The 72089-nt window shown below is 38.7% G+C and overlaps 1 protein-coding gene across 1 annotated transcript; it reads right to left on the reverse strand.

Moving 5' to 3' along the window:
* Window positions 1-10010: 10010 nt before the first annotated feature.
* Window positions 10011-37813, reverse strand: pkdcca (protein kinase domain containing, cytoplasmic a). Its single transcript, XM_059518045.1, has 7 exons — window positions 36753-37813; window positions 25864-25986; window positions 21139-21413; window positions 20979-21058; window positions 19749-19856; window positions 13602-13775; window positions 10011-10597 (listed from the first exon to the last, which is right to left on the reverse strand). Exons 1-7 carry the CDS (start codon window positions 37458-37460, stop codon window positions 10503-10505), a joined length of 1563 nt encoding a protein of 520 aa, XP_059374028.1. The 5' UTR covers window positions 37461-37813; the 3' UTR covers window positions 10011-10502.
* Between the last annotated feature and the right edge of the window lie 34276 nt (window positions 37814-72089).

Genomic DNA, 72089 nt, shown 5'->3' on the forward strand with positions numbered 1-72089 from the left:
GCAAACACACATGCGCGTGTATGGAAAAGCTGGCATAGCTGATAGGATGCAAATGTTTGTAACTGAGCCTGTGGATAGTGATGTGGGAGCAGGATGGCAGTGCTGACAGAAGCCATTACTCTAGCTCTGTGAATAATGGCTATTGGTGAGCGCTACAACCAGGCCCAGCTGTGGAGGGGAGCGCGAGTGCATGAGAGCGAGAGTTCTGCGGCTAACTGGCCCCAACGCACAGCAGGGCCAGAGCTTTCAGGACCTCATTCATCATGCCACGGGCTCTGCGCACTGGCCCAATCACACCAGCCAGAAACACAGCGCACAACACTCACTGCTATGGGAAACAATCCTTCAGCTCAGGCTCAAAAATGCAGCTCTATCATACAAAGCTCCCAAGAGGCTGAACGGAAAGTGGGAGACCAGGCTGGGAAAAGCCATATTTAAAAAAAAATACTCATGTCAATTCACATACTGTATCAAAACAATTATTTATTGTATGCCGATTTATATGCCCACTTCCTACTCATTTTTTGAGTTTGTTCATGCATGTTACGTATTTCTAACTTTCTGTGTCAACTAGCAGCAATTCTGGAAATGTCCCCTCCATTGTAATATAATAAACTAATTCGACTAATAAATTCAATGAATTGTAGTTAAAGGGATAGTTCACCCAATATTTAAAAAATGTTGTTAATATGCGCTCAGGCCTCCCAAGATATAGACTGTAAACGTTGTCACTGCCCCAATATTAGCACATCTATTGTAGTCATTGTCTAGTCACACATAAACACAAACACCATTCTTCACCACATTGGTAACAACAAACTCTAACATAACAAAAATACTTCTAAATCTCCAACAAAGCTGAACATTAAATGTTAACAAGTGCCCTTTGCTCAAAAACACAACAACCCTTAATTTCAGTATTCACACTCTTAAAAACAAAAGTTCCAAAATTGGGTTTTGCAGTGATGCCATAGTATAATTTTTGGTTTGCCTTTCAGTGAACAGCTCTGAAAAGAACATTAAAATGTCCCAATTCTTACTGTGATTATAACAGTATTATAACAGTATTTAAAGGTTACAAAAAGCATTCCTTAGAATGTTCGCGTACAAAAAACATCATAAAGCATGTTCTGAGACTGCGGATCACAGAAGGCAGATATCAGAACCCATATATCAAACATTAATGAAAGTTATGGCCCTTATGTAGCTCCGCCCCTTTTCAGTATTCAATTTGTTGTTTTTTGGTATTCTGTTTGTATTATAACAGCGTGAGCGTAAGGTCATACAAATTTATGAATGAACCGCTCGCTTTATGAACTTCCCTATCTACTGACATTTATTATTATCCGCCTCGAACATGATTAAATGTACAGTATATACTTTTTATAATAAGATTTCAATTATTGAATTGAATTGCACAAATTTTAGAAGTCTGATTTTAGAAAATCAAAAAACAATGGTAACAGGATGGTAAAACAAAAACAAAGTCTAAGCAGAAACCATTGCATCAGCATAGCAAGCAGTTAATGTCGATCCTAATGCTTATTTACCAAGCTCTGCCTTTCTTTAAATCAAGTAGGATAATTCCTAAAGACCTGGTGTCAGCTTGTCATGTGATGCTGATTTCCCTTCAGCCTTTGGTCTATATGTGGGTCCATTTTAATCTCATTCTCTGCGTGTGAGTCTGGGTTGAGGGACTCCATAAAGACTATCCCACACAGAGCACAATGTTGATTTAGTCCACAGGAGAGAGTTGGAAGTCATGCAGCAGACAGGCCTGACTATGGCCTGAGAAAGAGGCACAGTAATGGGGAATTTCACGCCCGCTATGGGACCTGAATCACTGAAAGGCATGGGCTGGTTGAACAGCCCGTGCCACTTGGGGGGCCACTATTGTTGTGTAAGAACAACATTATAGGATACATCAGCTTTATAAAAGCAGGTAGTGAGATGTTCAGCTGTCAATGATGTCTACATTCTGTTTCTGCCTGGCCAATTGTCACTGATGAAAGCCTCCCTTTCTAAGCTGGATTTGATTTATGGAAAAGTGACTCAGGATTTTATTTCATTTAGACGCTGAGCCGCAGATGCCTGATTGTATCAGCACTTTCAGGTCATTAGCGATAAAGCATGTTAGCACTGTTTTGACGATGAACGCCACTGCAACTAGTAGCTTTTTTCCACAAGCTTTTTCATTCATCCATCAAATTCGCTTCAGTTTGTCCATCAAGTGTACACATTCCTCGGTTTGTTTAACATTTACTGAGCCGTGGGACTCTAGATGCATGAATTGTGTTATGGCTGGCCATTAAATGTGTCTGTATGCTTTGTGAATGGAGGGGATACATCTCCTTCACTGACAAAGACCAGGAACAACATAGCACCAAGGTCTCAAAAACATTGGAATAACCCTACATTTTTCTTTGCTCAGAGCATCAAATGGTGTTTACAAATGTTGGAGGCCTATTTACTAGTGCATGGTTAGCATTAGCATCAAAGACTCCATTTGTTTCTTGTTTGTTACTTGAAATGTTTGAAATGGTCACAAAATCATTTCGATGCACATTGTTGAAGTTAAGGTTGCCAACTTCAGCGGAGTACAATAAGGGAAACTCAGATTTTCTCAATACCACATATGCACTTTGTGATTTGAGTAAAACATTGGTGGCATGTGGCAGTCAAGTACATTGTAAACAAACAGAAACATTAATCACAGTTTATGTCTGTGGCAATGCATGTGTATAAAAAGATTACTTGACTAAACCCACTCTTTTCTAAGCTCTCGTCTAATATAACAGAGCAAATGTTGGGGTTCTAACAGTTTGTTTAAAGCTGAAGGCTGACAGTTTAATTCACAACCATTGGTCAAGATTTATAAAAATATTTGGAAAAGGAAAAAAAAATCTTTACCTGCCAGGGTGAAGATTTTCAAAAATTCTGGTTGCAGAATTATCGTGTAGACAGCAAAACTGGCATTTTTGGCTGATTGTCACTGATGAAAGCCTCCATTTCTAAGTTGGATTTGATTTATGGATTTTATTTCACTTAGACTCTGAGCCGTTAGCATGTTAGCACTGTTTTGACGATGTACGCCACTGCAACCACTGCAATCATCCATCAATTCGCTTCAGTTTGTCCATCAAGTGTACACATTCCTCGGTTTGTTTAACATTTACTGAGCCATGGGACTCTAGATGCATGAATTGTGTTATGGCGGGCCATTAAATGTGTCTGCATGCTTTGTGAAAGGAGGGGATGTGTCTCCCTCACTGACAAAGACCAGGAACAACATTAAACCAGCATTTTTGGCTTGTGACGTCAGAGCCAGCGCTGTTATCTCCGCCTACTAGAAACTTTTACATGCTTCTGATTGTCCAACATGGCTTTACGGTTGAGATTATATTGCCACCTGTTGGCTTGGCATGCTCTTGACAGTGAATCATAGCATGCGTTTGCATTTTCATGTGGATGGAGATTTTTATTTTTTAACGGAAGAAGGAAAACCTTTTTTTATAAAATTTTTATACAAATACACGTGTACGTGTGGACATGGCCTATATGAAAACACAACAAAAGAAGTCCAAAACTGTGACATGATAATTACAAATGTGCTATTACAGATAAATTTAAATACATGACATACACATTTCAAAAGAAATTACATTAAAGTATGTTTTAGTTTACCATAAATGCTTGTCAGCACATTCACTTTAATCAGACAACAAAAATAATTATGAATTCACATACAAAGATGTCCTACTTATTTTTATATGCATTTGTGAATTAAATTCAACTGCAAATAACATACAATAACATATCTGAAAACATTAAATTCAGTTTGCACTCATGTATATTCTTTATTTTATTTCCATAATAAATACTCTTTTTAAAAGTATGCTGAAGTGTAAAGTGGTAATTTTTTTTAAATTTATTTCCCAGTAGCTAATTAAGAAAAAAAATACAGAATAAAATTAGCTTGTAGTAAGTCTAATTTAATTACAAAACCCTTTAATATGAAATGATCGGAAACTTTAAATAGCAGACATGATGTTTGACTACTGGCCATAGAGTGTGTGTATATATATATATATATATATATATATATATATATATATATATATATATATATATATATATATATATATATATATATATATATATATATATATATATATGTGTGTGTGGGTGTGTGTGTGTGTGTGTGTGTGTGTGTGTGTGTGTGTGTGTGCGTGCAAATGTTTTACTGTTCCAATCAGTTTCTTGTTTCAACTGGCCACATGCAGCGAACCAAAATAAAGGTCAATCTCTACTGGTTCAAGCATGTGAAATGATGCAGAACAAGATGATCAAACAATGAAATGTGCTACCTTTCAGGCCACTTGTGTCCCTTCATCTTATACAAACACAGACCCCTAGAACCATTTCAAGGTCCATAGAGGGGAAAGCTTGCATGCTATGTCATGAGAAAGAGAAATCCTATCTAGGGTAGCTGTTCAGTTGCAAAACTCTGGGAAAAGGGAGTTTCAAACTATTTGTGTCCACAAATGTGGTAAAATGTGTACCTCATTGACTGTACTGATAAATGTACTATTTTGAAAATGTTCATTTAAAGAATACGCTTTTCTGAAGCACAAACTTAAACACAAACTGTGCTTCCAAGAGGCACATTTGTTGTACCACATCTGTGTAAATGTTAGCAAGCCTACACATGTAGCGTATGGGGAGTGGGATTTTGTTTTGCTATTCGTTATTCTTTTTCTCTCCACTATATGAAAATATGCATGCATGTACACGCGCATTGGAAACTGGTCTGCTTGAGATCTGATAGGTTCTGGAGGCCGCAGCCAAGTCGGTCCTTTCTCTGACACAAAAGATGTGTGGGACTTTGTGGATGGAGCACCTGGCTGAATTGGCGTGCTGATGGATGAGCGTGTGTATATCAGCATGGCTATGTCTGAACGCGTGAAAGACTGCTGCTTATGTCTGGAACTGCGGCCAGTGTAATGATGTAATACTGGTTGATGCCCAGCCAAAGGCCTGCAGAAATATAGCAATGAAAAAGAAATACTAAAACAAAGTATGCAAATTTTTTTTTCATTGGGGCTCTTTAGAGAACAGCTTTATTGTCTGCTGTCTGCATAAGAACATAACTTCTGCTAACATGGTGGGGCGGAAAGGAAGTGACCTTGTTGTAAGTCTATGCTTTCACACTCTTAAGGGCGAGATAGCAAAGGTAGATAAACACAGGTCTTAGAGGGGTCAATTAGACTGACGGAGACACCCACACCATCTCACAAACTTTGCCCTTTAGCAGTTCTGACCTCCCAACAGACATTCCTCATGTAATGCGAGAGGAGGTTACAGGTGATAAGCACTTACACACACACACACACACACTGGTTTCCAGTATAAAACAGTATACAGTATAAATGCTTCCTTTAATAATAATTTAATGAAGAAGAATGCAGTCTTGGTGACCAAAGATATCTAATATCTAAATCTGTGTGTGTATGTGTGTGTATGTGTGTGTTTGCGTGTGTTTGTGTGTGTGTTTAATATTTTAAGTCAGGGTGTTACTGTGTTGAAAACAAATGGAAACCAGCCTTTGGTCTCCTGCAACTCTTAACAGCATTCTCTGAGGGATTTAATGTCTTAAACAGATTATAACATCTGCATGATGTATTTGTATTTGGAGAAGCTTATCTTGGATATGGGAAGATTTAAATTCTGTAGTGAACACAGAGAAGAAACTTTGAGCTGGCAGATTTTTTATGAAAAGGGAGGACAGGAGTTTGGACGGGAGATAGAAGACTTTGTCCCATGTCCTTGAATAAACTTGATTGCATCAGGTTGCATTGTGGGCATGCATTGTGTTTTATATTGACTATTTCACATCCTAAACCAGACTGAACCTGCACACATTCATGCACATTAAAATTAGGCTACTTTGGAGTCATGGCAAAGTGAATTTGCATGACCTACTGACCCCATTGTGAGATTTGCATGGGAATTATTTTGCCCTCACACAAAATTTCTGATTGCGTGCATTCCTATTCTAATTTTTTGGCATTTAAAAATTCTGCACATTTACGACAACAATAATTTTTTTTGGCTGTAGTTACATGGAAATCTTTATCAAGTTTAGAATTTGTTTACCTTGAAGAATCGACTAGCCTCAGATAACCACCACCACTGGGAGTGAGTGAGATGCTGTGCCCGCTGTACCCTCACAATGCCCTGATTGCTTCTTGCATAAACACACACCCACATCAGAGTCTGATATCTAACAGGAAGCCAGATGTCAATGAATGAATCAAACTCAAACCTGAGATACAAATGAAAACAAACTAGACTTAAGCATTGCTTATGCTGGTTTCCCACAAACAAGCTTTTATTTGTAATCTCAAAAGAGGTTTCCTCATGACTTCAGTGAATTCCTCTTTGTGACATGCTTTCTATTCTGTCGGTTGCTGTTTCCTTTTATTTTGTGCCAGCATAAAGGTATTTCCTGAAATGATTCCCATTTTCATTGGCAATTCAAACTCTATCCAATATTTTTAATTCAGACTGCAGTCAAATGCATCTAACATGAAAATGAAATAACTAAAAATGAATAAATGAAAAACGCGAACAGCAGTCGATTGCTGTAAAGTTCGGGTAGTGATTTCTGACATTTGAAAATCTGCAGATTGTGCTGGTTACTGCTGGATTTAGTGTGTAAACCATATTGTTTACACATTGTCTGGATTTACAAAAGTAAGGGTGAGAAACTGATGACAATTTTTTTAATTTTTTTTGGATAAACTCTACCTCTAATATGCAGAAACAACTTTAAGTCAAACATCTGTAGGATCATTTATAAACTTTGTTTGAGTATCCAACCAACCATAACCAAAAGCAACACTTGCTCAACCAATGGTGTGACTTTGGGGCAGGACTATTTGTTTTTCTGACCAATGGCAGATGGTGGGAGTGTTCAGGGAACCTGCTTGATAACAATCATCTATTCTCTACACAGTCTGTCTTATGTAGGTCCTATGTACAAACTACACGTTTGAGCAGTTTTCTCTATTTGCTACATAACTGAGAAGAAGAAACCTTTTTATGGAATGAATGACAAACTCTCCCTCTCTCTCTGCTGTGGTTGAGGTAGAGTCATGAGGTCTGGTAGGCAACCAGATGAGCTCTGGACAACCTCAGCAGGCAGAGTATGTATGAGTGATGGATTTAATACACTGTCCTCCACTTTACTTTCACTTGTATTGCTGCCCATATCGGCTAGGTCCCTTTTAGACACAAGTACAACTGGATTAAATGGCAAAGCTGTATGTGTCCATTTTCCCTTTTTGAGCTCTTCCCAACTGGCCATCTTTCATGTATGTCCAGCCAACAGAAGCTCACTGTCTGTGCCTCCTAAAAGACCTCTATCGTTGTATTATATCCCCCCGTTTCGTTCATGCTGTGATGACCACTGTGTCTGCATTCCTCTCGCATTCCTGCTCCAACACGTTGACCTGCTCTGACTCTGAAAAGCTATGATTAATTAAATCATAAAATTGAATAAGTACAAATAAAGAAATGTTTTGAAAATCAAAACAAAACAATAAAATCTTTTAAAAAATGATCTAAAAACTTATAGTTCAAGGAAAAAAAACTACTTAGAGTTCAGTTGCTTTAAAAGAACAGCAATGCTAATGATAGCTAAACAACTACTTAATGCACCATTAAAAAGAAAAACACATGAACATTTACTGAAAAGAAGGAGCGGACTGGCCATCTGGACGTTCTACTCTGGCTGGTTCATTATCAAAGAAAAAGTGTCAGATTAAGTGAAGTTACATCAGGTTACCTTTGCCCGCCACTATATACAGGATGTAGCCTATAGCACTATAGTAAAATCCCAGGACACCTCTTGTCCGAACGTTCACTGCTGTTTTTAACTCCGCATTATCTGATATGAATATTCCATTCATTCATAAAGAGAAAGCAGCGATTCAACAACGGGTTACAGAGAGATACTGAGTTAGAAAGTACAGTAAATGAACTATAATATGATAAGTCTGATTAACATGACACACACACACACACCAAACGATAAACAACGAAAAAAAAAAACAAAAAAACAATATGCCTGTTTAATTCCGAAGGTCAATGAGAGGGTGGAATATATTTATATATATATATAGTGTTCAACAGAAGAGAATATATATATATATATATATATATATATATATATATATATATGTTTATATATATAGTGTTCAACAGAAGAGAGAAGGGAAATGACCATTTTAAACTCATTGTGACTAACCCTGCCTAATTAATATGCCAGCTGGCGTTCACTCCACATAGTGAATTTCTTTCATTGTTTCTTTATGTTGACAGACAATCCTTCCACTCTAATGATTCATCCTAGTTTGCATGATATAATGAATGATAGTAGCACTGGTACACGTGGACTTAAAGGTATAGTTCACAAATGAAAGCTGTCATCATTTAGTCACCCTCACCCTCAGGAAACACTCAAACATGTTGAAAAAAACAACCCAAATGCAGAAAGGTGGATGTTTTCTCCTCATTTCAGAAAAAACACCAAGCGTTACAGCATTGAGGTGTTTTTCTAACATTGGGTCTGTCTCTCATTGAGCTGCAGTTAACCCACAATCCCTCTCACACTTTCTTCATCTCGTCTCTCTCAGCCTGGAGCCATGCCTCAGGAAAAGCCATAAACTATCAGGCCAACAGATGTTTGTCCAAAACAACAAACAACAAGCACCTGTTTATCTCACATTTGCACAAAATGGATCTGGCTGCGTTGAGACTCAGATTCCTGGCTTTTGACATTTAGTTTTTAGTCTAGTCCACTTATGCTTATTCTGGTCAAGAACCAGCCACTTAGACAGGAACAGCCCATCTGACAGATAAATGCATTTTTATATGCTTTTTAAACATATTTCTCACATATGCCTTTGTCTTTTTTTAACGTATGAAAATAGTTAACTACTTTTCTTTTTGAAAATTTGAAAAAACAAAAAACAAATATTGAATTTGAAATGTAGAATCATGCGCATTACTTCTCAAAAGTTTGGAATTGGTACTTGTAGAATAATATTGTGATATATTTTTACAATAAAAAAGAACTGATTTCTAGTTTCATATATTTTAAAAAGGTAATTTATTCATGTGATGTCAAAGCTGAATTCCCAGCATTATAACTTAGATGATCCGTCAGAAATCATTCTAATATGCTGATTTAATGCTCAATAGACATTTCAGATTATTATCAAAATGGAAAAAGTTTTGCTGCTTTATAATTTGTGGTCTTTTTTTCTTTTTTTAGTTTAGTTATTAAATGAATATAAAGTTCAAAAGAAAAGCATTTATTTGAAGTAGAAATATTTTATAACATTATGATTTAACTGTCACATTTGATAAACACAGTATGTCCAATAAAAAAACAATAAAATCTTACTGACCCCAAACTTTTGAATGGAAGTGTAAAGATGCAAATACTGACATAATTTTTGAGCCCTATTTCATATCTGGCAAAATATTTGTAATGCATATTTATAATGTTAGTAAATTTCTAAGCTCGAATATGAGCCCAAAATGTCATATTTCAGTTTTTTATTCTCACTCTAAACCTGAAAATGTTAATAACACACAAATATGACCAAGACAAAGTTTTAAGTCTCATGACGTTATATTTCCATATAAAAATATTACTCTTATATACAACACGGCCATAAGAAAACATATAAATGTACATCTCAGTGCTTTCTCTGAAAGCAGAAAACTCTTGAACTCCTTCACCTGTCAAGTAATAGATTGACATGACATTTCCTTGGGAAACTTTATCTCACCACAAGCGGATTGGCTAACTAACCACCATCTTCACATTTTCAGATTTTCTGCTGATCTGTTTGTCTTTAAATATGATTTCATATTTTTTTTTTAAAGGTGTTTTCATTCTTTAAACCAATAAATTACTTGTTTAGACTGGTCTTGTTTTACATGAGCAAATATTTAAAAAATATATTCCAAAAATCAAAGTAAATGCTTTTAAAAGTTCAACTAATAGACCCCGTTTCACATGGAGAGAAAAGTGCTGAATATCAGAGCAAATAAAAGAGGATTCTGTGTGGGCAGAGAAGAGAATCAATGACAGGCTGAGAGAAAGAAAGAATAAAAGAGATATTGACCAGAGATCTCATTAAACACACACACATGTTCCCGTGACAAGCACAAACAGCCTATCTGCCAGGTACACAAACATATTCACTGTCCAATCCCGGGTTCAGAGAGGCAGTATTGCACATAGTTGACAGCTGACCTCCGCCTGAGCAAGTCTCGAACTTCCTGAAAGGTGCTTTCTCTTTTGACCGCCCTCCCAAAATCCTGAGCAACATGTCCTCAGGGAGTACAGCACATGAGTATTTTAAGAGGGAGACGATTAGAAGATCCTGATGATGACTGACCACGCTGTATGGCGCTCTCTCATCTCAGCTCTCAGCTTCCCCCAGTCGTATGTACGCGAGTTTACCTGGAGCCGTGGTCATGCTGGCTGCACCGGTTTTGAAGAGCACAAGCTGATGACCTAGAAAGAGCAAGCAGAGTGAAACAGACTGTGAGAAAGAAGGTCCATTACCTGCTACAAAACAGCAGACGGAAGACACGGGAAACAGGAGAGAGAGAAACGCAAGAAAGAGTGCTGTGGTACAGTCACATTTACTGATGTTTGGTGAATTTTGGTGAAATAAAGTCCTTTCAGAAAGAATTTGGGATTTTAAATAATGCTGAAAAACTGGCAGGATGCAGATTTCGCAACAGGTTCAAGTTGATCATACAGAAGGCTACTTGGTTTGAAAATGACTGTGTGAGTTCGAAATTTCACTGAAATTTTGCAATTTATTACCATCTAATATGGCAAAATTCTACTATGCGATAGATAAATTAGAGCCAAAATGCTGTAGGTTATGAGATCAACATCAAAAAAGGATTGCAAAGCAAAATTTATTCAATATTAGAACTAGGGGTGGGCGATATAGCCTCAAAATTTGATCATGATTTTTCAAGAATATTATAACGATAAACGATATTTATGAAACATGGAACAACGTTTTATTGGTGATTGCAGCTGGCAGGCTGCAGCATTTATTAGTGGATTTTCAATCCTTTTCCAATGAGCTACTGTCATCAATGACAGACTACTAATTTAAAGTGTAAATCTATTGTCATAAGGTGGCAGCAGCAGCAGCTGTGTGTTCGACTTGCCCGATCAGTGTGCAGGGTGCAGGTTTTACCAGTGGGCCCTGTTGGAAATTGTATAAATAGCACAAATAAACAAATAAAATAACATTTAAGTTTTTTCAAGTTTGTAGGTGTTCAGGTACAGAAACTGAATAATCAAATGAAAATAGCATTACATAGTCTTTACTGTATAAGCTAAATGTAGATTAATTCTTGTTGAAACTACAAAGTAATTCAGTAAAGAGCAGTGAGTGGTTTTCTCCTATTTCATTTCTTGGATTAACATTAAAGACACTGACAGAAGCTAGTAAATCAGGCGCGGTCACTTTAAGAGATAATATATCCAATATGAAACATATTCCATTTCTTTTGCAACTGTTTATTTTCACTTAAGACATAACCGACCGTTTTTCCGAGGATACTTCCGAGGTGTCTATTTTGTATGTATTTGTCTTTTCAAGAGCTTTAAGGGCTGTGGATGTGGCTCTCTGCTACGAAAAAGCAACCTCGAAGGCATAAAATATTCCACTGGACTGTAAAAACATATCTCTGATCCATATTGGGGTTTGTCTACGTCCAGTTGTTGTATGTGGTGATGAGAGAAGAGAGAGGAATGAGAATGGGGTGTGAGGAGTGGACAGTCACAGCAGTTAGAGCAATCATCAGGACGACATTTATCATTTATCAAAGGACGTAGATTCACACAAATCCATGCGCACATTTACATTAACACTACAACACACTACAGTGGCTCTGTTTCAAAACTTAGTGAGCTGCCTTGCTGTCTTTTGTCTACATAGATTAGACAGCTGTCACTAAGGCATCCTAACTGAAATGGATCCTCACAAGTGACCGGTTTGAAACAGTCTGCAACTCTGTGCAACATAAATAGTGCTAACTCGAATCACAATTCCATTTTATAGTTTGACGTTAGCAAGTCCACACACGGTAGAATACCAAACGTCAGAGTCAACAAAAACTAAAATATGCGACAGACTTTAATTTGATATATTACTGAGTACTTCAGAGTTTTTTCTCTGGATTATCCATCTGTTATAACTTTATAACTGAGTTAAAAGCAACTATGTTCATAAGTTCCATCGTTAAAAACAGAGTTCAACGAAACTTGGGACCATAATTGGGTAACAATGAATTTGGGAAACGCACCACTGACTAACTGTTCTCCAGAAGACTCGTAGTGTGCGCTAACCAAGAGTGCCTCATACATCCTGAAAAGTAAAGCCAAAATATTTTGATCACCATCTGGTGGCTGGCTGTAGTATAGTTCATAAACCCCACCCTCTCCATGTAAAAGAATGGGACATGAGCCAAACTAAACTGCTACTGCGCAGTCTTGGCCTCCAAATGAATAATTTCTGCAGATACTCTGGCTCCAAATGAATCACTTCTGCACAAATTTCAATCTCCAAATCAATAATTTCTGCGCAGACTCAGGCTCCAAATGAATCAATTCTGAGCCGACTCAGGCTCCAAATGAATCACTTCTGAGCCGACTCAGGCTCCAAATGAATATCTTCTGAGCCAACTCAGGCTCCAAATGAATCACTTCTGAGCAGACTCAGGCTCCAAATGAATCACTTCTGCACAAATTCAGTCTCCAAATCAATAATTTCTGCGCAGACTCAGGCTCCAAATGAATCAATTCTGAGCCGACTCAGGCTCCAAATGAATCACTTCTGAGCCGACTCAGGCTCCAAATGAATCACTTCTGAGCCGACTCAGGCTCCAAATGAATCACTTCTGAGCAGACTCAGGCTCCAAATGGATCTTTTATGTTCAAACTCAGGCTCCAAGTGAACCAATTCTGTTCATACGTTGACTCTGAATGAATCACTTCTTCTGTGCAAACTCAGGCTCCAAATGAATAAATTTTGCACAGAATTTGACTCTGAATGAATCACTTCTGCACAGACTCAGGCTCCAAATCAATCACTTGTGTGCAAACTTCTGTGCAGACATGGGCTCCAAATGATGGCATCAGTACAAGATGACAGCGGCCATACCTGGGATATTTTGGCTTCCCTTTTCTACAGTGTAAGGAAGTGAAGACGTATCGTCCATTTTTTTTTTTTTTCAGAGATTTGTGATTTCAGATCCACCCAAGGTTTGAAACTTATGAAACTGTATTGTGAGTCACTATCGCATTAAAACCTCTTTAGAATGAATAGCTGTGCTGCATTCCTTGTTTCTAACTGCTAAATGAACAAATGTAAAGGTATTTGAAATCAGAAAAATTACTTGACTTAAATTTCATCATGTCTAGTTAGTCTAGTATAATATCCTGAACTGTCCTACACACAATGAAACAGAGCAACACTGTGCAACATTACCTGTCCATGTGCTCTGATTGGTCATGACGAAGGCCCGGCATTGGGCATGGCTCTCACACACCTCAATAGCTTCATCAACGCTGAAGACTGACAGCAGGCATCCGTCGTGCTGATAGGACGGCCAGCAGCGGTAGTTTTCTGCTGCTATCGAGGCCTCTGACACACGTTTATACTCTGTCAAAAGAAAGAAATCCAGGAAAAGATCTTATTCTAATGAAGAATGGAGATACTATTACTATCAACACTATTGATTTATTGCTACTGTCACTTTTAAGTAAATCTTTCATGTTCAGTGCTTTCTGGCCAAACTGACGGCCTCATGACAGCACTGACACACACTGCTCAATAAATCAAATGCATGTGTGTGTGTGTGTGCGGGGGAGGTTAACACACAGTAAAACAAGCTCCTTCATTGTGTTAACACAGGGGGCTGTCTCGTTCTCTGACGAGGGGAGTCTTCAGGCTGTTGTTAGTCAGAGTTTGACATGTCTTCTGATCTGCCTTTATCTTTTGCTTACTCGGTAACTCTCACACACACACACAAACGCTTTAAACACCACTCAACGTGACACTGACCACAATAAATGCCTCCATCATGGCAGTTAGAGCGAGGCCAAGAGAAAGAGGGAAGCAGATAAAAAGAGAGAAAGGCACATAAAGGAGTGACGAGTGACAGCGTCCCTCCTATCTGTCCCAGCCACACATTCATCAGCCCCTTCTCTCTCAATCTGTCACTAATCACTGTATTGTAAGCTCTTCAACAACACAGTACATCACTGACCTAAAGAAGCAAATCCTGCTTTGAATCTCAGACAACATTACAGAAAAAAAACCACTTTCTGACATTTAAGCATATTTTCACCCAATTCTCATTACTGTAATTCAGTAAAAATCTTGTTTCCATTACCGTTATGCATCCGAACAGTTAACATTTTTGTTCTTACTGTAATAAAAAAGTTTTTTACTGCAATCCAGCGAATTTTGTTTGATTTAAATCAGCATAAAAGCAATAAAACACAACAAAGACAGTAAGACAAATACACCCGTGATATATAAATTCTTTAATTTAAATAATTTAATGTTAAAATATATTATCACAATAATATTAATAGTGTGCTTATTATTAATACAAATATTATAATTCAATGTATAATTATATGAATATAACATTAGTAAGCTCCAGCTTCTCCATGACTCTCAAGAGGATATGCAGTTTGAAGAATAGATAAATATGTTAAAACAACATTGAATACTGCTATTAAAATGTAAAATACTACATAATCATCTTAGTGTATTAACATTATTATTGCATTACAGTACAGTCAATTAAATTTTTTTATACCTCCATAGTTCCAGTAATGTGTCCACACTACAAATATAATTACATGTATCACAATCATAACCAATAGGAACATATTAGATATATGCTATACTATATAGCAGAATCGAGCTATATATCGATTGTTCATTATAATGTCATGTTTGGCTATAAAGCAGTATGATATGAAACTAATGTGGACGGTAGAGTCATGAGGTCAGTGCACGTCAAGAGTAACTAATGAGAAGAGATGTGTGAGGAACAGAGCACTGTACCGCTGCCAACATTCTCCTCACAGAGCTATGTGTGTGTTTTTTATCATACAAAGTGCAGCTGTCTGTTTCTCATCTCGGTCATGTTGTATCAAGTCAACATTACAAGACGTGATTCACATTAACACAACATCGTGTTTGTAATACTGAACGTATGACATTACATTACTGAAAAGGAGCAGCTGTTCTCTCTCAGATGAGCGAAAGAATATATGTTGCAGCCCGTATGAATTCAACAGCTGCGAGCGGCTCGATTTGGTGAAAAATGTGCGAGTAGGAACAATATGAAAAGTGTGTGTGTGTGTGTGTGTGTGTGTGGAAGGGGCACATTCTACAGCAAAACAAATATTCATAACAGGATATGCCTTTGGCGATTAACTGATTTGCTGAAAGGCAGACTTTGGTAAAAAAGTTACTAACCATAGACACTATTGTCTTCTACAGCAGAATCTGAATTGTTTCCATAATTGATTTTCACTGTGAAACTGTTTTGACAGTCTGCAGTGTCTAAGTGCTGCAGAAATAAAAGTGACTTGACTCTCACGAGTGGTCAGCATAGTCTGTATAATTGTGTTTAATGGATTTTTACTTGTCTTTAAAGTATCTGAAAGCAGCCCTTTTCTAGCACATCATGACAAGACCCAGCAAGCAAACCTGCATCACATACGCATCTACTATCTTCAAACTGAGTTGCTGACAGTATTTTGTGTGGCGTTCCTCTTTTTCATGCTAATGCACCGTTAATATGATCGTTAAAGACCGTTGAAGGACGGCTTTGATTACACGCCAACCGCAGTTCAACCTCGCTGAAATACCGCCAGTCTGCATTTTCATAATCCATATGTGGCTCTTTTACACTGTGCAGTTTGGAAGTGGAATGGTGATGGATACATTGTCATGGACCGCATGGCTCTGGCAAAAATGCTGACAATGTGGTCATGTATTCTTACACTTTTGTGAAAAATCATCCCAGGGTAGTCCACTTTGTGGACAGGATATATCAGATGGAGAGCTGTCAATATGGCACTGCTGTATTGCTTTGAGGTTTGTAGATGGTTTGGAAAGCATCTCAAATGGTTTGCAGAGTTTTTCTAAGTTTTTATGCTCTTCGAGAGGGTTTTAATGTAAACCTAAGGCCTCATTCACAGCACTGTGACAATGGGCCTGATAAAAGGAGCACAGCTCCTTTTATCAGAGAGTTAACTGTGTACTACAAACGTCTTGACTACCAGGCTATAAATGTCAGAATCTCTGAGTCTCTGAATTTTCCCTCTCTTGCTCTCCAGGGATATTGATTCACAGACGTGATTCACTATTTCTCTTCGACTCTGAATGAAGGTCACTGGGCAAGCTGCCCTCGATGAGGTCTTTCTGATGAGTGAGTGCGGTGGGATCGAGGAAAGCAAGGGCCGCACGTGGCAACTCAGTGGAGCTAGAAGCCAGTAAATAAGTGCAACTATTAGACTCTTTATTGCACTAATTAATGCTTTATGGAGCTCTTGCTTGTCTTGAATGCTCCTGTAAGATGCAGGAGAATAAGAGAGAAGGTGTTGTAGTGGGCCAGAGGCATGCTGGGCTTTTAATGTGTGTTGGCCAGGAGTACATTTCACAGGGAAGCCCCATCTGTATCCATACAAACTCAAAGTGCTGGCAGAGGACCCTGCTTTACATGAACACCTACAACACCAAGCACTGCAGAGAAGTGTCCAGCCAATATACTGCACACTGGACTAGACTAGAGAGTATAAAGGCCTGTTTACCTGCAGTGTGACAGCACTTAAACCACTCACATTGGTCAACCACTAATATCTAGTTAGCAGAAAAGCTGATATATTGGCAAAATATATATTAAATACAATTTAATCATGGCAAGATTAAAGATGTGAACAATTTTTTTTTGAGTCTTGTGCTCACCAAGGCCGTATTTATTTGATCAAATTCAGTAAAAACAGTAATAATGTGAAATTTAAATAATTTTTTTCTATTTTTCTATTCTATTCTATTCTTTTCTATTCTTTTATTTTTCTTATTATTAAACAATTTGAAAACAGTTCTGTTGATTTTTATTTATTTATTTTGAAGAAACTATTATACTTTTTTTTTCTTTCTGGATTATTTGATAAATAGAAAGTTGAAAATAACTATATTTATTTGAAACAGAAATGTTGTGCAACATTTTAAACATTGTACAGCTATGTATATTAATAATATAAATGTTATGCATGCTTACTGGAAAAAAAAATTATAGAAAAAAAAATCATACAGATTTAAATGTTACTTTTGAGTGTATTTAACTCACTGAGCAAAATCTGAATAGCCAAATGTGAAAAAATGACCAAATATGCTGTATTTAAAATTTAAATGTATTGTTTATTAATCTGTAAAACACTTTGGGTTAACCTCCATTTTATTTTATTTTTTAAATGTGCTCTAAAAATAAGGATTGTTTTGTATTTTATTACTATTCAATATTTGCAATTTATTATAATTATTATTTTCCATTATAAAACTATAAATAGCAAGTTTAATGCTAATCATTCTCAAAAAATAGCACTGAATGAGTCCTTCGTGGTCTACCATGAAATAATGAAATAAAACTTTATTTTTCAAACTCCTTAAAGCCATACAATACTCTTTTAAATTGAATATACAATCTAAAGATGGCAAAGACAGCTGATAGGGCCAATAAGAGAGGAAAGAGTTAAATGACTCTGTCGAAGAAGGCCCTCACTTGCTTTAAAGCTCTCATCAGTCAACAAGTTGGTCTGCTATGGACTGCCAGTGGAGCATAGAGAAGAGCAGGAGAGATAGCAAAGAAAGAAAAAGAGACTGGGACAAAATGGGAAACAGGGCTGGAGCGAGTAAAGAGGCTGAGGTGTTTCTCAGTACTGAGATGGCTGTTTTTTCTGCTCACCAGTTATATAAACTCTAATCTGCTAAATCTCCTCTCATTTGTCCTCACATGCACACAGAAAATCTCCCCATCTCTCCACGCTGACTGAACAACTGTTTAATACCAGGGAGATTTGAGGATTGCCAGGATTCTGCTGCTGTCTAGTCAATTCAGAATGACTGTATTTACAAGATGAGCACATGAACACCACCACAGTTACCAACGGGAAACAGAGAGATTTATTTGTGTCCGGCTCTTTGAGTTTTGGGCAAAGAAAATTGCTATTGGTCATATCACTGCAAAACATGAATTTCTTTCTTAGTACATTTATCTTGTTTTTATGTACAACTATTTAAACATTCATAAATCAATAAACATTTACATGAGAAGCAAATATACTTAGATATTTAATCTTGTTTTCAGAAAAATGTTTCAAAATTAAGTGATAATCTGCCAAAGGGATAAGAAACATGTTTGCCCTTTGAATTAAGTAAGTGTATTTTTCTTACCCCATTTTGCCGATTTGTTTTTTCTTGTTTTATGGCAAAACCATTAATTATGATAAATATTTCAAAAAAGCAGACCTAAATTGTAATTTTGCTTCTCAATTAGGTATTATTGTACAAAAATACTAAGAAACTTATATTGCAGTATATTTCAGTTTTCTGAATGCTGACTGTACTTAACTTGATCTAAAAACTTTTGTTGCTAACTTTACAAGTACATTTACAGCTCTTTGTAAGAAACATAGAAAAGGCTGACTTGACTAACTCTCACAGATTGGAGTAAAACAAAAAAAAAAAGAATCATGTTAAAACTAAAAAGTACTAAAAAAATTAAATGAGAACGTTTCAGTATTAATTGAATCTATTAATTAAATCTATTTACTGTATAGTAAATATTTCTCTCAACTCTGTCTGACATCTTGGATTAACAAATGAGCTCAGTGCAGTGCATTCTGGGATTGCTTAATCTGTGAAAAAATAACTGAGATATTTTCTTGTAAATTAAAAAGTAATGCGTTACTTTACTAGTTACTTGAAAAAAGTAATCTGATTATGTAACTCGCGTTACTTGTAATGCGTTACCCCAACACTGTTTACAGACGTTTAATAAGACTTAGAGGTGACATTAAGTTCATAAATTCAAGTTGAGATGAATGTTTAAATATTAAAATTTGAATATAGAAATATTTAATTATTTACTATAATAATAAAAATATTATTTATATTATTTTAATTATAGAAATATTAAATGATGATTCCAGCAGGTGGATGCAAGTCACTGATTTTATCACTGAATCATTCATTCATTTGATTAGTCCAAATGTCTGATTCATTCACGTCTTTATGAATAGCAATTGAATCATTGAATCATATTAACTTATTGTTTATTGAACTGTTTTATTAAATCAATATCACATTTGAAAGGAATCAACAGATTTGTCTGTGATACATTACTCAATGCTGCAAAAACACATTGTTAGCACAAACCTTTGAAGCTCTCACAAACATAAATATGCTGATCGGGTCAGTCGCACTGGTGCTCCTAAATATTTTTAAAACACAGTAGTTTTCAATACGACTGAACTGGTCACACTGTAGACCCCTGGTTAAGTGTTTAGTAATGTCAAAGGTCAAGGTGTGTCAGTCTGGGACACTCACCTGCTTTGTGTGTCTGTGTGTTATTCTTGAGGTAATGTCCGTTCCTGTAGATATCCAGCACTTTTTCGAGGTGAACCAGAGTCTCGTCAGTGCCCCATATCAGCTCTCCTGAAACACATTCAAACAGCATAAACATCTCAGCTATTAACAGTTTGCATTTTGTCACTAAGAAAACATGCCTGCATAGTGATGCTGAAGTGGATGTCTCGTGACACTGGGAAAGAAAGATAGGATCGAGGCCGGCCCACCCATGCTACCCGTGGATTCACGGACTGTTGTATCCCAGAAAAACTGATTTCAGACTATCTGACATGCCATTATACTGATGAACATGGCGATAGAGCAGATAAGGAAAGGAATTAAGGGCAGAGACAAAAGGCATCTGGCAGGGACTGAAAGAGAAATGTTGGGAGGTGAAGAGGAGGAATGTTTGTAGAGGATGTTTGAGCAAACTTCTCCTCCACAAAAAAGCATTGCTTGATGCTTACTTTTTTTCCCCAAGCAGCACATCACATCAAGTTGAAAAATGTAGGTGTGCACAAAAATTAAGGGATTAAATTAAAAATGAAAATGCATCAATTAATATGTGTTATTCCTTAAAAAATTCCACATATTAAAGTGATACAAGGAGACATTTCAGTTTATATATATATATATATATATATATATATATGGTTGCATGGAATTAAATAGCAGATACAGATATTGTGTAGAAAGAAATAAATGCAGGACTAAGTATAAACAAGTAAACAGTAAATCATAAGAAATTGTGCGGTGTTTAAGATGTTTGTTATACTGTATCATTTAAGATATTTAAGTTTAACTTTATGATGTAAAATTTTATAAAACTGATTTTTTTTAAAGACCTATAGAGACTTTTTTTATTCACACACATGCTCTTTAATTTATTTAACGGTTAACACAAATCTATTTTTAGTATAAATGCAAATTAAAGGCTCGCACTATTAAGCCCTGAAGCTAAAAGCAGCTTCAGGTGGTACTGTATGTGGGTTTGCATGGTTTCTAACTCCAAGCTAGTCATTTATGGTCATTAGTTGGTCTAAGCTAGCCTAGATGGCTGATCAGCTAAACCACCGTCTGCTGAACCTAGTTTTGACTGTTAGGGTGGATAGACCACCTTAGACCAGTTACTAAAACCATCTTAAGCTGATATGACTCACTTTTTGCAGAGACAAAAGAGCTGAATTTAAGTAGTGGAATCACATTCACCTGTAGAGTTGACGATTTTGTCTAGAAGGGGTCTTAGTGCTGAGGGGGCACTGTGAGGTAACAAGTAGGTGAAGAAAAATCTGGAAAATTGGTGGAAAAAAAGTCAAAATCTCCCACACAAAGTACAGGTTGACTCAGATCTCAGGTCATGAACACGCACCTGTAAGCATTGTAGAGGTTTCTCTTTTCGTTGATGCCCTCACAACAGCCCTTGTGGCAGGGGAGGGTGAAGTTGCGGGCAGGGAACTCCATGAGACAGTCTGAAGGAGAAGACAGGGAGCAAGGAGTCTCCTCAACACTGGCGTCATCCAGGTCGGTCACTTTCAACACTCCCTCCACCAAAACAAACTGCCGTGGCCTGAAGTCCAGCAGGGTGACGGACCCAAGCGGGGAACGGGCCAAATAATGCAGCAACCTCATCAGACTCAGACAGATCTGCAGACACATGCAATAATGTCAATACAGAAAGCGATATATTATATTGTATAATGAAATATATTATAGAAAGGTTATATATTCATAAAAAATAACCCTAACCCACAGATTGCACGTGCAAAAAACCCCTCATTTAGTCATTTTTTTATGTTATGTACAGTAATCAAAGGCCAATTAAAAAGTTGTATTTTGTTATGTATTAAATCATCATAAAGCATATAATATAAAGTGGATTTAGGCATCACAACATTATAAAATACAGTATGAAAATATCCATATTCATTTTGAGATTTACTAAAGATTACATTTAGCAATGTTATTGAATTATTTATATTTAAAGATTAACTTTAAGTGACCTAAATGTGAAAATTAAGAAATGGCAACTAAATATTAATAAATCATAAATAATAATAATAATGATAATATAAATAATAATAACCCAATAGTATTGACCAACACCGATCATTGGGGGGGGGGGGGGTCTTTAAAATAAGTTTATATATAATTATATTTTTATATGTAAATAAAAATATTGCACTTTTTCCAGAAATTTGAAATTAGAGAAAATTCAGTGGCTTGAGTCGAGTTGAGGTTTCCATCAACTGAATGTGAATCACTGCATTGAGAGCTAATAAATTAGTGATGTTTTTGAGAATGTAGTAGACAATTCACCTGCATCTCATTAGTTTGGGGCCACCAGTTTTACCCAGAACCCTGTCAAAATTGGTAAGACTGTCTTCATGGATTGAAGCACCTCCTTGCATGACCCATGGAACCACTTGAGTGTGCAAGGCCCATTGTGTAGTACGTTTGCAAGCGCACAATTGTGTTCCTTAAGGATTAGCACTCTTATTCTGTTTGAGGGTATGGGAGCTAAGGCTGAGGCTCTAGTAGCTGGCGACACATCACATTCAAGCAACACCTACATCTACCACGTTCTTAAGGGCAGAGTTCAGAGGATTAGACAGCCGTGGAGAAAGAAGAGGAGGACGGAGACGCAAACAGGAGTGAGAGGGGTGAACGCAATCGAAAGTAGAAGAGGAGAACATAAAAGAGAAGCAAACAGAGTGGAGGTGAGGGGGTGGAGGAGACACTGCCCATGTCTTTCATAACAGACAAAAGCTGCTTTTAATACACTTCGGATTAGCAACTACTGGGAAAGGTCAGCCCCTTCACACTGTGTGACCGGCGCAGGTTGTTGTCGTGCTTAACGTGGGGCAGATTTGGCAAAACCATTGAGAAAGCCATTGTAAGGTAGGCGAGGCCATCTAAAATACCCCAACAGATTTGGTTTCCTCAAAAATGCACCAATAATTTTTTTCCGTTGGTACACAAATGTAAGCGTGTGTGCTCTTGCTTGCTTGTCACGTATTTGGTTTAGCTGGTGTGTGAACAGGTGTGTCGTCGCTCCCGGGCCCATGTTGTGTAGAGGGCATAAAAGGCTTCGTCAGTGCACAGAGGAAATGGCTTTGGACCTAAATTAGCTGTTCGGAAGTCAGCGGATTCGACAGTCTCCCCAGAGCCTATTAGTGCCTCATATGCAATTCAAATGTTGCTAAAGCATTGCTGAGGTGTTTCTGCTTGGTTCGTCTGACTCAAATCCGTTGTTTGGAGTCTGAACAGCAAAGAAATGTAGGAAATCATGTCACTCTGGAATTCAAGAGCTTTTAATTTGGGACAGAACACAATGGGACGAACTGTCCAAATTCACAAGTTTTTGCTCACTCGTACCCATATAGCTAACTATGTCACATGCTTTCAAAAAAAAGTAGTGAATGAGTGAATTAGTGAGTGTTTTCGGATACAGCATATGACTGAGTGTCTAAAATATATACACATGTCTCTGATATTTATATTGGACAGTGAAAAGAAGAGAAAAAAAAAGAAGAGTACTTTAGTACTGTACATTTAGTTCTGGAACTAAAGCGGTGTGAAAGGCCCAATTAATAATAGACTTTTTGGGTGAACTATCCCTTTAATACAGTCTCCAGTGTAGATATTATGGATACTGAATACACTATTTAATGACAGCAAACAGTCAGTTTTATACATTTCATAAACAAACTGTGAGTTTGCACACATTTTGTCAAAGGATTGACTGAAATAAATTAAAACTATACCTGATGGAACAATTCATACACACCCACACAAAACACTAGTACAGTGTAAATTATATTAAAGACATTCATAAAATGTCTAAAAAAAATAGAGAAGAAAAGGCCAGGCAATAAAACCACGAGAAAATCAGCAGCAGGGACAAAAAGACACTTGTCTCATTCTCCTGAAAAATGCTTTATTGTTCTAGACTGGAAAATCATTCAGTCTGACTGAAAAATCACTCTGAAATATGAGTCTAATAAATATATTTAGCAGAATACTATGGTAGGAATGAGTTATGGAAAGACTGCCACAGACTGGAGTTGGTAATGCTGAAAGTCTTGTGAAACTGAAGCAGAGTGATGAATTGTTCTGTTGAACTGTATAATGCTGTGTTGACATGTAGACGAGTGCTGTATTCTGTATTAAAGCAGAGATGTTTACCAAGCGCCTTGGCTTTTGTGCAGCGAGTGTGTTGGTCTTTATTTTTGTGAATCTGTGTTTGGGTGGGTAAGTGTGTGATAGGCCAGTAGAAAACACTTCTAGTGACGGCTTTAGCTTTAGCCTGTGCCATCTTGTAATCTCATAATCTGAACATATTAATTCTGTATATATATTTAAATTCAAATTAATCATAACACAGATCTCGTCAAAAGCCCACATTTTATTGTATGTCTTGTTTATAGTACATTCAACAACTGCCTGTTATCAGAGTAAGGTCTCATTGGGACTTCATTCAGTTTCATCCCCTTCACAGGATGAGCTCTGGAAACAGGAAGTCATAGCAAATCATTATGGGAGGTTGCCACAATGATAGCGATCAGCCCGGTCTTTCAGGCAGAAGTCTAACAGGAAGCTCAGAGAGAGCAGAGAGCGGGACATCCCACACCGCCAGCTCTCTAGAAACACTGCATCAGACAGGCTGAACACTGTGTGCTCTACCAGTGCGGACTCATTTCTTTTTTTTATTATTATAGAAACACTGTTGAAGGAATTATTTGGGGTTGAGAGGAGGCATGGGATTAGGAAATGTCACATTTATGACCCACATGAGCACCATGACTGGGTATGAGGAACCGCTGTGCAATGGCTTCACAGAAAACATAGTTAGCGGCTGGCTGACTGGGTTGAAGTCATTAAAAATGTTTACATAAGTGCATTATGAAATGGTAGTAATTTTATGGAATGAATATAATTTGGTTCCCGTTTGTTTATACAGGGTAAATAGACTGTATCTTCAGGCCTCTCCCAATCTATTCATCTTTCTGAAATAATATGTAATAAGTGGAGTTCATAATTACACAACAACCCCCCCCCCCCGGCCCACCCACACACAATCACACACACACATTATATTTCAAGCATAATGTCCATCAATTTACATGATTTTATTATTATTGTTATTATTATTATTATTATTATTATTAACTTTTTTTATTATTATAAAACTTTTTATTTATTTCTTAATCAAACAATCAATTAGTTTTTCGATGAGGATTCAGACTTTGGGGAACCACTGTATATTTTACCTCATAAATAAATTGTAATTCATAATAACCTTTAATCAATTTTTTTTTTTTTTCCTAAAATTCTAAATTAAAATTTCTAAAGCTTTCTACTTATTTCGGAGTTTAAATCAATCAATCAATCAATCAATCAATCAATCAATCAATCAATCAATCAATCAATCAATCAAGATTTTCCGATTGCCAGTAGAGTTTCAGACTTTTTGGCATCACTGTATATAATATTGTACTCTGTCATAAATAATGTCAATTCACAATAACCTTTAATTCAATGAAAAAAATTGGGGAAAAAAATTAAATTGGAAAATAAACATCAAGGTTTTATTTCTAGGTTCAATAAATACACAGTCAATCAATCAATCAATCAATCAATCAATCAATCAATCGCATATTCATTATGTTTCAGATTTTGGGCACTATTGTAGCCTATACAATATTTTACAATGCAATGAATAATCGTTAACTCACAATAACATTTATTGTCTTTAATACACTGCATTAAAAAAAGTATATTTTTTGTATTATTTTAATTCATATTTAATTGAAAAATGAACATGAATGTTTTTGTTTGCTTTTTTTCAAAATTCTAAAACTTTCTATTTATTAACTAAATAATATTTAATATGGTTTCAGACTGGACCCCACTGTATATCATATTTTACAATATCATGAATAATCTTTCATTCACAATGAACTTTAATTCTTTTATTACAGTAATGTTAGAAAAATCAGCGAGTCAATTTGCTCACAGTTGTTCATGTTGATAAGGCTAATTGAAGCCTCCAGACAAGCACTAGATGGAATGTATGATATGAGCAGTGACTCACCCTAAATCTCTCCTCCCAGGGCGTCTGCAGCAGCTGGATCATCTCCAGAGGGCTGCCCAGCTCCGTGATGGCCGTCACCGTGTCCTTTATATCGTTGTTATCCTGGTAGCAGTAGCCGTACAGCTGCAGGAGAGAGCGCAGACACGAGAGCATCCGTCAGATAACAGCACTGTGTTGAATTTGACCCCAAATTCGGTTGGAGACACCAAGCTGGCTAAAGCATGTGTGTGTAGTCAATGGAAATAATTATGAGTTCCAGAGACAAAATACATGAATTAAAAATGATCAGTAGATCAAAGCAAGTAAACTGGGATTGTAGCAGGCATTATGGGAGCAGACAGACTTACTACAGCTTGTAATCAGGAAACGTTGCGCTGGCATGTGTTTGTTTGTTTTGTGGGGGACGTCTATATGTTACGGCCGCTGCTATCAGGCTGTTTCCTTCGGCCTGCCATGACGGGCTCTTAGCGGCGCAGAATTTGGCTCTTTGCTTACAGAAACATTTTCCTAAGCTAATTCAAGCCAAAGAATCTAGTTAAAATTAAACAGCATGAAATTTCATCTAAAAAGAAAACAACCTATGGCTGTGTGACCGGCTGTACCGCGAGAGCCATCACCAGCATTAAAGGAAAAACACCAGCCAGTAATGTCGGGAGGTCAGATGGAGAAAACGACCCATTATATTTCTGCACAGCCAAATGGGTGTTTCAGTTATGCAAGTTAACAAGTTAGTTTCCACATTCATCTGTATCGTAATTATACACTTCAAAATCGGTGTCGGTACATGCAAACGTCTATTTCTTAATTTAGTCATATCATTCACACTTGCTAACTATACATAACACCTCCACTGATATACTGGTAATGCTAAAATTGTCCGGTGACTGCACACTTGATGTTATGTTGCCTAGTACATGTACTCTGAGCCCTATTCCAGAAACTCCAACAACAGGAAAAAACAATACTACTGTACATAAAGTGCTGTATTAAGGTCACTATGACAATCTTTGTAGAAATGGATCTATGAATGACACACCACAATAATCATTCAAATAATCATATAAAATAATAATTATTCACATTATTAATAAAAAATATTGAAATTAAATTAAATGAAGAGTTTTTTTTTTACACTAAATGCCAATATGCCAATAGAGTAAAAAAAATGAAAACAGCATACATTTCTGTCTTTTGTGAAAACATTCTAACATAAAATGCAGCATTCATTTCAATGTGACAATTTATGTAAAAATGTATTTATGCATGATTTACACACTGCAATAATAGACTTTTTTTGGTCATACATTTGTCTAAAATAATAATAATAACAAATAGAATAAAATAGAACAGAATAGAACAGAATAGAATTCAGATAAATATTTACTCCTTTGGATTTGAATTTGATTTTTCTTAAGCAAAAACTGAAGTTTGTTAGATTAATAATTAAAGTTAATATCTGAATATTAATATCAGATTAGATTAAGGTTGTTGTTTTTTTTTTGTTTTTTTTTTACATAAATTAGAAATGTACATTTTGTTTGTTTTTTTTTGTTTGTTTTTTGCAGATGTTTGTTTTGATTGTTTCATTAATGTGGGGATCTCAGTCTCAGAAAAGCTAGATGTCTGTCTGTGGTAAAAACTAATCACTTTACTTTGTTTCGGACAAATAACCATTTCATCTTGGCAATAGATTTAACTGGTGATCAGCAGAAGCTGTCGTATAAGCTCAAATTCAGAACACCTTTTGGCCAGTAATGTACAATGTGCTTTCTGACAGCTCCCCAGATACAATCTCATTTGGCTGTCTCAATCAATGTCAATTTTAGGACAACAACTCTGGATCTTTATAACTGTCCCTGTGGGAGGATCTTGAACAAGTCTAGCCTCTGATATGAAGCAGGAACAGGACAAATCTGATCTAAGATCTGTGGGCAGACAGGCTAGTAGAACAAGCCTTTCCGAGAAAGCAAAGGGCCTATTTGAGATTAAACACACTCCAATGACTATTATCAACATGATTCATTTAAAATGTAATGCTGTGTGTGTGTGTGTGTGTGTGCTGCAGACTTCACGGGCCACGGCTGCTTGCTGGGAATAAGACAGATCTGCACATGGAGGAACGCTGTTGTCTAGCCACACAGTGCCGTTTTGACTGACGCAAGCTCAAAGGTCAACTTGCCCTGTCCAGTTCATTTACAATGAAAACTTTGTATCTGTCCAGAGCTGCTTTGTACCAGATGCTAATGCCACCAAGAGAACCAGAAATATTTTCTCATTTCAGCTAGTTTTTGGTCTGAAAGTTTTCATCTAGCTGCATGTGCTAAGCACAGAGTTTGTTCATTTCTGTGCATGATAGCAATATAAAAGAGATGGGTGAAGTTACTATTTATTTGTTTGTTTTGCAGATTCCTTGGAAGCATTTTCTCAATTTTCAGTAAAGGCTGAGTAAGCAGAATCACTGAGGGAAGAGTTTATTTTATTTATTCATTATTTTTGGACACATAACATGTTGTTCTTTAAAGTACTGAGGTACATAAATATGGTAACCATTCAGTACTATGATATGGTCTATATCACATTACCATCATACCATCCGATACTATGATTTTACTTTGGTACAGCCATAGTACGTTTTTATACAGACATTTGAGTGGCCATCTCATACTGAGACAGCCATTTAAACAATGAGCTATAATAGTTTGTGTTACCATGATTTTTCAGTGGTAAAGGTTAAAATCACTGTAAGGCAACATGGCTTACTGCTTTCATAAAACAACAGCAATGGCAATATGATAAAAGAAACCAATTCAATAAAAAACTTACATGTATTAATAATAATCAGAATGAAACAATAATGTGGTAAGTTCATTAACTGTAAGCTGTTTAAATGTAGAAATTAATATAACTAATAACTTGTGATTACAGGTGCATATTTATTGGCATTTTGCAATCTAATCTGAATATAGTGATTTTTCAGATTTTACTAATATATATATATAATATTTTTTTTTTTTTTTTTTGTACATAATCATTAATCTATATAATTTCCAAAATTAAATGTGTCTTGCATATAACTTATGGTTGTTGATTGGATGAAGGCAAATCTGAATGTGAGACTGTTGTCAATTTGTAAGTAAGGTGCAGAGTTTAAGTGGACTAAATGTCCAGAATATGTCACCAGTGAATCTGTTGTATCACTGACAGATTGAGCTATTATACTTTTAAGAATTATGAGATTAAAAAATGAAACATGCACTAAACGTTCACATTAAGATCAATAACATGCATAAAAAAAATTTAATAAAATAAAAAACTAGATATTTATTTTTTATATTTATTTAACTTTAACTAGCATCTTCATCAGCTCTTGTTCTTCAAAAATTCTCCTCACTGGCTCCACGTGTGCGGACATACAGATGCTCAATAGTCTTCACAAAAGCCTATCTGTTAAGTGCCATTAACACACATTCACTTACAACCCGGCCGCGAACGTTTAATGAAAACACCCTGGCAACAAATCAAAATGGCCACGGAGATGGCTGTGTTTGCCCAGAGACGAAATAGTAGTGCGCAGTGAAAGCCACAAGACTGTCCACGGGAACAAGAGCTGCTCAGTAACAGGGGCTTGACACTGGCCGGACGGCCCATGTGCTGAGTTATAGCTGGGTTCAGATTCAAATGTGTGCGTGGAGAGATTCGGAGAGGGAAAGCTTTACCACCTTGTTTTAATCAAAGTTTCTGAAGGACCGCCGCTGGAAAAAGTTCTGAGTCCTTTTCCCTTGCCTCTAAAATTGATCAGTGAACATTAAACAAACTTATTAAGGCCCTAACAGAGAAATGTAAAATTGTTCAATCTTACTGCCAAAGTGTTCAAAGGCTTCAGAAGTTTGCACTCAAGTGCCTGGTTCTGTGAATGGTGTGCGTCGCGTGACTCAGCAAGCTGAGTTTGGGATCTTTCAAGATTTCATTGACAAACACCTCTAAACTAAATTCCAATAAACTAACACTATGACAGAAGCGCAGTGAAATGTATTCATCTTGAACTGTTTGACATGATTTATTTATTTTCTGAATCCTTAATCTGTGAATCTGCCCTTTGAAAATCACATGGATCTTTTTAGCAAAGCGATCAAACTGTGGAAAAAACAGACAAGCTGATTTCCTCATCAACCTGTTCCTGCCTAGTAAAATAAACAGAGAGCAGAGTGATGTAGAATGAGCAGGACAGAGCATTCAGAGTTCTTCCAGCAGAATTCATCCCCATCCTCAACTCATTTCCTCCCGCAATCCTCCTGTTCTGAACTCTTTCGCAGGACTCAGGATTTTAACACTGCAATCCCAACTTCAGAAACTCCTCACCGACTCCCCTGTGAGATTGATTCCTCAAAAACACAATGAGATAAAGATCATCGTGTTGTTTTCGCTCAAAAAGAACAAGTTCGAATCAGTGCAAGTTCTTCACTGTCCTGCATTCCATGGAAAAACTACATGTTACAAGTTGAGGGGATTGAATAATGAGAAAATGTTCATTTTTGGGTAAACTATCCTTTTAAATGTTGATAAACAATTGTTGCTGACTGGATCCCAGGCGTCTTCTCCTTCCTGACAAACTAAAGGTTAAAGTATTAACCCGTGTTTAATTGCGTCTAGCACTAAAACTCTTCGTCTCACTCCCATCTTAAAAATGACCCTGGGGGCCTCTGTGTTTAGAATGCCCAGCTTTCACATTCACATGTTACATGCTCACATTAGCAGGTTACTGATTACCCTGCAGTGTGTGTGTGTGTGTGTGTGTGTGTGTATTTTGGGACTCGACTTAGAATCTGAAGAGTTAACAGAATGACATGCTAATGTAAACATAATCCCAGTGCAAGACCACCCTAATCAGGCCCCCAAGCTGTGTTGCAGATTGCCTGACACACCATTTCAAATGACTTTCCATATATACAAACACTCCAGAGAACTTTTCACACATAAAATTAACATTTTGGCATCATTTCTTCACTTTCATGTTGCTCCATCCCTATACTATTACTTTAAGTCTGTGAAACACAAAATGAAATGTTAGACAACATCCAAGCTGCACTTGCAAAAGGAAAGTGGAAACTGTCAAGCTCCAGAAAAGTAAAAAAAGCACCATAGAATTAGCCCATATGACTGTGTATTTTCATTCATCTGAAGACATATGATAGCTTTATAAAAGTAACACACCAAAACGTGTGATGTTTTACACGGACCCTCCACGTGATCACAAATATTGGGTACTGATGATGACACTTCTGATGACGAAACTTGTGTCACACAGACACCATGCAAAATATCTGGGACGCGGACTGCTAAAGTATACTGTAGGCTTCAGCATACTCCATTACATAATGTGTGTGAACACATTCACTTGACAAATGGACACTACATAAAGTGCCATTCTTGCCCAGTGTCTGCACCATTTCTGTCCAGAAGTTATAACTGATAAACATGTCGTTGTACTTGTTTAGCGAAGAGTCATTAGTATCTCTTAACCCTTTCACACAAATGCTTGTCAACACATCTATTGTTGTTGCATCTTCAGTAGTTTGTTGTTGCTGCTCCATTTCATTTGTTTGCTTTTTAGTGATGTGTCGTTCGTGAACGAATCGTTCTTTTTGAACGAATCTTTTAGGTGAACGAATCGTTCTCGTTCACGCAATCCACTGACTCATATTTCTCGTTCACTGAATTTCCTCCCTCCACAGCAGCGTGGTGCTATTAGCAGCGCATGCGCAGCTCGGTGAACCGGGTAACCGAGTAAACCATTTCATCCTGTCAAAGCATTACTCAACCTCGAGCCAATAGCCTTCGATTATGAGATGTGACAAAGCATGTGATTTGTTGAATGTAATGAACAAATACGCCCTTCAATGAACGAGTTTCATTTGAGTCTGAACTAGATCTAGAGATCTTATCATTCGTGAATGAAATGACTGAACTGGTACCCATGTCGTTCGGGAATGAGTTGAATGATTTAGTACATCTCGTACGTGAATGAAATGACTGAACTGGCACACATTCGTGAATGAGTTGAATGAATGGATACGTCGTTCGTGAATGAAATGAACTGGTATAGCTTATCTCGTCCGTGAACGAAATGAATGAGAGTAAACCGGGTTAGTCTGCCATTTAGCATGTCAATCTCGCAAAATGCAAAGAGCAGTTACAGGTACTGTGCACATTCGCTTGTTTTGATATTTTGCATACAGAACTCCACGTTTAATCCCCGATTTATGAATGTGAATATATAATATACAACCTATCTGATCAAACAATTAAAATGCTAATTAGGCAAGAAAACCTCGTGCTTTGTTCATCTGAACAACTTAGACTTTATATATTGAATGCGATTATACACACATTTTAATAAAGCCAGATCAGTTTTTGTAACACGTGAATACGTTCGTTGACTTAACACATAACCCTTTTTTGCCACCTGCTGGCATATTTTGTGTAATACGAAAAAATGATCACTGAACGAATCAGTGAACGATTCTGAACGAATCATTTTGGTGAACGAACTGAAAATGAACGAATCTCTAGAAAGAATCATAATTTACACCACTATTGCTTTTTGACCGTGAAACAACAGGCTTTCGCAGTGTTGCCACCTTGTGGAAAAACTAAATAGTGCAACAAAAAAAAACAATTTTGTAAACTATTTTTAATTTGAGATTGCGAATGCATTCTCTAGTGTATACGTAAGAACCAAAGTATGTTATCATCTTAAATCACCACCCACTTTTTTTCGCATTCTGTGTAATATCTCCTTTTGAGAATTGAGAAAGTCCTATGGATTTTAAACACCGTGAATTGACTAAAAGATGACAAAAATGTAATTTCTGCACAAAATATACTTCGAATTTAATACTTGGACACCTAAACACAACAGAAAAGTTTGGTGGTTATTAAAGGGATAGTTGAGCAAAAAATTTACATTTTATGTTTATCTGCTTACCCCCAGGGCATCCAAGATTGTGGCAACTTTGTTTCTTCAGTAGAACACAAACAAAGATTTTTAACTCCAACTGTTGCAGTCTGTCAGTCATACAATGGAAGTGAATGGGAAACATGACTTTTTTTGACTTTGAGAGTCAAAAAAACCTACACAAACAAAACCAAATTAAACCCTGCGGCTCGTGACGATACATTGATGTGCAAAGACATGAAAAGATCGGTCTGTGCAAGATACTGAAGCGTATTTATATTGTTTTTTACCTCTGATTCACTGCAATGTCCGAACTGTCCTGAGCACATTCTCAAGAGCTGGCGTGTGATGCTACTTCTTTTTGCTTTACGGCAGATCGCAGACTTATAAGTGCATTATTAACACCACTGATCTCTCAAATGGACCACTGACACTCTATCTACAATCTCATTTAGGAGTGTCAATGGTCCATTTGAGATATAGGTGACGGTGAACTATCCCTTTAAACAGGAACACACCATTTTGCATCTTTCCCTATGGTGTCTTTAAATTCATCCTGTGTACATTAGTGCTGACATGGCAAACGGACATGAATAAGCCCACTCTCCCTGTCCACCCAGATCCAGCACCACCACTACCAATCATGACTGTTTACATAACAGGTGTTGCCCTCGCTTGTAAGAGGAAGAAGGGGATCTGCTTGACAGACATGTTAGTTAAAGGGGTGGTTCGGGATTTTTGACATCGGACCTCATTTTTAAGTCAGCCTGGTTGTTATTCATTAGTGGAGACATTTTTTTTTTTTTTAATTGTCCAGTCCTTATATTTGGATAGTTGGCCGATGCTAGGCTAGCGCGAGTCAATGGGTATATGTTAGCCAGCCATTAAAAACCGTTTTACCCGCTCCACAGTGCACCAATTGACTCGCGCTATCCTAGCATCGGCCAACTATCCAAATATAAGGACTGGATAATTTTTAAAAAAAAATGTCTCCACTGATGAATAACAACCAGGCTGACCTAAAAATAAGGTCCGATGTCAAAAATCCCAAACCACCCCTTTAAAGACTTCAGAATCTGCCCAGGAAAACTGAGTAGAGGCATCACTGCAGTGTGACCTCCCTCTTTCAGGCCAATGGCAGGAAGACCTGTAGATCCTTTCTGTGTGCACTCTGAGTGAACCCGGCCTGGTGCTAATCAGCCTGCCGTATCATATCTTCTCCCCTCTGACCTCACAACTTATAATAAAAAAAGAAAAAAAAGCCATTCATTTTTGTCTGATGCGGCGGCTGCCAAAGCAAATGAAAAGCAACACTTCTAGGCCTGATTGGTTAGGTGCGAGGGAGAAGAACCAAGGAAGGTACATGTGAGGAATATCTGTGTATGTGTTCCATCATTAAAGGTTTATAGAGAGAGGTATTATGGGATCAATTTTGCTGATTTATTAAAGTTGTAAGAACGCAGGCCTGATGGCAGCCAGCCGCCGGCTCTGAAGCTCTTACAGTGGTACATTTAAAGTGAGACGTGGCACTTGACTACAGAATGTGGCATGTATGGGAGCTGACGCCCATATTCATATTCCATCCGAGCTTGTGTAATAGCAACTTAAGTTTTTAAAACATGTCAGCTGAGTATTTGAACAATGTCACTGTTATGAACGACTAAATTGGGTGTTATTACATCAAACTTAAAGTTAATTTAAAATGTAAAATAGACGGTACATAAATAGATCATTAATAAATATAAGAAACTTTACACTAGAAAATGCCTTGCATTTATACCTAAATAATTTTGTTTATACTTTATGGGTTTATGCTTGCCTTTCTTTAAATTAGGATAATTTGTTTCTTTGACAAATAAGTAAAAATCTGTAAAAAAAAAAATAATAATAATAATAAAAATGCGGCATAAATAAGCATTGTAAATAAGACTAAATATGAAATATTTTCCATATTTGTATAGTGTTTTAGACAAAATTGTGGCCACATTTAATTTGGATTCATGCAATACTTAAAAAAATAAAATTTATATGACAGCTAAGCACCGCATACACACACACACACACACACACACACACACACACATATATATATATATATATATATATATATATATATATATATATATATATATATATATATATATATATATATTTTTTTTTTTTTTTTTTTTTTAAGAATGTTGAGCTATCATTTCAAACCAAGAATATAGTGTGGTTTGTGAATTTTGTGAATCTGTTATAATGTTTAAAAGGTTGTTCATATTTAAATACTAAAAAGTGACAAATTTAAACTTCGAAAGACTTGATGGCATTTTGTGGCAGCTGTCTTTGATCACTTTAGAGCATTACGTCTTTGTGTAAGCAGTGAGATATAACGCTGATGATGTTCTTTTGCACTTAAACTCTTTTGTGTGAGTTCATTAACTGGGGTCTTGCACCGTTGGTATCCTGCTGCGAGCACACAGAATGAAATCAGGTCGGCGGCCCCAATCTACATACAGCTTCTGATAAAGCCTTCAATAACGGGACCTCAACGGTTACAGCTATTTTGAAATTATATAAACCAAGCCTCTGTAGCCATGTGGGGGATGTGTTCCACTGTAGGCCAAACACATATCAAGCTTATGAGATATATCAACAAAACTAAACTCCAAGATGTAAACTGTTTTAATTTATGGATTCTACAATGGTTGAACTGATTCCCAGAAACAACGTTTATTAAAATGTGATATTGACCTTTTAGAACTGCTTTTCAGGGACATTTTTACCATTTCAACGTGATCTGATCTGTTTATTAATCAAAATCTACTTCAAATTAGCTGCACTGTATCAGTAGAAGCACTAAACCCATACCTAAAGGTCTACTAAATAATTTTCTCATTGTTAAAACAAATCAAATTCATTAATTTAATCAAATGCATCAATTAAATAAATTCAAATGCAGTTTTAAGTAAGCCTGTCAGTATAATTGTATTTATTTGATTGTGCACAGAGCCTGGTTAATTTCTGAGGCTGGCTACACTGCAGGACTGCCTGAAGACCGAGGCACAAGATAAACGAGGGCTATTAATTTCAGATTCTCGTTCGCTTATGTTTACAAGAGCTGATTACGACTTCAACAACTACACAGGCGCTCGTGTCAAATAAATGACACACAAGGCAAAACACAGCCGTTTCTGAGCGCCCTAAAAGTGGGGACTAAATACGCGGACAATGAGCCAATAGCCATTTTTAGTCATTGTTGATTGCATGATAGAGTAATTGTTAACACACACACACACACACCTCGAACTTATGTTGATTTAGATGCTCCAGGCGTAAATATTCACACATGAAATTCACACACAGTAATTAAACGCGTGTTTGGAAATGCCTGATGTCTGTTGAGTTACTTGGGTTATAGCCTACTGTTTTTTTATTATTTATTTTTAGATATTGCTTTAGAATTGCTTCAATGAGCACATTAACTGATAAAATTACAATGTGCACGCGAGTTCATGTTAAGTTACCCATGAGCTTCAATATTAAACAGTGAGAATAACAGTGAAAATTCACAAGCATTTAAACCTAACTCCTATTACATTAATGTTTATTATTATTATTATTATGTTACTCGTGTAAACACACAATGTAAAATTGAATCCACTAACATTTAGCCCAAAACTATTTTTATTCTTTTAAGTAGATAGCCTAATCAATGATGAGTTCATGGGTTATTACACCGATTCAGCTACTTTGAATTAGATTGAAGAAATTGTTGTAAAATGAGTCGAAAATTCGGTAGAACTGATAGAAATCGTTGTGACCATTTAAACAGATGGAAAGAGTATTATAATAACGAAGACGTTTTAGTGTGCACATAGCCTAAAGTGTGGTTTTAAATGAGCTAATATGATCTGGATTTGCTTTATTAAATTATAGCCAACTGTATTACCTTGAGAATATTAGGGTGCTGCAGTCTCTCCATCAGTGTCATTTCTTTGACGATTTTGAAGGATGCGAGTTTGTAACAGTCTGTCGACGACCCGTGTTTCTTCACACAATTCTCCATATCGTGACCCCCGAAATCCACTGATTTTAACGCGACGGAGAAGCTGCTGTTTATAGTCGCTTTATACACCGCCTTTGTGTATCCTGAGCCCAGATACTGGACATTGGTCACGTTATCAATACTGCTGCAGCCGAGCACCGACTCGCGCGTAAACTCCCGGTGTGATTTTGTTGCTATGGATACAGCGGGAGTCGGTTGAGATTGATCGTAGTTATTGTTTTTCCCGATTCCTTTGTATGCTTCCCACTCGCTGCGTAGCTCCAAGTCCATGAGTCGCCTGCGCTCCAGCGGTCCGGTGCCGACCCAGTGCGCCCGTGTCTGACGGTACCGCAGAATCTCGTCCAGTCGCTCGCGTATTTGCCGCTGGAGCTCCGGGAGTCGTCCGACGGTTGCCGTTTCGACGGGTCGCAGCTCGTCGACGCGAAGCCCAGGAGGAGCGTCCGCGTCGGGCTGCTGCTGGTTCTCGTGGTGGTGGCGATGCACGCGGTCGCCGTGGTGCTCGAATCCCGGAATGAACAATAAATTCATCAGCGTGCCCGTGAAGAAGGAGAGGCAGAAGCCCGCCGCTACCACCATCTTTCTCCGCTTCATTTTGTTGCTTATTATTATTAGCAGAAAATAAATGTGTCCCCCCTTCCAGCCTGCGCCTACCCGCCTGGCAGCTTTATGCAGTCTGTCCGTGCCCCGTGCCGTAGTGTAGCGTTGCGCAGCGCGAAGGGTGCAGGATTGCGAGGGAAGTCTATGATGCTGCGCTCAGACGAATGTGCCGTATGTTCACGTCTTCATCTCGCAGTTATGATTTAAGATCCACCCCATATAAGGCTGATCATGGTGACACTTGCGTGTGCGCCCAGTTAACGGGGGTCTCGGCGCGCGCACCGGCGCTGTGCCTCAGCGCGACTGACGTCACTTTGACTGGCAGTCGACTCGGCCCTGCTGCTATGGAAAAGCTGCGGTTCAGGCTTAAAGGTATAGTTCACCTCCGAATAAAAGTTCTGTCATCATTTACTCACCCTCAGACCAGCATGACGTTCGTTCTTCTGTGAAAAGCTCAAGTTTCGAAGAATGTCTTTGACAATGAACGGTGATTGACTTGATATGATATCAGTGTCAAAAAGGAACGCAGACATCACGTGTTAGGTTATTTCAAAACTCTGAAAGCCATGTTATAGCTTTACGTGAAGAGCAGACCAAAACTAAGACCCTACAAGTGTATGCGTTTTATTGACTGCTTTTCTTATATTTTATGGTGAGCTCGGGCATTTTTAGTCCCCATTCATTGACACTGAAGGAAAACGAATGACCAACACATTCTTCAAAATTTCTCTTTTTGTTCCAAGGAAGAACGTACGCGCAAAGGTTTGGAACGACATGAGGGCGAGTAAATAAACACATGTCATATTTCCTTTTTACTTCATAATAATAAATAATAATAATAATAATATGTGTTTACTTTATAAATAATTAAAAAAAAATATGTTGATAAAACACAAGTAAAAAAAGTGCCTAACTGTTTTTAGGCTATGACACTCCAAGCCCTAATTAGCTGATTTGTAACAGAATATATAAACTGTTCGAGAACAGTAGGCTACATTTGTCTATTTGTTAGTTTCTTAAGGCCTTAAGCCGGGTTAAAACCACCAAATGTTGTGTAATATGTTTAAAAAATTACAATTAAACCATTTCGAAAGTATAGGCCTATATGGCTAATCATCCAGTTGGCTGCGTGTCTGTGTGTGTTTACCAAATGTTTTAAGCAAGCATTTAATTGTGTTTTTTCACCGCATTAGACTCGGCTCAGTTTGCAAGTCCCTCTGACTTTCGAAAAGAAAAATGTGTATAATTATGTCTCTAGGGTCGGACAAGTAAAAGTTTAAATGAAAAACAGACACGGGCTGGCAAAGGGCGGGAGAAATTATGGAAACATGGCACTTGTGAGCTTTTTGTTAAACTCGTGCGAGATAAGGCATTCCAGGACTACCAAAACGAAGCCTGTTGTGTTTGTAGACTCGGAGTAAATAAACAAAGAAATCAATCAACAACCTCGTAAGTGCACCGAAAGTTCAGCACAAAGTCATAAACTACAGCGGTCTCGGTCTTTATGATAAACTGCAATTATAATTATCATGCAAATATATATATAGATGGTTGTTGTTGTTTTTTTTTTTTGTAGAGAGAGCTCTGGCCAGGAACAGCGCAGGGCCGAATGCCAGGGACACACACGGCTATCCATTAAGCACGCATTACTATGCTGTTAGCAACTAATTAACACATACAATCAACCTGGAAACTGGATCAATAAGAGCAGATGAGCAGAAGCCCCCGTTTTCAATGTTGCCATGCGTTCACTTTTTATAGTACTAATTAAGCTGATGTAGCCTAATTAAGTGATGATAGTTTAAATCTAATGTGACTGGAGAAAATTGGTGTGCTTGCGAATGCGATGGTTGTCGTGAATGGGTTAAAGTCAGGTTTAAACGTGGGCCTCGCACTGTAGCAGAAAGTAAGACAAAATAATAGGCTATAGTACATTTATTATGGGTTATCAATGCATATAAAACTAAAAACAAACTAATAATAGAAACATGTTGCCAATGTTGATTACAACTCAATGTTGTAGAAGGTAGGCTATACATCGAGACACTTAGCTCTATCCTATGGACGTTAAAATAATAAAAAAAATAGGCTAATGGATTCTGAATGGAAATAATCATAATTGTAAACGCTTTATTTGGATTTGTATAGCATAGGCCTACGTGTAGGCTACATAAGCTTGATTTACCAATTAACGCAATAGCCTGATGTGCAAATATTCAAATTCAACGTGAACAACATTTATTTGACTGCACGTGAACAGGATGACGTAGCCTAATATATGCTTAATAAAGTCAACGTTCAGACAAAATAAACGCACAATATTTCAGTGCTATACATTTAATAAATAAGTAAAATTTTACATTTCAGGTTATATATCCAATACACTTCTCACATACAGAAAAGTCAAGAATGATTGTCAGGCTAAAATCCTGTTTAGACAAGGTTAGTTTTGCTAATGAATGGTATGCATGACATTTGGACTCATGCAGAGAGACACACAATGTTATCTTCCTGCATGATAATGTCTCATTAATATCAGTAGAGGTGGTCGCGTCATTATCACCCCCACGAAAACACAAGAAGCATAAATTTGCATTTTTAGTATTTTTTTTTTAGACAATGGACCGATGCATTAAAAGAGCATTTAATTTGGTAAACTTTAATATAAACGGCTATAATATAATATAATAGGCATACTATAATAATAATAATAATAATAATAATAATAATAATAATAATAACGTTATATGAGCGGAATTGGCATTTTACTAAACTTTGCAGATTATGCTTTAATATTTGAGACATTTAACAATGGGCATTGCGTAACCCCAGGGTGGTCCGCTTTGCGGGTGTAGACGCATCCGCCTTAAAGTTCATTTTCTTGGGGGTTTCCCTAAACAATGGGAGCTCCCAAAACCCACTGTGGTTTTAAACCCACGTTAGCATTTAAATTCATTTCGAGTGACCGTAGGCACTGAGTGTCTCCCTTTGACCGGCGTTTTTGTGATTGAGTGGATTATTAGGGAGTTTATCGACCCTGCACATTCACGTTTCCATTGACATCTTTTTACGCCACCTTTAGTAAAGCATGTGTGTGGAGCATCTGTGTGTTTGCAAGTATCAGCGGTGAGAGAGACGTGTCAATCAAGCACCAAGAAATGTCTACATTTATCTTCGCTCTTCTCTTTTCTTTCTGCTGTAGCCTAATTTAGAACTCACGCAGATGTATCTTTTGTTAAAATGTGCATTTGTAGCGCATTTCAATCTCATTAATGATCTGTAATGTATAGCCTATGCTAACAATTTAAACCAAGATTCAAGATATCATCAGTTAAGCATTTTTGTGACATATAGCCTACATTTGAACAGTGCATTTAAGCTGCTTTTTTTAAAACTAAACGTGAAGTCGAGCTCATTCTTGAGTCATACTGTTTATAATGAAATATGCTGAGAAGCAATATCTGAAGTACGTTTTGTTAATCCAGAGCGCATGGCTTTCGTCAGCATGAACCTTCATTTTATAGAATGTGGTCATGCATATAGTTTTCATTAAAAGAGAGAAAGAGAGATTGCAAACAATTTGCCATCCTTTTTACAGGTTTGACAGCTAGACTGAGGTTTATCAGTTTGAAGTTCACTGATGGCAGACACTCAACTGCAACTCTCAAACCGTATGGTGCCCTGATCAGTCAGGGAGAATCAACCCACAACCTTAACCAGAACCAGCCATTTTGACCTGAATAAGAAAATACTATTATCACTATTTTTTATTTATTTATTTATTGTTTTTTTTTTTTTAAGGACTTTAACTCTGTGGGGTAAGTTTTGGTAAAGTGGTACAAAGTTTGAAATAATAATAATAATTATATATATATATATATATATATATATATATATATATATATATATATATATATATATATATATATATATACAGTATATATTTTGGAAAGAAGTCTCTTGGGGACAATGCATTTGTATAAAAATACAGTAAAATAATGCTTATATTTTTCAATATAGTGCAGCATATGCATTGATCATGTACGGCTATATATTGATAGGATAAATATAATCTGAAATTAAGACAATTGCATTACATGAAATATTCATAAAGTTTTATCTTTTATTGTGCACATGCATTGCACATACATGTTCTCATATAAATGTAAATGTATCTACAAACATTCACAGAGTTCATACAGCAGATTTGTAGTTCCCAGCATGCTTTGCTTTTGTCTGTTAAAGGACATTAATTCTTAAAATGAAGCGTTATTTCATGTGTTTTGCTCAATATTAATATGGGGGAGATCTGATAGTGTTTATGTTCTATAAGTTTGGAATTTAAAAGGGTTTCTTGTATGGCTGAGTTAATGGGGTTACCATTGTGCTGAAGAATATAGCTAATCATGTGGTTAGGCTGACAATTGGCCAAACACCAGAAATTATAACAATAAATTATTTTATATAAATAATGGCTATGCACTCCACAGCACACTGATAGTGTCTTTGCTAAATACTTTAGTACATGCAGGTGTGTTTGTGCTGTTGTTAAATAGCTAATTATGAAAATATGAAATGTATAAATTGTTTTGTTATGAACTGTATTAATGAATATAAAATTGTATATATTCTAATATGTAATTATATTGTCATTTTTTGCAATATTGAAGCAGCAATTTATAATGTATTTTTCAATAAATTGTAATATATTAACACAGTATATTCTTTGTATTTTCAATATACCATTAAATAATTTAATATATTGATCATTCATATTTAAGGAAATTAATTTATCTGTGAGGGATCCTTCAGAATTCTTATATGTTGATTTGCTGCTCAAGAAACATTTCTTTCTTTCTTTCTTTAAAATTAATTCAGACTTAAAGGTTTTATGGCTACTTTTGCATACGTTTCTGCAAACCTTTCTGCTGGGGTGATTTGAGTCAGACGCCAACATGAGATTTATGAAACCGCAAAAGTGAGTGTTATGATATTTGCATGCTTTCAGGCACTTTAAATGGTGAGCTCACCTCACAGTGGTTTAATGAGACAGACCTGTGATCCATGAACATGGTCAGTCAGTTATATTTCTATTTGAACCACCACATCAGTTAAAAATAAAGCAGATTTGTGACATAGCATTAAACTATTAGGTCTTCTATTGATGCATATTTTAGCAATAATATTTTAGAAAAACAGTTTAAGTGGATTTTGTTGATCTCAACATTTGCTGTGCTCAAGTAAGGAAGAACTAGAAGGAGCCCTAAGCTGAATTCATATGTTTTCAATCAGGATTGTTTAATAAAGAGGTTAGTTCAGGTCATTGTATCTACACACGGTATTTCTACACTCTGGCAGTGAGGCAGAAAATTTGGATGATGCTCGCTCTCTGCAGTTAATCGGGCATAATCCTACCAGTCCCTGTGGTTTTACAGTCGCATTCTGGGATAGAGCCACACACTCTGTGGATCTTGTGCAATTTTTCTTTTTCTCTTCCCGTTAGAGGCAAAAAAAAAAGTGTATTGTAGGTACTGATTTTACAGAAAACAACAAAAATACAACATAACATGTACTGTACATGAAAATTGATAACAGTTCAGAACTGTTTGGCGTGCAAACCCTTAGGGCAAACCTATTTACTGCTATTGTAAAGTATTGTTCTGCTCTTATGTGCTAATTAATAAACGGTGGAAACCACTGAAACTTGTCCGATCAGAACAATTAACTTAGATGATGTCCATTTAGAAGGAGCTAGATGCACACACCACTCATAGACCACTCATTGCAAACTGGAACAATATTTCATTAAGTATGGTTCTAGAAAAAGAAACAACAACAACAATAAAGTGTAAATATAAGTGGTGGGCATAGATTAATTTTTTAAATCTAGATTAATCTCACTGTGATCTTGAAATTAATCTAGATTAATCTAGATTAAAATGGCTCATTCGAATTGCCGTAGCTGGGGTCAGCGGGGCCCCGGTGAAGGTTGTACCAGTGGGCCTTGCTTGAAATTGTTTAATTTGTATGTTCGTTTATTTTTTATTTGTTTGTGCTATTTACAGTTTGTAGGTGTCAATGTACAGAAACCAAATAATTAAATGTAAAATAGCACTGGATAGTCTTCAATGTAAAAATGAAATATACAATCAAACCTGCATTTATTCAGACACCTTCAACATTTCTCACATTATTACAGTTTTGCTATATATATCAAAAATGATATCTGGTGTCTGAATAATTTTTGGTTTGACTGTTAAAACTACAAAATAATTCACTCAAGAGCAGTGAGTGATTTTCATTTTCATTTTCTTGTATTAACATTACAGCAGCCAGTAGCTAAATTAGGCGCGGTCACTTTAAGAGACGATGAACGCATCCAATATAATACACATCCCATTTTTTCCCTCAACGGTTTACTTTCACATAAGAAATAACTGACAGTTTTTTGGTTATGTATTTGTCGGCACAAGAGCAAAAATAAGCAAATTCGATGTTCAAGTGTTTTGAGACGCCTTTCTCTGTGTGAGCCCTGAACAACAGAACACAGCGAGTACTGAATTGGGCTCTTTCACATCTTTTTGTTTGTTCAAACTGCGATTTGTATTTGTTCGTTCAGGTACAGGAGGGACTTCAAGGAGAACTTCGCAGAAGAGAGCTCGGTTCAGTGTCGCTGTCCGTGATACGCGGCCCTCGATCTGTCTCGTACGCACCGAACACAGCACGCGCGAGTAACCAGCTACTCTGTTCAGCTTTTCCGCGTCTTGTGTTTGGATGCTTTAATGTTTAAATAGACAAGCGGTAAGGCTTAAAAACACGTGAAAAAGATAAGCTTTCGTGACGATGCGCAGCAGTGGCCAGTCAACTGTCCTGAGCATATTTTTAGGCTGGCCTCAGCCAGTCGGTTGCTTGCTTAATATAGACCCAGCTCCCAAGCCAACTTTGAGAATAGATTAATGGCGATATTTTTTTTAATCGCCCGATAAGAGTCTCGCGTTAACACAGCACGTTAACGCCGATAACGGCCCACCACTAGTAAATATACACACTGATAAACATCAATATGCAAATGAATAATATCCGCATTTGCTATGACATTAACACTGAAAGTACGTCAGTGATCGTATGATAAGATTGGCTAGAGATTAGCTGACAGACACATGTGCTTGACAGATGCGGTAAACACGTCTTGAAAGACTAATGCAACAATCAAATATAAACACAGTATAATGAAGAAACTTACTCTTTGATGCACGCACACATGCGATAACTCAATATTGCGGGAGAACTGGCATTATCATCACCGTTAGAATCATCTTGCACTAGTAATAATGATATCGGTCACATCTTCCGTGAAACTGTGTCAGCGTCCGGGTCCTTTAGACTTCTGGGTCCTAACAATAGGCGTGTGACCGACGCCTGACTAAATAACAACAGCGATTAACCATTACACATATACTAGAACTGTATGAACATTAAATAACTGGCCGTCATTTTAGTACAGCCGCCCCCAAATGTGCTTGCAGATTTGCATCTTGGGCCAGTACTCATAGTCATTCAGGAAGTGAAGGGAGCTTAATAAGTCTGACAACAGGTCTGATGTAGGTTCTGTCTTTGATCTGGATTTCTGCAGCTCTTACTTTATTATCAGCTCCGACCTGGACAGATTTCACAGTTCCAACAGGCCAGAGTTCCCTGGGGAATTGTGGATCAGCAATCATAACCGCTGTCCCTACTGTCAAGTTGTCCTTCTCTTGTTGCCATTTCTGGCGAGACTGGAGTCCGGGCAGGTAGTTACGCATATAACTGCTCCAGAACCGGTCTGCCAATATCTGGCTGTGTCTCCAGCGCTTGCGGCTTAGCAGTTCAGATGCAGGGCAGAGTCTCGTAGGCCCATTAAGAGAGAATTAGGGGTTATTGGATCAGGATTAGCTACATCTGAGGATACGTATCCCAATGGCTTTGAATTTAGAATTCCTTCAATTTCAACAAGGATAGTCCTGAGCACTTCCTCCGTGACAGTTTGCACACCAATGGTGGTGTACAGTGCAGCTTTAAGAGATCTGATTTCTCTTTCTCAGGATCCTCCGAAATGTGGGGAGTTTGGTGGATTGTAATGGAAGTCAATCTGTTGCTTGGCAAGTTCTCTTTGTAACTGAGGGTGAATATTGTTGAAGGCCTCCTTAAGCTCACGATCTCCCCCTTGAAATTAGTACCCTGATCAGAGCACAACTCATGAGGTTTTCCCCTACGGGCGATGAATCGACATAGAGACATGAGGAAGGAGTCTGTGTCAGCTTGAGAGAGAAGCTCGATGTACACTGCCCTTGTGGTCAAACATTTATAAATGATACCCCAGCGTTTCTCGTTCCGGCGCCCAATTTTAATGGTAAATGGGCCAAAGCAGTCCATGCCTGTAGAGTAAAAGGCTGGTTGGAAGAGTCTTAAACTGGAAGGAGGTAAGTCAGCCATTTTAGGTATATTGGGCTTGCCACGCCACATTTGACACTCAGTACAGTGATGTTGAATAGATCTTACTGAAGCGTCTTCTGATTTCAGCAAAGACTCTTTCAGTACCAGGGTGATGGAGCTGTGCATCGTACTGCTGAATTAGTAGTTTAGTCACTGGATGGACTGTGTCTAGGACAATTGGCTGAAGAATGTCAGGACTTAGTAGGTGACATCTTCGGAGTCGTCCACCCACTCTTATCAGTTGCGTGTCAGAATCAAATTCGGCGGCTAATGTCTTTAGACGACTGTTTGAGGAGATGGCTTTCCCTGCTTGAAGCTGAGCATATTCATCAGGAAAACTCTCCATTTGAGACTGTTGAATAATTCTGAGCTCGGCTTTCTTATACGTGTCAGCAGTGACAGTGTCTGTGGAACTGGCCGTCCCGTGAAGGGATCTGGCAGTTGCATTTACAAGCTCTTGAAAATTGTTAAATTGAGATGCACTGACTGAATGCTGGTCACCCTGAGTTATTAGATGGAAGGAAACTGGTTGACGCAGTTCCTTTGAAGTGTCAGCTGGCTCCAGATTGGGCATTTATGGCCAAGACGATAGAGGTTTCTGCAAAAATTCTGGGCCATTCTTCCAGCGGGTAGGTTCGGCTAGCTGAGCCAGTGACAGGCCACGAGTAATATCATCAGCAGGGTTGTCTTGTGAGGGCACATAGGACCATAAATGTGAATCAGTTAGCTCTTGAATCTCCGCAACTCTCATTCCTACAAACACTTTAAAATGGCATGAGTCTGATTGAAGCCAGTTAAGAACGGTTGTAGAATCAGTCCAGTATCTGAAACTGCTGATGTCTAGTGTGAGCTCTCTTTGCAGAACTGCTGCCAATTGTGCTCCAGTTAAAGCAGCGCATAGCTCAAGTCAGGAATTGTTTGCTGCTTCTTTGGAGCTACTCGCGATCTAGCTGCCAAGAATGACACCTCTATCTGTCCTTTGCTATCTTCAGTGCGGAGATAGGCTACAGCTCCATACGATCACTCTGAGGCATCACAGAAGGTGTGCACAGTTCTTGAGCTGGTCAATGGATCTACCTTTGTATTGTAGCATCTGGGCAGTGTGACACAGGAAAGTTGTGGATGCTTATCTTCCCATGTGAGCCATGCATTTCTGAGGTCAGTGGGCAGGTCAGGGTCATCTCATTCTCTTTTTTTGTCCCAGAGCCTCTGGACTATGATCTTAGCTTTAGTGGTAAATGGGGTGATGAATCCAAGTGGATCATACTGACTGGAAAGGATGCTATATATGTGTCACATAGTGGGCTCAGTTTTAACGACATGGCCATGTTTATAACCAAGGGTGTCGGATCTGCACTGCCACCTTAGTCCTAGTGTGCGCTCCTGGGGGTCGGCTCTGTCTGAACTAAACCAAAGCTCATGTTTCTTTGACCTGATTTGCTGCGACAGGTGTTGCAGCAGTTGGGGAGTGTTACTAGCCCATTGACGCAGTTCAAATCCACCCTTGGCCACCAGATGTCGCATGTCATCCACTAATTGTCTGGCAATCTCAAGAGAGGGGACACTCTGCAACCAGTTGTCCACATAGAAACAACGATCTACTGCTACCTCATTATCTGGTTGGCTGTGATCAGCAACATGTTTCCGAAGAGCAAAAGTTGCACAGCAGGGGCTGCACGTGGTGCCAAAGGGTAAAACTGACCACTGATAGACATCAGGTGCATTGGTTGGTTTCAGGTCTCGCCACAGGAATCGCAAGAATGGTTGGTCTTCGCGTAGGAGATGCACCTGATGAAACATCCCCATCATGTCACTGCTAATGGCTACTGCATACTCTCTGAAACGGAGAAGTACTCCCAGCAAGGTAGCACGAAGAGTTGGCCCAGGAAGAAGATATTCATTCAAGTTCAGCCCTTGGAAGAACAATTGAATACCATCCTGTTCTTTCCGTTGTGGTGGACCATGTGATGTGGAATGTACCACCCTGGAGTCTGTACAGCTGTGGATTTGGGAATTTTTCTCACATAGCCTGATTCTAGCAGCCTGTTCATCTCAGATGTGTATGCTTGGGATTTCTCTAAGCTCTGTGCCAGCTGATTTTCAGTCCTTCTCAAATGAGGCATTACCACTTCCTTTGGAGCAGCTAGAGGTGGAGGACTGATTTTCCAGAGGAGGGGGGTAGCGTATCTTTGCACACCTTCAACTTCAACCCTCATGGTTTTCTCCTCCAGAATGCGCACAGCTTCTGCATCTTGCTTTGACCTCGTCACAAGTCGTTCATTTTGGTAGGGCAAGATATCCATCTGCCACAACGCTCCACTTGACTGTATAGATCATTAGGTGCAAGGCTTACAGATGTGAACAAGCACTGTTGTGTATGTGGGATGTGTTCAAGGAACTTTGATGGACCTTGGAGTGTCCATCCCAAATTAGTTTTCACAGCCGCTGGACCTCCGGGGGGGGTCCCAAATGAACTGGCTCAATAGTGGTGATCAGTTGTGGGTAATCTGACCCAATGAGCAGTAATGGCCTTGCATGGTCAATTGACTGAAGAGGTAGGCCTCTGAGATGGCGATATTTATTTTGGAGAATTTCAATTGGGTAGGAATGAGGGGCTAATCCAAGCTCCTCAGCGGAGAAGGCTCTTCTTATTGTGAAGTTGCGATCTGGTTGTGTAGCTGGACTCACTGAGAATGATACTGTGAAGCCATGGATAACGCGGATGTCTTGGCGCACTGTGCGAAGAGACAGGTCTTTGGGTTTACCATTGAGGTTGAGTAGCTGAGCTGCTTCATGGAGAAGTATTGTGCGCTCTGAAGCATCATCTAGAAGTGCGTATGTATCTAGTGAAAAGTCTCTGTTGAGTATGAGGACTCTGCACAATTTCAGTAACACTTTACTGCTACCAGTAGGTCTATCAACATATAGAGTTTCTATCGTGCTGCTGGTAGACTGGGTGATCTCTCCCGTTTCTTTGGTGGCATTAGCACTCATTTCATTGTTGGCCTCATGCAGAATTTCTAGATGTCTCCTTTGACACTTCTTGCATTTCGCCCTAAGAGTACACTGACCTGCTTGGTGATCGCGCCCACATTTCCAACATCTCTGATTGGATCTGATCCAGGTAACAATCTGCTCTTTGGTCAGCAGCTTGAAGTTTGAACACTGATTCAGATAGTGCTGAGTTGTATTACAGAAGGGGCAGTACAGTATTTCTTTGGTTTCTCTAGTGATCTCACCTCTGAAACTGTATTCCGGCGAACCACTTCAACCTTGGACAATGGACTTTGCTCACTTCCATGGAAGATGGCAGTAGATTTGTGTGCTACTTTAGGCACTCTTTGCTGGTCTTGGCGGAAGCTCTGTCTCTCTCTACCAGGGTCAATACCGAACTGGGTACCGTCCTCTTGCACCCTCACCTCATACTCCAGCCATTCTGCAAATTCAAGCAAGGTAGGGACAGGTGTCTTGAGTGGATTGACATACCTCTTAAAATTTGCTCTGAGATCGTGAGGTGGTTTAGCTAGGAGGCGGGAGACGTGTGACCCACAAGCCAGTTCTGTACGTCCAGGATTTCCTAACTGATCCAACATTCCAACAAGGGCTCGCACCTTTAGTTCAAAAAGCCTGAATGCTCTGGTGTCACCACTTCTTATACTGGGCCTTCCATCATAACAGCAATGCGTTGAAGTGCAAGTTGATGGGGTTGCCCATAGAGTTCGGTTAGTGCCTGCATGGTATGAGCGTAAGGGTACCTGCTGTTACTGTAGGAGTCAGCAATGAGCAATGCTTCCTCAAACGTCAAGTGGTCCATCAATATTTGGAACTTAAAGTGCTCTTTGGCATCAGCAGGCAGGAGATTGTCAAGAGCTACCTTTAACCTGGCGAGCTCACGTGGATCCTCTTTGGTGAAGTTAGGAATGTTAGGGGTTGGACCACGATAAGTGTTCTCTTGACTGTTTGGCAATGAAGAATGATAAGGCACAAATGGTCTCTGCTGCCTGGAGGTAGGGCTGTAATAGTGTGAGAATGGATGTCTCTAGTGATGGTAGCTTTCATCAGCATGATCTGCCCTCTGGGGTGTTACTACATGCTCTTTCGATGGCGAGATTGATCTGGATTGCTTGGAACCCGCTTTCATCCTCTGAAGCTCATGAATGATCTCATCTATTCTATCACATTGACGTTCTGAGTGCAACTTATCCTCACTGTGTTTCACTGACCTTTCTCCTTCATAACGTGGATCGCTTTGATCTCTTGTTGACGTTACTCTGTGGTGTGATGGTGAGGTAGATATTCGATTCTCCATATTGCACGTCAAATGTCTGGGTGAATGAAATGGTTGAGATGGAGACAATGATCTTGAAGTGTGAGCTGCTGAGTGTTCACCGAGGTCGCGTCTGAGTTGACGGTTCTCTTTCTCCAGTTCCTTGAGGCGCATCTCCAGTGCTTCAGGTGAGAAGTGTGAATTCCCCTCATAGGCAGGAAAGTGATCAATGCCAGCAACCAGGGGGTTGTGAAGCGGTAATGGACCTCCTGTCGCCCCTATTGGCTGTTCTCCCACGTTGGAGTGGTTTGAGGGTTTGTGTGCTGATGGCTGCTCTGGCACAAAATCCACCTCATAGTCATCAAGGTACTTTGGCATCTGCGTGCGGCGTCGAGAGCGAACTGTAGCATCACTAATCTCCTCACTATGTATGGACATTATATTAATTCAGAAGTTGCCTATCCGGCTCGAAGGACCATGTAAAGTATTGTTCTGCTCTTAGGTGCTAATTAATAAATGGTGGAAACCACTGAAACTTGTCCGATCAGAACAATTAACTTAGATGATGTCTGTTTAGAAGGAGCTAGATGCACACACCACTCATAGACCACTCATTGCAAACTGGAACAATATTTAATTAAGTGTGGTTCTAGAAAAAGAAACAACAACAATAAAGTGTAAATATACACACTGATAAACATCAATATGCAAATGAATAATATCCGCATTTGCTATGACATTAACACTGAAAGTGCGTCAGCGATCGTATGATAAGATTGGCTAGAGATTAGCTGACAGACACATGTGCTTGGCAGACGCAGTAAACACGTCTTGAAAGACTAATGCAACAATCAAATATAAACACAGTATAATGAAGAAACAAACTTACTCTTTGATGCACGCACACATGCGATAACTCAATATTGAGGGAGAATTGGCATTATCATCACCGTTAGAATCGTCTCACGCTAGTAATAATGATAGCGATCATATCTGCCGTGAAACTTTGTCAGCGTGCGGGTACTTTAGACTTCTGGGTCCTAACAATAGGCGTGTGACTGACGCCTGACTAAATAACAACTGCGATTAACCATTACACATATACTAGCACTGTTTGAACATTAAATAACTGGCCGTCATTTTAGTACAGCTATTAAACACATGGGATATCTTTTCTTGCCTTTGTAGTGATCTGTTACAAAAGACAGCTTTAATGAGCCACAGTCTTAAAATTAGGTTCACATTAAGTGCAGTCTTCCTTCAGATCAGCATACTGGCAACAAAATCAAGCTGTACATGTTCTAACTGACTATATATATATATATATATATATATATATATATATATATATATATATAGTGTTTTAAAGAAAATTAAGACCTTTTAAGATTTCTAATTTGAATATTAAAATTAACAGGTTTTAACAAATTATCACAACTTTCTGGACAGTCAGGAAGTGTTTTAAATAAAAAATAATAAATGTCTACATCTAAAAATATATATTTCATTTAATAGATATTGTCAGGATCATTATGGTTTCTAATTAGAATATGTGTTTTAAGAGACCATGTAAGAATGTAAAAGTTGTAAAGAAAATAAAGTTCTTTTTTTTCGACCATTAAGATCATTATTTTAAATTGTGAAATAATGTGATTATTTGGAAAATGTGAAGAATGTGATTATTGTAAAACTGTTAAATCTGAAAGAAACTGAAAAGTAAAATATATTAGGGTAATATTTATATATATAAAAAAGAAAAGAAAAAGAAATAGGCTTCATATAATCATACATCTTTTCTTTATTATTACTTATTTAATATTTATTATTTAATTTTTACATTTTTGTTAAAATGACAAACGTGTCTCTTTGAGACCCAATAACTAGTAAAATTGTAAAATGTAAAGGTATCTCCAGAAAACATTCAGGTCACTGTCAAACATCTGGTCTGCTGAAACTCTATCAATCCCTTCGGTCAACAAAGAAGCTTGGAGGCTTTAAACCACACACAGCCATCTGGCCTGGCCACTGACAGACCGACAAGTAGCCACTTTAGATGGCAGGATTATTGGGCTGTGACCGCCACGGTCCCGCCACACAGGGAACCTGATCGGTGGGGGGATGACTGCAAAGAGCGCTGGCCTGCAGCAGCAGAATGGGTGCCTGGGGAGCAAGCACTCACAATGGGGCCTCTCAGCACCCAGACAGCAACACACACAAAATGAGGAGGACAGAGAGGGGGAGCAGGATGAGGAAAAGGAAAAGGAGTATTGTTGTCACCGTACAGATGTCCAGGTTGAAGGTATGATATTTGTATATGAAGCCCAGAGAGCGCACCTGTAGGTCATCACACAGGTTAGAAGAGTGAAAAACTGATAGAATGAAAGAGAGACAGTGGATTCTCATGAGAAATGTATATTAGTGAGAACAGCAGACATTTACTGAGGCCAGAAGGCACATTCTGTCCATTTGTGTGTTTGGAAGTCATACTTACCCATTGAGACTCAGTGCAGGTGTGTTGACTGAAGACACAATAGAAACATTTGTCATTTTGGTATAACAAATCTCTCATAATCATTGTTTTTTTTTTTTTTTTTTTTTAGAAATTTCAGTGATCAAGGATTTTTCTAGCGTTGGGAAAGCTACTTAGAAACTCTACGAAGAGAAAACATGTATTGATTTTCCATAGGCCTGGAGTTTCTTTTGAAATTTTTTAGAAAAAGTCAAAATGTACCACAAAACAAATAAATCACAGTAAAACTATATAGATATAAACAAGTGTGTATAGCAATGGATGAGCAATTATATATATTAAAAACACCCTAATTATGCTTTTAAACAATATGTACTGTGAAAAGAGCTAAACAAATAAAAATGACTTTACTGAACTCAATTTATATAAAAGGAATTAAATGCATAAATACTTTTATAAATTCATTTTATTTCCAAATTGTATTGATGCAATAGTGACATTGCTATTTAATTAAAAAAAATATTTCAAATAAATGCTCTTTTGCATTTTCTATTCACCAAAGAATCATGGTTTCCACAAAGTATTAAGCAGTTAAAGTGTTTTCAACATTGATAATGATAAGAAATGTTTCTTGAGCAGCAAATCAGCATATTAGAATGATTTCTGAAGAATCATGACTCTGAAGACTGGTGTAATGATGCTGGCATTTCAGTGTTGCATCACGGAATAAATTACATTTTAAAGTATATTAATATATATATATATATATATATATATATATATATATATATATATATATATATAGAAACATTTATTTATTTATTTATTTATTTATCTTTTTTTATGGTATTCATTTTTATTTGTTTTTGATCAAGTAAATGAGGCTATGGTGAGCATATTACACAATTCTTTCCAATCACAAACTTTTAAACAGTAGTTTGAGTTGGATAAAAATATTTGTCAAATGCATAAATATAATAATAAACTGCAATATCTAGCTTGAAATTTAGTTAAACTTAATCACATTTGTAGTATACCTAAGCTTTCTTACTGTTACAGTTGCACTGATGACCCAAGTGTGCTAACACCATCTTAATCAAAAAATATTTTGCAATATTGTTTGTTTGAGCAGTCAAGTCCTGCTAAATTAAAGATATCATGCCGTATCAGGCCTCGCTAAACTGAATCTGTATCTGATGCTTCAATCTGTTCTCTGAACATCTGGCTATAACACATAGTACAGAGGAAACTAAATCCATATACAGTCATAATCCTCTGCCCACTCCATAAGCTCCATCACGGTCAGTGTTAAGTCATGCTAAGCAAAAAGTGATCATCCTGCTCTGGCCTCTACACACGGCTAGGGCCAGAACAAAGCTCAGTGCTTGCTCACTTGCTCTCTTAAGTGTATGTGATGAGGGCTCCCTGCTGCGGGGCTCCGCTGCCACATCGGAGGGCGTCACAGACTGCAGAGTCCAAGATGCAAAGACTGCACTTATGACACACACTGCTATGTTTATGTTATGCTAACATAAAAACATGCAAAGACAGATGATAAGAATCCACACATGCACCATTATGTCCACAAACATACACTCCAGTTCAGGCCAGGGGTTCCCATACTTTTTTTTTTTGCCTGCTGAATCCCTTAGACAGAAAATACTTACTTGAAGTACCCCCTGTGAATTTAAGTTAATAATTTAACAACACATTTGCATGTTCATGGTTCTCTGATGTTGATTAATGATCACATGGCATGGAAGTAATTATATATATATATATATATATATATATATATATATATATATATATATATATATTAGTTAGTTAGTTAGTGACACTCACACGGTGTTTGCATACTTTATCACAGGTGAAGTGAATTAAATGCAATATTTGTCAAATACACAGATGTTTCAGGAACATTTTCATGAGCAACAGAAACACTTATATATAGTGCTTATAATTAACATAATCATATTCTATTTAAATACTAATAAAGTGGGGGTATATATCATTTTATCAGTGTTATATGATAAATGTGACTAATCTCAAGTCGGACAAAATTTCTAACCGGCCTGCACTGGTTCCAGTCAGATTGCGATTAGTTTGCGTGGCACTGCATGAAGTTGAACACACCTAGTGACAAAAGCCATGTGCTCACAAAAAAAAAAAAAAAAAAAAGAACATGGCCAGCAAAACAATCACAGGCCATGAATTCTGAATCTGATTCATGACACTGAATCTGAACAAGACATAAGTGCCGAGATCCAAACACCAATCTTCAACTTGAAACAAGGAACACCGGCAAGAGAGTGCACAGCTCATGCACACTCGAAGCCATGCGCTCACAAGAAAACAAGACAAGATGTGAGTGTCAGGGCTCCGTCACAAAACCATGAATAAACTAGACCAAAGTAAAAGAACCCTGACATTAGGTGGCAGGCATCTGTGCAATAGACTTAGATAGATGTGACACAGCTGGGGAAGGGAGGGGTGAAGACGTGCTTTAGAATAGGAGGATTAGTGGCTCTACCCCGTATGGGACTCAATTACAACGTCCCCTGATTCCAGTAATCAGAGAATTTAGAAATTACATGCCCTGACAGGCATGTGTCTCAGTGCTGGAGGTGAGCTTTGATGGATAAACACTGACCCAGACAGGGGTCACTTCTGTCAGATGAAAACCTCAGTAGCACTGGGTTCAATACCTTTTACTATACATATCATCAGTGCATGTGTTTAACCTCCATTATAGATAGACACAGAGCATGTTTACATGCATCTCATTTTCTGATAAAGGTCCATTTTCTAATTAAGTCTTCATTCTGAAACAGTGGTTTACATACTCTATACAGCTACTCCTGAATATGTAATCAGCATATTATGAACAAACTAACCCATGCATATTTAATTCCCATTAAACTGTAGTGACTTAAAATTCTTATTAACACATGAGTATGTCAGTCATCTTATTTGGATGTCTGGAAACCAAAATAATGATTTAAACTGGTTATAGCAATTAACAAATTTTTATGATGCATTCATAATCAGAATATGACCTTGTAAATGCAGTCGTTGATGTCTTTTATTGAGCAGAATTTTATGTAAACTGTTTATCTCGACTGCCCTGATTTGATTAAGCCAATATTAATTACTTATTAAGCCAATATTCCTAATAAAAACCTAGATGGCAGATATGGTATCTCTGTTTCTATAACTTGTACTACTCATATTCTCTCAAGCCTGTTCATCTAGTAATTGGTTAGTTAGTTAGTTAGTTATGTAGCAATTAATGCTTGGTTTATGGTTTGCGTTTATGGATTGCTACCTGTTCAGTGCTGTTTTTTTTTTTTTTTTATGAGAGAATATTTGTTTGTATATTCTCGTAGATGATTGTGATGGTTAATTACTTCTGTTGATTATTTATTATATTTTTGGTCACTGTGGCGGGGGAGGCGTGGTTCATGGAGGTCTGCGATGGGAGAGAGCGCGGGGAGACGAGCGGCGGTAAGTGGGTCAAGTGCCAAAGTACTAACACCTGGGTCTCGTTGCAGTAATTGCCATTTGGAGACGAGACGGTATATAAGCCAGTCAGACGCCAGCAAGGAGCGAGAGAGCTGAGGACTCGTGAGGCACGGAACCTGGAAGTCAGAGCAGTGTTGGGAGATAGTGATTGAGTGTGTGCGCATGTGGCGCGATTGTTTTGTTTTAGTTTTGAATTGAATAAATACTCACGAGCCTCAGACAGCCGACCCCGGTCTCCTTCCTTACCACACACATTTGAGCAAGGGAATCTCTACACTGGTGCCGAAACCCGGGACTGGAAGGAGAATTACGGCGCCACAATGCAAACTCCGTCAGGACCATCTGGTTCGCCATTTGCGGAAATCATTACATCGCTCGCTGGTCTACATCAAGAGAACCACCAAGCCCTGCTGGACTTGCGTGTGGAACAAGCCCATCAGTTCCAGGCCATGATGCAAGCCCAGCAGGAGGACTGCGAGCTTTTCCGGAGCTTGCTGGACTGGTAGGTTTGGATGAGGTCAGCTTCCCCCAGTTCCATCCCCGCCACTCACATGTCCCTTACCAAGATGGGGCCTTCCTGGATCTTTTTGAAAAGACGATTGAGGCATGTGAGTGGCCGTCAATCTGGCTCATGCAGTTGATTCCGCTGCTGTCGGGGCAAGCCCAGAAGGCTGCCCAGCAACTGCCTGTCCAGAACCTCCCGGTGTGCGCGGACATAAGATGAGCAGAGGGTCGGCCTCAATCCCGAACAGCACCGGCAAAGCTTCCAATCATTGGAACTGAAGGAAGCAGGCAGACCCTTTGTCTTAGCACAGCAGCTCCGGGACTCATGACGCAAATGGCTGTTGGCCAGAGGAAGCGACGCCGAGTCCATCCTCAAAAAGGTGGTACTGGAGCAGTTCATCTCTTGTCTGATGAGGAGGATGGCTCAGTGGGTCCAGTGCCACCGGCCGGCGTCCCTGGATCTGGCCATCCAACTGGCGGAGGACAAGCTGGTGGCGTGCTCTGGGGTCGGCGAACCTCTTCCATCTGTCTCTCTTTCTCTCCCCCATCCCTCTCTTTTCCTCTTCCCCTAGACCCGTTCTGGCTACCAGGTCCCAGTTTGCCGGGCCACCGAGGGCCGCCCCCCACTGGAGGACGAGAACCGAGGCTCCATCCCGGGCCTGAGGCTTCGCCCGGGGAGTGGGGGCGCCCCCACCGAGAGGGCCTCGATGAGGCTTCTACCATCTCCCCACGCCCATTCCTTGACCCGCCTCCTGCCACTAGGGCGGCGGGGAGGCCTGGGCCAGCCTGTTGGTATTAAGGGGATCCAGGCCATTTCGTGGATCAATGCCCGGTAATAGAGGTGGGGATGTTGGTCCGGATCACGGACAACCTGCAAGCCTCCCCGATCAAGCCGGGTTATACCAGATGCCTGTGAGTATTAAGAGGGGTACTTATCGGGCTTTGGTGGACACAGGTTATAGCCAGACCTCCATCCATCAAAGCCTGATAAAATCTGGGGCATTGGATACGGGCCGCATGGTTAAGGTGAGGTGAGTCCACGGGGATATAGTGGAATACCCTGTAAAGGCCATATCCATTAAATTTAGGGGGCAAAAGCATCCGCTAATTTTGGGGACCAATTGGCCAGCTTTTGAACAGTTATTGGGATGTTTAACAGTGGATGCCTCTGGGAAAATGAGACGGCGGGGAAGGGGGGCAAGCACTTAGGTTGGAGACAGTGTGACAGGACCCCAGGGGACGGTTTCAGAGAAAACGAGCGGCTTGGCAGGAAAATGCTTTTCCAGGCGGCGCATTGTAATCTGATGGCGGGGCATCTAGGGATGGCAGCAACGTTAAACCATCTAATGACCTGATTCTTTTGGCCGGGCATTCACGAGAACATGCGCAGATGGTATGCGTCTTGTCATGAATGTCAGTTGGTGAACCCACCGGCCGCCCCAAAAGCGCCATTGCGTGCTCTATGTCTGGTGCAGGTCCCCTTCGAATGAATTGGCACGGACCTCATGGGGACATCGCTTTGCGTTAGTTATCGTATACTACGCAACACAATATCCCGATGTAGTGTCACTCCGCAACATATCAGCGAAGAGTGTGGTGGATGCCCTGTTTCGTTTAATCTCCTGTGTGGGACTCCCGAAAGAGAATGTCATGCATGCTAAATGAATTGTACGAATTATTGGGCATTAAACCAGTACGTACCAGCGTCTATTACCCACAAACAGACAGCCTGGTCGAACGGTTCAAACGCACGTTGAAAACAGTGATTTGTAAATTCGTACAAGAAGATGCCAAAAATTGGGACAAGTTGCTGGAACCCCTCTTATTCGCCGTGCCATAGGTCCCGCAAGCCTCCAAGGGGTTTTCTCCCTTTGAGCTTCTTTATGGGCACCAGCCCATGGGGTGTTAGATGTCCTGAAAGAAACTTGGGAGGACGGACACTCAGATAGCAAAAACTAAATTCTGTATGTCATTGACCTAAAAGCAAAACTCCATACAGCTTAGAGAATTTGCACCGGGAGATAAAGTGCTCGTTTTACTACCAACCTCCAGCTCTAAATTGTTAGCGAAGTGGCAAGGACCCTTTGAGGTCACACAACGAATAGAAGTTCTCTCACCCTTGCAGCTCACTGACATCACACATTTACAATCAGAGTTTGAAGATGTGTTTTGGCCTTTGCCTGGTCGTACAAATCTGATTCAGCACCATATTGAGACAGAGCTGGGCGTGGTGGTCAAGGAAGCCCGTATAGATTGCCTGAACACAAAAAAAGTAGTTCAGACAGAATTATAGGCAATGCTGGAGATGGGAGTAATTGAGGAGTCCCTCAGTAACTGGGCGAGCCCGATAGTTTTGGTTCCTAAAACAGACGGCTCGGTGGGGTTTTGCGTGGACTATCGCAAGGTGAATGCAGTGTCGAAGTTTGACGCTTATCCAATGCCGCGGATTGCCGAGCTGCTTGATCGGTTAGGTAAGGCTCATTTTTATTCGACATTGGACTTATCGAAAGCATATTGGCAGATCCCCTTATCTCCCATATCCAAAGAAAAAACAGCCTTCACCACACCATTTTGTTTACATCAATTTGTGATGCTTTCTTTTGGGTTGTTCGGGGCCCCGGCCACGTTTCAGCGCCTCATGGATAGAGTTCTCTGGCCTCATGCTGCCTATGCCGCTGCCTACTTGGATGATATCATCATCTACAGTAGGGATTGGCAGCAGCATATGGAGCATTTGAGGGCCATCCTCGGAGCGCTGAGACAGGCGGGGCTAACGGCCAAGCCAAAGAAGTGCGTGGTTGGGTGGGTGGAGGTAAGGTATCTGGGCTTCCATTTGGGTCATGGGCAGGTGCATCCCCAAATTGACAAGACTGCAGCAATTACAACCTGTCCTAGGCCTAAGACCAAAAAGGATGTGAGGCAGTTCCTGGTGCTGGCGGGATATTACAGAAGGTTTATTCCTGGTTATTCTAATTTGCTGCTTATTAATAGTTAGTAAATTGTTAAGTTTAGGTATGGGTTAGGATTAAGTGATCTAAAATGAGGTAAGCAAGGTTTTAATTTGTGCTTTATAAGTGCAAATAAACAACCAGTATGCTGGGAATATGCATGCTATTAAGAAACAAGTTACCTATTTTTGTAGTATAAAGTTATGGAACTTTTCTCAAAGTATTTTAAATGCCCATGGCTTGTATGTATGTTTTGGTCTTAATATGCTGACTACTACAAGTTATACAGAATAAAGATGAAACCAGCATGTGCATGAACACTAATCTGAATATTGGAAGGCTGGGTTATGAAAACCATGTCCTTGTGTTGACAGATACATCATTGGAAATCATCTAATTCTGTTTCATTTCCAAAATCAAAAGGTCCAAAAGAGGCCATAGCTGAAGAAATATATGAATATAAAAGTGATTCTTCATAATTCACTGTAAAGGTCTCCCACTGGCTCACATCATTACACTCTGACTACAGTAAGTGGTCTGATCTGACAGGACTCATCCTGAAGTCTCCTCTGAGCTGGATAAGTGGAAACACACTAAAAGTTCAGTCAACATGAATGCAGACTCCATATTCCTGTGAATAAAACCACAAAGTCCTGCTAGTTGTGATTCAAAGAGGAGCACTGAGGGAAAGGATTTTGTGTGTATTCATGATTGATAGGGTGTGTTTGGCTCAGGAATTGTATGAGCAGAGCATCTGATTAACATTACAGATGTGTTTAATTTTAGTTCTAAATATAACAACACATGAAGGATCTCTTTGCCGACCACATCAGACCTCAATAATCTGCATGGCCAGCTGACCTGGGCTAAATCTGATTATACTATGTGTGCATGTATCTGAGGGCAGGTCTCGTAACACAGCTTATCCACCTATAAATGTCCAGCAGACCATCTGTTACATGTGTGAAGCATCAGCAGTGATTCGGATGATAAGCTACAGTTCAATATATCCTCAAAGCTTTAAAACAACACCCAGTTTCACATTTTGCAAATGATTCATAAAGCCATAACTGTCGATAACAGCTAATACTAAGTTTCCTTGCTGGAAACACAGATCCTGCTGGCCAGGGTGTATTTATTCATTTCTATTATTATTTTTTTATTATTTTTTTTCTGTCATTATAACAAACAAACTGTTTGTTGTTATTATAACAAACTGTTATAGAATCAAAACACTGCTGTTGTACACTACTGCTGACATTGTACACATTTCATACTGTATTATACTGTTAATGCAATTTTCTGCACTTTACTGTTAACATTTTGTACATCCTCATAATATTTGCACTACCTCAGTATCTGACTCCAACACACAGTGTCTAGAAACTTTGATTTTGCACAAATATATTTTATTTGCACTGCGTTGACATCTGTGTTGGTTTACTTCCTATCTTATCCCTGTAAAGCCTAACATATGAAACAATAATCTGAAACATTTTTATTTATCTTATTCTCCTTTGTACCTTTATACTAAATGTTTTGCAAATTTTTCAAAGTTTGCATGCATTAATTGTTAAATGTATAGTTCACACAAAAATGAAAATTACCCTATGATTTACTCACCCTCAAGCCACCCTAGGTTAGATGACTTTCTTCTTTCAGATGAATCCAATCGGAGTTATATAAAACAAATCCCCTATATTTATAATGGAATAGAATAGTGGTCGAGATTTCGAGACAAAATAAAGTGCATCCATCCATCATAAAAAGTGCATAAAGGTCTTCTGAAGTGAAGTGATACATTTGTGCAAGAAAGTACCTGTATTTAAAAAATTATAATCCGTACATTTGTGCAAGAATATATTCATATTTAAAACTTAATCTCTAGCTTCTGCTAACTCTCATACACAATTTTAGAGTCGTGTTCCAGTGGATGAAGTAGGTGTAGTGTAAGCTTTGATGAGAAGTGATGAGAAGTTTGATGAGAAGAGAGAGAGAAAAAAAATTACCACCGGTCATGAATTAGAAGTACAAAACAAGGATTTGTAAAGAAAAATGTTGGAGGATTTCTACATAAGCCAAGAGGTGACTGGTTTTCCTTTGTTGTAAACAAAATTGGATCTCAAAAGATTGGCACTTGCACTCACCGGAGCTTCTACTACGCTTACATCCTACTTAATTCGCTGGAATGCTACTCTAATGTGGAATGCATATATGACAGTTAGCAGAAGCTAGAGATTATGATTTATAAAATTTTAAATATGGATATTTTTCTTACACAAACACATCACTTAAATTCAGTAGGCATGTATTAACCCACTGGAGCTGTGTGGAGCACTTTCAGCCAGGTCTCATTATTAGGAATTAGCATGTAACTTAAATTATGTGAATTAAAATTGCTACGTATTTACAGCTAAAAATCTTAAAATATTTACAAATATTTGATATCATTGAGAAAAATATAAGTTTTTATTTTTATATATCTATATTTTTATCAGCAATTTAGATTTTTTTAGACCCCATAACCTACCGCCAAACCTAAACCGTACCCATTTTAAAGCCATAATAAAAATATATAAAATTTGATTTACCTATTTGCAGGGAAATTACCATTTTATTACAATATAACATTTAAATATATTTTTGTATAGTCACTAATCCCACTCCTACCTCTAAACCTCACCAGATTCATTGGCATTATAAAGCTTGGAAGAGCCAGTACATTTGTTAATACAACTCTGATTGTATTCGTCTGAAAGAAGAACTGTATCAGGTTACTTATGTAACCATAGTTCCCTGAGTAGGGAACGAGACACTGCGTCCTCTAGGGGAGCTTTGGGGAACACCTCGTCGTGACCCGTGTCTGAAGCATACATTGAAAATACACCAACTTGTTGGCCGGTGACAGCCTCCGATGTCACTACCGGCGTGACTATAAATCAGCACCGGGCACGTCATTATCTTCTTCGTCTGAAGCTTGCGTCCGAAGCATGGCAGGGAGCTAGAGGACGCAGTGTCTCGTTCCCTACTAAGGGAACTATGGTTACATACGTAACCTGAGACAGCTCCCTTTCGAGGGAACTTCGAACTGCGTCCTCTAGGGGGCGCTTTGGGGAACAGTATACCCCCGCCAACATGCTGAGGGGAGTGCAGGCCAGAATCATGGCGAGCACTAAGTACCAACTCTACCATTTCCATGGGAGTTGCCCCTGGGATGTTTAGACGGCTGTCTGTGACAGTACCCCTTACGGCCAAAAGGCCTAAGCTAGATACCCAACTTAATTGTTAGGGCCTCGGCCCAGAGTAGAGCTGAAGGCTTGGAATCAGGAAAGATTCCTTTAAAGGGATACGGCTAAGAACCTAGCATTTCTACCAAGTCTTGCCTGTCACACAGGGGCTACCGCTAGCTTACGCATAAGCTTGCTGAAAGAGCTGTCTCGACAGTAGAAACACCCTGTTTAGATAGGTATCCGAGGATACATAGGTGGAGTGGCGCCCAAGATGAACGGGGCTTTTACCAACTCAAGAAAGGGCACGAAGCAACCGCGCGAAGCCCTCACCATATAGGATTTTAGAAAGAACGCAGAATACTAGCATGCAAACTTACCACAGTGTGGATTTCAGAAAGTGTGCAAAAACGTCACGTGCACACTTACCATAGCATGGATTTTCAAATACTGTTCTAAGGAGGGGCTCTCGTGACACTCTGATAGAGCAGCTCATAGATGGAATGTTGCATCTCAAAACAGTATGATTGAGAGTCATCAACTCGATCTATGGAAACAATACTGGAGCGCTCTGGGGAAAAAACAGAGAACTCAGTCTCATATGAGAGGAGAACTCCGGGCTCAGAGTAGCGCGCTCATAGGCGACCCTTTTTTGGAAAAAGGGGAGCGCTGCTAAATTACAACGAGAATCACCCAAATAGCCTCTCATGTTGAGGGAAGCGATGCTTGAGGTGTATAAATAAATACACGCTGGCTGAATGGAGCCCAAGGAACCAAGGTCTAATCATCTCAAGAAAGGGAACAAAGCGGAGCGCGTAACCCTTATCGTACAAGATTTCGGAAAATTTGCAGAGTCTTGCGTGCAAACTTACCACTTGTGGATTTTTAGAAAGTGCGCAAAGTGTTCACGTGCACACTGACCACCATGTGGTTTTGAGAAATTACACAAAGCTTAGCGTGTGTACTTAAAGGTTCCTAAGCATCGCAGAGGCGCTGAATCTCACGGGAGAGGCAAGCTCAATTTTACAAATCTCAGGCGAGGGGAGCATCACCTGAGGCAGCATATACAAGAGGTCTTTCTTGAACTGCCACCTCCACTTCCCGGTAGATGCATCAGCACCCCTAAGCGGCCAGGAGACCCCTCGGGGTGACCTGGCCGGACATCCATGAAATTCCCTGCAGTGCTGTGCCAGGCCTGATGATCAAGGAGGCTCCCTCAGAAACCTGTGATCTCAGCCGACTAATACCGGAACATGAAGCCGGATGGCTGGTGCTGGCGAGTGTTTAGTAAACACTGTAACTGAGCACTGCAAAGGAAACTCACAGAGTTTATTAGTAGACACGTAACCACCAGCAATTAAATACACATAAGTATATACAGAGAGGGTTACATTTACTCACCCACCCTCCTGCGCCGGAACCCCGCTCAAGGGGCGCCTCCTTTTAGTCTGGACCATCAGTCAGGTGGTTGCTATGAACATAGAACCATAAAAACCATTATAGGTCCAGCATAGGAGACTGTTATGCGAGAGGTTTCCACCTAACCTCGATCAGTTGGACAGCTGGTGGTTACAGGGGAAGTAGGAAGGGGAGGATAAAAGCAGAAGTTAACCCTCTGAAATCGATTAACGCATATACGCGTTATGAGGCTATTTTCTCCTGATAACCTCTTAGACTCCAGAGGGTTAAAAATCCCCAAAGGGAACAAGTAGATACCTCGGTATCACTCCGATTCGGACGAGAACGCTGCCTCATCTAGATCATACCCCTTAGGTTCTGCTTACCTCCTCATGACCCACGATTCCTCTAACCCCTGCCCGCAGGTGGGGGAGGAGCGCGAGTTGCGACACTAGCCTTCTGTGCCCATCTTTGATCCTCTGATCGAGACAGGCCAGGACCCCTATGTTGTTCGGGCTCAGACCTGAACCTTCGTGGAACGAAGGATCTGAAAGCAGCAGAGTCACAATGCACGCAGATTGCCTCCTCAAAGACATCGTGTGCGTGCTCTTCACCCAAACAAATGACGCAAAGATCGCGTGTGTCATCGGGTGTCAAATAATGCCGAAACGGATGCACACATCGTCTAAACGCTTGCTAGTTGTCGCCATGATAAACAGAGAAAGATCGCCCTTACCGGTTCTTTCAGATGCACTCTTCAAACAAAACAGTCAGTGAAGATGAAGAAGATAATGACGTGCTCTCCCGGTGCTGATTTATAGTCGCGCCGGTAGTGACGTCGGAGGCTGTCGCCGGCCAACAAGTTGGTGTTTTTTCAATGTATGCTTCAGACATGGGTCACAATGAGGTGTTCCCCAAAGCGCCCCCTAGAGGACGCAGTTCGAAGTTCCCTAAAAGGGAAAGATAAATATACCTAGGATGCCTTGAGGGTGAGTAAATCATGGGGTAATTTTCATTTTGGGTTGAACCATCCCTTCAAGTATAATATTTGACACATCAGGCCTTTATTGGTTCATATGGTATGAAATAAAAGAATATGGAGATCATACTCGAGGAGGAAAAAACACCCTAGTATTACCCAGAGTACCAAATTGTGAAAAATATTTAAATGGCCAAGCTTGTAAATCAAACAGATCTTCATAACAGTATAGCGGACAACAACACATACGTAAAAAAGCATATAAATATCAGTTGTCATGATAATTATTGAATTTGTGACATATAAATGCTTATAACAAATAAATGTTCCTCAAAAGCCTGATAATTATATTTGACACTTACATTTTAAAATGATTATGGACAATCAAGTAAACCTAAGTTACTTCAGTCCAGTAAGCTTTCATCTTAAATTATTACTCACTGTTGCATACAATAAGTTTTTCAGCAAAGTTTTGATCATGCTGATAATTCAGAGGCCTTAGTAATTTCAATATTAAACATGATACAATGGATTTTAAAGGGATGACATATTGTAATATTTCTTACAGATATCTATATATTTTACTTTTTTTGTAGTTTTGTACATATGCTTTGCATACGTTTCTGTTGTTTCTTTGTTTGTCTTTCATGCTATGAAAGCAGTGACACAGAGCAGTAACAGTAACTGTCCTATATAATGCTTTCAACTTTTAACTTTTATGTTTAATGATTTGTGTATAAAAAGTAACCTGTACACTGAGAATAAAGAGTTGGACCTGAATGGGCCTCCGTGGTTTAAAAGAGTTTTAGAATCTTTATTTATATGTCATTTTGTGTAAATTTTTAATGCAATGATCTTTAAAATTAAGGTTAAAGTATTATACAGTTTTACTGTAATAATATGAACAATAGTAAATAATTTGGATTTCTTAACAAAAAGGCTTCAAACCTGCAGTGTTTTGTGTGGAAACAGGACAAAAATGTTCACATACTTAAGAGGCTTACGATATATTTATGAGGTTATTATAATTGATACAATGTTTTGGTGAAAATGGCAACATACAACTAACAACTGGATTTCACTGTAAATATTCTCAGCCCTTCTCCATGAATGACTGACCCATCAAATATGCATCTTGCCTGACTATTGTGATTCCCATGTATGCAGTGGCATTTAACCTCATGTATGTGTTTGAAGATGAGTATGTGAATGCTGGAGAATCACTTACTTTCTGCATTCCTGTGGCCGACTGCGACTGCAGCAAGGGAGGATTGATGGGAAACTGTGAGTGTGTAAACATACAGTAGTCAGTCTGATTCTCACCAATCTGACACCACACTGCCCTCCTTTGACACTGGACAGGACATGCCTCATCTGTGTGTGAGTGACTGAAACACAGCCAAAATAACAGATTTATATAAGAGAGAATGCTATCCAGTGATCTCTTTAATTTGTGTTCTCACTGAGCCGAAACACACAGTTTACCAGATGCAGTGATTACTGGAACAGAACTGCTATTAAAATCATTGAATGGAGAACAGTTAATTTTTTAATTTATTAGGATATTTATGACATTTTGTTAAACCACCCATTGTGAAGATTTTTAACTGTACACAGTAACTAAAAAAAAAGAATATATATATGGTCCATATTATTTAGTCATTTATCAGACGCTTTTATTCAAAGTGACTTACAAATGAGGACAACAGAAGCAACCAATTGTAGTATTAAAATAACTAAAAACAGATCCAAAGCTAAAATTTAAAAATACTACCTATACACATTTTCAAAATAAAGAAATTAGACAAAAATGACAAATGCATACATATAGATGCATAATGGTGTCACTTTAGGGTGAACTCACTTTTGTTGCCAGCTATATTGACAATAATGGCTGTTTGTCAAGTTATTTTCAGAGGATAGTAAATCTATACTTTTATACAAGCAGCAGATTGACTACTCTAAAATATATGTTTTATTTCTATAGTTTTGTCCCTTGAGAAGATATACTAAAATGGTTGCTGAAATGTGAAGGGTGTACTTACTGTATTTTAAAATGTAAGTTTTTTCCTTGTGAATTTTCATCAGTCATTATTCCAGTCTTCAGTGTCTCATGACCCTTCAGAAATCTTTTTTTTTCAGGATTATTTGATGAATAGAAAGTTTCAAAGAACAGCATTTATTTGAATTATTCTTTTGTAACATAATACATGTCTTCACTGTTTGGCTCAGTGCACACTGAATAAAAGTATTTATTTACTTATACTTACTTACTTGCTTATTATTTTCACTCTTACCCCCACCATTTGAATTTTATATCACTATTTCCACAAAAAAAAGTTGATAATAAGAAATGAGTAGCAAATCAGCATATAAGAATGATTTCAGAAAAAAAAAATGTGTCTATCAAATAAATATAACCTTAAATATATTAAAATGTAGAAATGTGGAGTGAAAACAAAAATGGTTTTGATTGGTCGATTTCGGAATATTGATGAATACCAAGAATAAATTCTCACTCATTCAGGAGAATGACGAGTATGTACCTGTTCTCATGTTTCTCTGTGTTCTCTGAAAGTAAGCTAAACTCAAATCAACATTTAAATTAAACAGATTTTTTTTGTTAAACAGACAGTCATTGCTAAATAAACCCCAGAAAGGTTATCAAGACCCGCAATTAGCTTACTAGATTCATCTGCAAACAATTTGCACTGTTTTTCTCCAGAGCTCCAGTGCATTTGTTCATCAGTTTATCATTTTTATGACTAAATAGAGACAAGCAAATAGACAAGAAAACGCAAAGCAAACAGTGATTCACACAGCTCCTGTGAGTTTATGAAGCATGTCTGTGAGAGCGCTGAGGGGCTTCTGAGAGCCCGCCGGTCATTCATTGTCCACAGTCAAACCAACTAACTCACCACTCATTCATCTGTGCAAGGATCTGCTTGAGGACATGTACTGTATGCTAAATCATCACTATGGAATTATAGGATTGATATGGCATTTATGTGGACAGGGTGCAAATCATGTGGTTTGATCCCCCTATTTAAGGTTTGAACCTCCTAAAAGGAAATCATAACAAAAAATGTTCAGGGTTCAGGTTTCAGGTTTTTAGGATCTTTGGACATTAAACAATTTTTGGTTGTTTGAGAATCACTGAACTAACATACAAAGACATTGACGAACAGTGTTGACTTGTGTGAATTTGAATGGTATGCATAAAATCTGTGGGCGTCACAGTTCCATTTCCTATGTGTCGCAAAGGCTTAGTTTGACTAAAGGGTCTGGAAGCACATGAGAGTGAAAGCATGCATGTGTGTTTGTGATCTGTCTGACCACTCAAACTGCCTCTGACATTGCCAAGTCCACTTTGGCAGGCAGAGCAGAGAGAGCGGGGCATGCTGAGAAACACGTTGGTGCTGTTTTTGATTGGCCATGGGGAGATTGTGTAACGTTTTGATGATTCACTTGATGTAAGTGAATCGAGGACTTTTTCACAGCACGTCTCTGTGCAAAGAATGACTGGTCACTGCATTTGCATAAAGTGTCATGAAACTACGAATTTCAGCACAAGATGATTCTCCCCAGAATTTTGAAACACAAACTGCAGGCACATCTGTGTATGTTATTTACCCCTAAATGGTACATATTAGTCACTTAGAGGTACATATGAGCACCTAAAGTGTATATATTATTATATTATGAAAGGGTACTGTCCCAGTGATAACTTTTTCTGAGAGTGTATGGCACATTGCCGAATTTATATATCAGACTGAATTAAAGGCAATATCAATAATTATCTTTAATTTCAGCTCTTACAATTTTATGCAGCTTTAATGCATTGCATTTCTTGTTGTGGATCTGCTTTTGTTCTCACTAGCTGTGAAAACGACTTATATAAAAGTATACAAAAAATTATATTAATAATTTGTAAAACTTGAACTGAACCAAAATATATGTTCAAGACTCTGAAACTACCTCTTTAAATATGAAAATACCATTAGATAATGACCCTGCGGAATGTAATGTTGCTATTTAACGATATGATGTAACATACTAACTCAAAAATGCTACAAAATAAAATGGAATAAACCATAAAAAAAAAAAAGAGAAGGAAAAAGTCATAGTGAATATTGAATATTTTCAAAAATATAATAACCTGCACATCAACCTGCAATACACACACACACACACACAAACACACACACACACACACACACATACTGCAGTACATACCGTCACTGATGACATTTCGACCTGTTTTCCTGCACTGAAGGTCATGACAGGGTCTGTCCAGCTCCAGGAAACAAGGATTGGAGGGACCCAGCGGGGCTGCTGAGCTCCTGTGGTCTGTATGGGCTGAGCAGTGTTGGGAAGGTTACTTTGGAAATGTAATAGGTTACAGATTACAAGTTACCCTGTTTAAAATGTAATAGTAGTGTAACTTTTTCAATTACTTTATTAAAGTAATGTAACTAATTACTTTTGAGTACTTTTTGATTACTTTTCTAAATTTGTGAAAATTAAAGAATAATAAATAAAAGCATATACATCAACTTAAATACAGTTATCTAATAAGCATGTGACGTATTCTGTGTAATAAACTCCTGAAACATCGGTGTTTTTTTAAACTGCTGTCTCTTTGTATATGATGATAGTTTTCTCAAAATAAGTAAAATGCACATGAAGTGACACAGAGCAGTTCTAGAAATTATGTTTATGTGCTCGTGTACTCCTATATTGAGATGGCAGAGGTTGAAAACACTGCGAGCTTCAGTAGGCCTATGTGTAGTAAATGAAACCATGTCTTTGCCATTAATTTACAAGAGGGGCGGACTGGGAAAAATTTCAGACTGGAAAATTCAAACTCGTACAAACAAATTCATGGACAAAACTATTTTTTTGTATGGACCTGACATAAAAAAAGGTTTAAATCTTTAATTTGGGGACATGCAAAATAATTAAAAGTTCTCTCCTGAACTGCACCTTCACTTCCATTTTTCTCTTCAGTCTCTTTATTTTGCCCTGTTATTCATATCTCTCGTGACTTTAATACTCAAGATTGAACAAAACTATACTTTACAATACAATACTCTACAATACTACAATATCTTTATAGAAAAATCCTAATACTGTACACGAGTCATGTTTTTCCCTTACAAAAATTAACCTTGCTTTTATTAGCCTATATAAAAGTAAAATAACCTTTTTTTTTTTTTTTTTTTTGCAAATGGATTTGTATTTATTCTTAAATAAATACATTTGTAAAATAATTTTACATTTTTGGTTACCACAGTTAAACAATAGTAACCATTTTCTCTGGATTTATAGTTAAAAATTAAAATGTTAATTTTCGTAAGGGTTGTGTTGTTGTCTGTCATAGCTCCCCCTAAACCTATAAAAAAAAATCTGAATTTTTGTCAGCTAAATTACTACTGTAACATTACAACAGATAATACGATGTCCTTTATATAGTAATTTGAGTGATGACTGATGAGCAACGTGCTGCTTCTTGATGAAATAAATAAAAAAACCAAGACAAAAAAAGCATCTTAACAGATGAAACTGACCTGAGACCCTGAACAGGAGTTCCCTTTCGAGAGTACTCTCGTACTGCGTAAGCTAGCTTACTCTATGGGAAAAGGTCCCCTTTTCTCGAGAATATGAAGCCAAAAATTATCCTTAATTTTTAAATAATGTAAAACGCAGTGCTGCAGCACAGCAGACCCAAGCGAAGCGGCTCGCGCGCTTATTGGCTGTGCTGCGGCAACTGCAGCAACCTATGGTGAGGCGGCGGAGAGTAACGAACCAATGGGGGCGCTTCGCGCCCATTGGACGTCAGAGCGCGCCAAAATAGACGTGGCTGGAACTATATAAGCCACCGCTTCACCATAGGGATCAGATTTCATCTCCTTCAGCGATCTCACCTGCACTTCGCTGTCTTCTCCGGAGAAGCCTCTACACGCCGTCGAAAAGCCTCTCAGCGGGATAGCACTGCAACGCAGATCTGAGGACGCCGGCTCGTGCTTCATCTCGACGCCGCCTTCAGCACTCGCTTCCTGCTGCGCCATCCGGTGTGACTATATCCTTTACAAAGCTAGTGTGTTTGCCGCTGCATCACACTTTTTTCCTCCAGAATTCGAGGCGTTGTTTCAAATGCCTCGGGCCTGCGCTTCCTGCCGAGGCCCTCTGCCCAGCGAGGACCGCCACATCATCTGTGTCTCCTGCCTGGGCCGCGAGCATGCTGAGAGCGCACTCTCCAAGGGCGGCTGCCCTGAGTGCAACGACATGGCTATATCGACCCTGCGGGCTCGATTAGCTCGAACCAGCCACGATGCTCCACCCGCTCCGCCTCTTCTCTCTCAAGTGCCGCGTAAGAAACGCCGCGATCAGAGAATGCCTGAGCATACTGCTACACGCGAGCTCACGCCGGAACACTCCCCGCGTGCCTCGCCCGCTCTCTCTCCTTCGCCTGTCCTCTTCGTGGACGAGCAGCGCCAGTCCCTGCTCACCAGCGCCCCCTTCTCCTTTGGAGCGCCTGAGGCGGAAGAGGACAGACACGACAGCCTTTCTCTCGCCGCGTCCAGTAGTGAGGAATGGTCGGGCTCCATTGCGGACCCCCCCCCCCCTACAGCACCCAGCTGCACCGGACAACGCGCTGATATCGACGCGGAGCTTACTCGCGTGCTTACAAGGGCTGTCAGCGACCTTCAGCTCGACTGGTCTCCTCCAGACGAGCCCGCTAAAAGCAGGCTGGATGAATGGTTCCTGCAGGGGCGCCCTTCGGCCCCTCCGCAAAGAAACGCCCCCTTCTTCCCGGAAGTTCACAATGA

Source organism: Carassius carassius, chromosome 30, assembly GCF_963082965.1.
Source record: "Carassius carassius chromosome 30, fCarCar2.1, whole genome shotgun sequence".
Classification (NCBI taxonomy): Eukaryota; Metazoa; Chordata; class Actinopteri; order Cypriniformes; family Cyprinidae; genus Carassius; species Carassius carassius.

Excerpts from the sequence above, each read along its gene's own strand:
- pkdcca (XM_059518045.1), bottom strand. The coding sequence starts at position 37,460 with ATGAAGCGGAGAAAGATGGTGGTAGCGGCGGGCTTCTGCCTCTCCTTC. Across the intron at positions 25,987-36,752 it reads AGCACCCTAATATTCTCAAG|CTGTACGGCTACTGCTACCA; the intron begins GTAATACAGTTG and ends TCTCTCCTGCAG. Across the intron at positions 13,776-19,748 it reads CACACAGACACACAAAGCAG|AGTATAAACGTGTGTCAGAG; the intron begins GTGAGTGTCCCA and ends TTCTTTTGACAG.